Below are 60,948 nucleotides of genomic sequence, written 5' to 3'. Positions count from 1 at the left end.
ACATAACTAGATTGTTACTGAGTGTCAGTATTTTTGTGGGATCTGTTATCATTAGTAAATATACTACAAGTTTCAGTTTTCAATAACTTTCGTTCTTGTTTTATTGAAAAAACAGTTTATTCAACTACCACATACAAAAATTATAGGCTCAGGAGAGAAAAAAGTTGTAGAAATTCTATGGCATTGAAATCGAGCGGAGAATAAAGGCCTTTTTTGCTAGAACAATTCCTTGAGCCATTCCTTGACCTAATGTATGCTTGGGATTATTGTCTTGTCGAAGAAAAATTCTTGTACAAAGTTAAATTCTTGAATTGATGGTAACAAATGCTGCTCTAAGATACTACGACAATAAAATTGTATGGTCCAAAAAATATAATTCGCCAATTCCATTTTGTGTGAAACAACCCCAGACAGTAACAGAACTCCACCATGCTTGACCGTAACCACAGTAAAATTTGGATCAAATTCTTCCTTACCATTATATTCCCATCAAACCCGAACCGATTAAATTTCGATTCATCGGACCAAATGACACTTTCCTAAAATTTAATTGGATTGTTCATCATCGTTTTGGCGCACTTCAGACGTTTACCTTAATTAACCTTGTTGACTAATGGTTTCCTTCATGCTACACGACCAAAAAGTCCAGCTTCATGAAATCTGTTTTGATAGTTTGGCTTGTAATGATTTTCCTAGTTTGGTCTTGTCCTCTATCTCACAGCATTGGCAGATTTACATCGATCAGAATTAACTTTGCACACTATCAATCGATCCAATTTTTCGGTTGTTTTTCTTTTTCGACCACGTCCGAATAAATTACTGACACATTTTGACTGCTTTTATTTCTTAATTATGTAACGTACTATCTCTCGAGAAACTAATATCTTAGCAGCAATTTCCCGTTGAGAATCACCATTCTGATGGTAGTGATAACAAAAGTTCGAAGATCATTTCAATATTCTTTATTTTTAGGCGCCATTTTATTTAACTGCCATCTCAAGAAATCTACAAATATTTATACTATAATTACTGGTTAATAGGTATAACGTCGACACATTTCTGTTACATTCTGGAAAAAATAACGAAAGCTTTAGAACTTTACAGAAAAATTCTTTGTATGTGATATTTGAAATTTTTGTATGTGATATTTGAACAAACTTAAACAAACTAAAACAAGAACGAAGGTAATTGAAAAGTTGAAACTTGTAGTATATATACTAATGATAAAAGACCACATAATAATACTAACACTCAGTAACTTTCTCCTATAATTCTTATATGACAGCAAAAATAATCTAGATATGCAAGGGTGGGCCAATAGTTTTTGAACTCACTGTATGCATGTATATGTATATATATGTGTATATATATATATATATATATATATATATATATATATATATATATATATATATATATATATATATACACACACACACACACACACACACATCAACACCAAAAAACCAGGTAAGTTTTTGGGCAGAAAACTTGTCTTTTTATGGGTTTTCAAGGAATTTTACAGAAGTTTAAACCTATGCAGGTACTAAAATTTTATGGATTATTTCCTCTAGAAAAATGCACAAAATTGCAAAAATGTATTTGGATTCATTAAGAGAAAGAAAAAGAAACATGTATTTTTAATTGGAAGGAATATTAGTAATAGGGGAAAGTTGGTAAGACTGAAAAGTTCATTAAGAGAAACGTTTTTTAAAGACATCAAATAGTTTAACCTTTTGTCTTGGTTTTATTTAAGTGACCAAATTATTTATAAAAAAAAGTTCTCAAATATAGTTTTTTGAATGTTTATTTACATTTCTAACATATGAAAGTCTTACAAATTTGTTGTGAATAGGTTTTATTTGGCAACCCATTCAAAAAACTGGGAGGTTACTTTTTTAATTTGCCATTTTTAAGTAGTCTGACTATTGATATCTCGTGGTACAAAGCTTTTTGAATAACAATGACAGATATACGGGTCATTAAGCTCATTTTCGTCATTGTTTCCCAAGATGATACGTAGTTTCGGCCAGACGAAACTCATTCTGTCTTGACAAATCCAAAAGAAACAATAAAATCCGAATTGAAAATTCTGATTCTGCTGGTATTTACAACATTACCCTTTCTTGTAGAGTGCGGACGATGAGAAAATTCTAGCAATTTTGACTTTGTTTAGAAGTTGTTCAACTATTTGTTGTAAACCGACATTTTTCCAAAACCTTTAGAGCCTCTTGAAGAAGCAAAATGTTAAAGTTCTGTCACTTCATTTTATTTTAACAGCTAAAAATGTTCAAAAATCTGTTTAAAGTCTAAAAAAAAAGTGGTACTTTTATACTAAAGAAAAAATTTAGACCTAAATGAAAAAATTTGTGAAGGAAAATTTGTGCTTAAACCATTTCAGTAAATTAACTGTAATTGAGAATAAATTGACTATAAATTAGACTTTAAAATTTTTTTTTCATAAACTTATATATAAACTTATATTAACTTATAAATAGTAAAAATAATTGTAGATATTAATTAGCCTCAATTTAGAAAACAAACAAAACTTTTAAAAAATACTTATGAAAAATAGAAAATTTACTCCATCTTGTGACGTCCTAAATAAAGCGTTCATTTTGCACCTTTTCTTATAAAACAACAGAATTCCATTTTAAAAAGTTTAGATCTTGATCTTCTATTCCTTCGAACTTTAAAATTTCTTCTGTCTTAAACTTTTATTTCTAGTAAAGTAAAGCCGGTAAAACATTTTTTTAAATATTATTTTATTTTCATGTAGCAATTTTAAAAAGTTAGGCATAGGATGTTTTACTTTCTTTTAAAAGAAAAAAAACGTTTTTTTTACTACCTAACAAAAATTTCCAAGCTACGATTTTTTAACCCAGTTCTTCACCTCAGTATTTGAAAGTCTGGCCACACGTTCTTTACCTCACGTCAGTATTTGAAAGTCTGGCCAAAATTGGTTTATTACTTTTAACATTAAAGAAGAACATTCCAAGGTATAAACGAATAAAGTAGTTTTAATGGATTGTAAATTCGTTATATTTACCATAATGATTTAGGGTTGATCGAGTAGCCCAGATTTTACAACGAAAATTTTTTTTCATTAGTTTGACGATTTTAATTGGTTTAACAAACTCGCAGCCATTGGGTCTTTTTAATCAATAAAAAAATTCTCTTTTTAAAATCGTCCAATGAGCCACCTTTATGGAGTAAAAGACTCGAATAATAACCGTGAAGAAATTTTGCGTTCGCTTTTCTAATTTACAAGAACAAGAATCAATTAAGATGGGATAGAGAACAAGAGAAGTCGATAACCACAGTAATAAAATGAAAAACAAAAGAACATGTATTTAAATGAATATTTAAAGAGGCCGGAGTTTACCACTTGAGCAATTTTCGCTAACATAAATGTTAGCGAATATTTCACACTAATTCATGTCGTAAACACCTCTTATTATTTTGTACTTGATTCCCGGACAATCTTGCACACGACCACCACGGAACAATACAACACCGTGCTCCTGAAGATTTGCCTTCTCACCAGGTATGTAAGCGGTTATTAGTTTGCCATCATTTAGCCGTAGTACAGCACATTTCCTCTGAGCAGAGTTTGGTTTTCGCGGTGCCCTTACAACTACTTTTACACAAATACCCTTCCTCTGCGGTCCGTACAAAATGCGTCGACTATCAGGAATTTTGGGCTTCGCCTTTTTCTTCTTTGTGCGAGGTTTTTGACGGCGAATTTGATTTAAGTTAGGTAAGTAGCGCTTTTGAGAAATAACAGGGGCAAAATTTGTTTCAAAAAGTTTCTTTGCATTCGGCGTTTGAGGTGCGAACGATGCAAAATATGTTTTTGATAAAAATGTTGTTTGTTTAAAAGAGTTCAGAGCATTTGCGAAGCTTCTTGAGAAGGATTTAACTATGTTAATTGCACTCATGGATGCTCTCTTCTAAATAATAAATTTTAGTTAAAATAGAGATGTAAGAATGTTTTAAAATGAGAATTATAAATTCAAAAAATGTGAGCACTAAGTAAAAATCGAGTTTTTAAAATAAATATAAATAAATAAAACAACGTAATGAATAAATAAAAAACTTCGCAATTTTAAAATGCACCGCCCAATGATAATATATTAACTAGATTTATAACCAAGTTTGTTTTGCCAGCCAGAAATGACGCAATGATAAAAACAAAGCTAAGCAAAAATGAATTATTGTCAGTTTAAATAAAGCGGGTACCGGCTTTAAAAACTTTAAATAACTTGCTTCACTTTTTTCTCACGGAATTTTTGTGAAGTTAGACACATCTGGTTAATATATATCACTGACACCACCAAATAAATTTCCTTTTTTTGATAAATTTATCAAAATAAGTTTTAAACCTTTACTAAAATGAAATATCAAAAACAACTCAATATCACAAACAATTAAATATCACAAAGAAATCAGTTTTTACAACCGAAAAAAAGTACGTGATTAAAAAAAAAAGGAATCAATTGAAAAAATCAGTCGAATTTCTTTGGGAAAACGCAAATTTTTTAACTACTGACGATACATCTCGTTTTTTAGATAATAATTTAGATACTATTAAAAAATAAAGATATTATATATAAATAAAGTTATTCTATAAAACTACAATTTTTAAAATTGATCTATCAAAAAAAAATAAATTATAAAAATACCACAAATTAAGAATTTCTAAGTTTATATTTGCATAAAGCATTGTGTATAGGCATTGAGAGAAAACCAGCAATGGCGATGCCATTTGAGTCTGCTACGCTAGACATACCCATTGAGAACTCTCTCAAATCTTCAGGTACTTCTTCTGTTATTAAATAAAATGCGTTTACATAAACACTACCACCTAAAAGTCCTTCAAAGAAAATAACGATCATCGTGATCCAAAAGGATGGCACAAAAGTGAAATAAACCTCTAATAATAAAAAGAGCAGCACTAACCACTGGCAAAGAGCAGGAATCAGCACTTTCTTTATTCGGAATAGGTTTATGGAAGACCTTGATATAAAAACACCAATTTGATAATCCACTTGAAACCAACGGTATTGACTGGCTTGATTCAACCATACTTTGTAATAGAGCAACTCAAACAAGCCTTGATTTATTGTATATTCTGCTAAGTACACAAGAAATAAAGGTAACATGTACTTAAGCAAAGGTTTAATTAGTGATATCTTCTTAATGATTGACATTTGCTTTGTTTTATCTATAATGAGGGGCTGCTTATCAAGAGCTGTGTAACCATTCCTTGAATCTGTTTTGATACCATATGGAAATTTCAAAATTTTCCAAAATGTAATTGAGAACAGAACAGGCACAATAAGTAAAATCAGTAATGTGTTGCGACTTGATAAACCTATTTGTCTCAAAAAAGCATAGGATAAAGCACCACCTACACCTGCCATTCCTGTACCTGAGGACCATGCAGAGACAGTTGTTTTCTTAAAATGAACAGATAAACTCAGAAATGTAATTTCACCAGCACCAGAGCTGATGCTTGAAAAAACTACACCTAATAAACTTTCAAAATGATTTTTTGAAAAAGACACAGTAAGAAAACTAGCAGCTAATAAAATTATAACCACTGCAACCCGAATGTGATAACTAATCTGGTTAATATAAAAAGGAGCAGTCCACTTAACTAAAAGCGATGGGATTATATCAGCAAGCAACACAGCACCAGTTGACACTGCATTGCAATGAAAACCCTCATTTGAATCTGTAAATGATTTTGTGTTGTTTGATTGATTTTTGTCATGCAAAATATCAAATGCTGCACTCAACATAACAACATAACCAAAATTATTGCACAGTCCAAGCAGCCAGAATCCAACAAGGTTTCTCATTAACTCTTTTTCTCTATGTTTTTCTTCAACATTTGCTCCGCTTAGCACACTTTGATTGCAGTCTTCTACTTCATTTTTTCCTTCTAGTAAACTTTGATTGACTTCCATTTTCCTTTTCTGTAACTTAAAACATATGCATGGTATATAATATACTAAACCTTGAAATCAAAAGGAAAGAAGGAAGAAATTAATAAATATACCTTATGTAACAAATATATAATAGTAAACTTTTAAACAACTTTTGCAAAGGTTTTAAGGAAAAAATAGTAAATTGCTCAACTTTTCTATTTTAATAATACATTAGTTAAATACATTTTTTCAGCCAAGATAATTAAAATTTAATATGTTTACTTTAAAAAAAAAAAAAAGTAATAAATTTACACTTAGATGAAAATGTTCTTTATGCAACACATACATCTTACTTGCTAGCAACACATACATCTTACTTGCTACATGTATACATCTTACTTATTACATGGTTACACTTTTTTAAATAAGTAATAAGATGGCATTGCTAAACTTTTGATTATACTTTTAATTTATCAATTATTTATTTCATTAATTGTTCACTCTTCATCTTCATCAGATAACTCGCTTGCTTTAAAAGATCGTAAAAGTTTTACACCAGTTTTTAACATGGGTTTTCCATCATCAGCTTTCATCACTTGGTACTTTACCGAAAGTGTCCATTTTTTTTTGGACGTTTGCAACTTTAGGGTCTCAATTTTTTTACCTATCTCTAAACAGTTTATCTGAACTATTAGATGATGCCCAACACCCTCTGCTATAGAGTAAGAAGAAGATAACTTTAGTAAAACAAAATAAAAACAATGCTAGTTAACAAAAAAAATTTAATAAGAAAATCAAGAAAACATTTTTTTGTTATCACCATTTTTTACAACAAGAGAAAATAATTCACAAAATGATTCACATTGTTAAAAGCGGAGATTGCTCTCTGCATTATAATTAAATAAAATTGTAACAGAATGCATTATATATTTGTATATCTAATTGAAAGATACATATTAGTCTGGTGAAAATGTTTCCAGCATTATGATCATAGAAGCATACTTTTATTTTTCCTATGAGCTGAAAATCATATTGTAACCAAAAAAAGTTGCTTAAATAGCTGGTTAAAGTGAAGAATTGATTAATAACTATTACAATTGTGAACTTCTGAATTAAGTAAACAACTGCCTGTTCTTACGTAAATAAATGACAGATGATTAATCATAAGAGCTAACTTATCATATTTACTGCAACAAGTTATACCAACATATCAACTAAAAATAAGCAGAAATTTAATTCTAAGAATTATCGTTTTTTCTGTTTATTCCAAAAGCTTCAAAAAAGTATTCAAAGAATTCCTTTGAAGAAACTGGTTATTTTACAAATCTAGTAAAGTGATCAATAACAATCAATTTAACTATTATCTATGTTAGACTTCTGTCAGGCCGAAAATTATGGCACTAGATTCTAAATAATCCTAGAAGTTGGTAATAAACTACCTGACAAATAACAGTGGTCAACAGAAAATTAGCACCAAACTCATTATTATTCCTTTAACAAAAGTTTTAACCAAAAAAGTACGCTTTTGTAGTTATTTGAACAAAATTGCCAATTTTGGGAAAACTTCTTTTTTTTTAGGACCTTTGTGAGTAGTATTAAAAAAACATTTTTTGTTACAAATTTGAATCAGTTTTATTTACAAAAAAAACAACATATAAAGCAAACAACTACAATAAAAGAATATATTAAAATGTTTAGAAATTAATATTTTTCATTTCTGTGATTGCATAGACTTTCTTGTAGTAACCACCAAATAGAGTCCCTCATCATATTCTGATTGTATTACCCTTAAAAAGACATTCCAAGTACAAGTCTTGATGAATACATTGTCTCTGTTCTGCAGAGTAGGCTCCCATTTCATCTTTAAATTGCTCTTATCTTTAAGTGAGAATTGTAACATATGACATTTATGGAGCATTCCGCAAACCATGAGTTTAAAGTAAAGAATATGTCTATTAAGTTCTTTGTAATTCTGAAAAATCAAGCAATTTTTCATTGAACACTTATGAACACATTTCTTTCATTCCACTGCTGCAAATTGGAAGCTAAATCTTCTGCTTTATATATGGGATGATTTAAATCTCAAATCATTTCCTTTCAAATCAGTTTCATTCTTTTGAGTTATGAGCTCTGGTTCACATTTTACTGGTTGGATCATGAAGTCCTTCCACAGTCACTTGAAGTTTCTGACAGAGAGATTTCAAAATTATTCAGTTCAAGAAGGCACAGGAAAATTTTCACCAAGTGGCACTGGAGTAGATATTAAAGGAAGATCTGCATAAAAAATCTTTTTGGCATTTTCATCAGCTAAACATTTTTTGGATTAACTATAAAAAAAAAAAAAAATAGCAATCTTGAAAGGGTCAACAGGCTCTCTCCATATTCTAGCAGTACAAACCTCATAGATTTTTCTCTCCAATACCAGACTTAAAATAAACAAAAATTTCATAAATAATGATAAATAGCAAAAGTTTAATCTAATTTGTTTTAGAAGATAAATTGCACCTTCTAAACTTAAAACTTACCTTTGAAATTATATTTGCAGTTACTACTGAGAAATGCCGCAGCCATATTATATTTTGACTTCAAATGGGTAGTTTAAAATAAGCTGCATAGACTCCACAAAGCTTTAAATTTCTAGCCAAAGCAAATTTCTACCTTTTGCTTTGATAAATTTGATGCAAATAAACCAGGCTGAGTTTATATTTACGGCTTCTTGATACCATTTTTGGATTTGCCAACACTGTGGGGAATATTTTATACTTTTTAAGTAAGTTTATTAATTTATGTTAGTTTACAGTAACTATTAACAATTACTCATTGTTAAAAGGTTAACTACTAACCAATATAAAATACAGATCCAATGTAATTTTTAAAACATAATTAGCAATATGGTTGACAAAAGATAATTAGCAATATGGTTTTTTTGCTGACGAACTTTTACATCTTAAAAGACATCATTCACATCATTATACAAAATGTGTTGTATTATTGCAATGTGGATGCACATACTGACTATGAACCAAATAAGTGAAATGCCTCTTGTTTTCCATATCTTATCCCCACCCTTACTTAATAAACATACTTCTCTTTATGTGGTCATAAGAAAGAAATACATATTGACTGTTGTATTAGGTACAGAAGCAAAACTTCTCAAATATAATTGAAGTTTTTACTTCTTTTGATGTAAAGAACCATCAAACAATTATTTTAAAAAATATTCAAACAAAACAAAAATTTTCTGGAACATTGTAATTAATGATAAATGTACTAATTTAAGTATTTTTCAATTTTGCTTTAAAGTTAATGGAAAATCCTTATTTTCTTTCTGATTACAAAAGAAGTAATTGAAAATAACTTAAAACTATATATTTAATAATGTGTTAAAAACCTTTTGGTTGAAATGATATCACTTTCAAACATTCAGTATTTCCTGACACTGACACACTGTCTTCTGATAAAAATGATAAATCAAACTCAGACTGGTATAAATGGTGCAAAGAAAGAATTCCAAGATTGATCTCTCCATGATTATTTGTGAACTGGCAGTAAATTGCATTTGCTATAACAGGCTTTACATCTTCTGTGAAATTAACTCTCCGACCTTTATATGGAAAACATATTTATATTTTCAAAAATCTCTTTACATCTTTATACAAGAATTTATTCTTTTACTGTGTTATCAAAATCCAATTATTTTAAAAATATTAACACATTTTAATGTTTGTAGCCTTAAATAAAAAAAAAGTTCAAACCAAACTTACCTCCCATTTTTACTGCAGTCTTTTTTTAGATCCTAGCTTTGTTTATAACTGTAGTTAAAACACAGGAGCTCTAAAAATATGTTGGTTAATTTTGCATACATTTACATATATTACAATATACCACAGCATAGAAAGAAAAATAAAGATAATCTTTATACATTTTAGGTATTTTCAATATACTTAATGCATAGCTATATATGTATACATGCGTGCATGCATGCATGCATGTATGTATGTACATGTATGTATGTATGTATGTATGTATGTATGTATGTATGTATGTATGTATGTATGTATGTATGTATGTATGTATGTATGTATGTATGTATGTATGTATGTATGTATGTATGTATGTACAATATTTGTAAGTTTTATAAATATCCAGCTAAATATATTTCTAAAAATTTAATAAAAACTACACAAATTATTACTAAAAAATAAAAAAATTGACACAAATATGATATAATAACAATCAATCTGAGGGCCATTTCATGAAAATGATCATGAGTTTATTTAAAATATCACATATATGCATCAGTTATCAGCGGTTTTTAATCAATTATAAAAATTGTATCATAAAATTCTCTAATCTATGCTTTGCCATAACAAATATAATTACTGATTAATATCACTTATACACTAATTTTTAGGACAAGTGTAAAACTCATTTTATCAAACGTTCATTCTTTGACCTGATAATTATCGTCGATAAAATATTAGGACTGATAATTTTTATGAAACGTCCTCCTTGGCGCAGACAAACTTATTTTTGTTTACACTTTTTGAGCATTAACTGTTTAAGATTATTTAACAATTTTCCATTTGTTTTTTCTTAAGATCCTTATGGTCAAGAGTTCTATAGACAGCCCAATATGCTTTCACAATTTAATAATAACGAATTGATAATTATTTTAATTAATTAGTAATATTTGCATACGAAATTAGTGTATGCATGCAGTACATGAGACTTGAAGCCGAGTTAAGTGATATTGAGGCCTTACGGAAGCCTAATGTGGGCGGTTTGGTAATGTTCTTACAGACCGTTGATAAAACTGGTCAACAAAGAAAACATTTTTTTGCTGACTTTTGGTTCGACAGTGCATTTTAGGTAATCAGGGTCTCTGAGTTCAATTATATCAATAGTTTTTTTTCTATCACATCAAGTTTTTATCGAGGGCACTTTAATATTCACCCATGTTTGCCCAACCTGTTGTTAGATGTTTCCCACTTTACTTTTTTTCATATTTAACTAAATGCTAGTTAGATATGTTATTATTTTGTATTGGACAAATCTAAAGTCGATCTGAAGTGAAACTGAAAACTTATTTTTTATCCTATTTATCTTTAAGTGATAAACATACACTCTTTATGAGAAAAAAAAAAACCCAGCCTCTTTATGAAAAAAAAAAGCTCCTTTCAAAAAAAAAAAAAAAATTATAAATTAGTATCTTTCATTTTCCTCCTTGAAATAGTAGTTGCACTTTTTAAAAATCTTAACTTAAAGTGATTTAAACTCCTTTAACACCATACCTTCTTATCCCACCCAACAACAAGTCGTCTTAAAGACAAATTGAAGATGTCTTGAAATTGGTCTTAAAGACCTTCTTATGGTAATAATTAAAAGAAGAAAATACAATAAATCCAACAAAAGGAATACAGCTGCATTTATTTTACAATATGTTTATCTTATCTAAGCAAAAAGTGGCAGCAGCAGATTTCAATCGTTTAGAATAATCTTTATGTCCAATTCTTCGCTTATATTGAGACCAACTTGATTTAAAAGCATTGTGAACAACTTCTCCAGTCTGTTCAGCATTCGATCCCAGAGAACAAAAACTAAATTTCTTAAATACGAGAATAAGGCAGACTATCCAGGTTTACCTTCAGCTCTGCATTTGATTGATTTTTGCATACTGCTGTAGGTTCGAAAATGATGTTTTGAACTCTTCAATAACTGAAACGTTGCTGCCTAATTCTTGTCCAAAGATGCACTCTTTAACCTTCAAAAATTTTAATAAGCAATTAAGTATAGGTATTTAATTAGTTTGAGATGCTAACACATCTCTCTCTAAAATATCTACTTTTCCCAGAAATAAGGCAGACTATCCAGGTTTACCTTCAGCTCTGCATTTGATTGATTTTTGCATACTGCTGTAGGTTCGAAAATGATGTTTTGAACTCTTCAATAACTGAAACGTTGCTGCCTAATTCTTGTCCAAAGATGCACTCTTTAACCTTCAAAAATTTTAATAAGCAATTAAGTATAGGTATTTAATTAGTTTGAGATGCTAACACATCTCTCTCTAAAATATCTACTTTTCCCAGAAATAAGGCAGACTATCCAGGTTTACCTTCAGCTCTGCATTTGATTGATTTTTGCATACTGCTGTAGGTTCGAAAATGATGTTTTGAACTCTTCAATAACTGAAACGTTGCTGCCTAATTCTTGTCCAAAGATGCACTCTTTAACCTTCAAAAATTTTAATAAGCAATTAAGTATAGGTATTTAATTAGTTTGAGATGCTAACACATCTCTCTCTAAAATATCTACTTTTCCCAGAAATAAGGCAGACTATCCAGGTTTACCTTCAGCTCTGCATTTGATTGATTTTTGCATACTGCTGTAGGTTCGAAAATGATGTTTTGAACTCTTCAATAGCTGAAACGTTGCTGCCTAATTCTTGTCCAAAGATGCACTCTTTAACCTTCAAAAATTTTAATAAGCAATTAAGTATAGGTATTTAATTAGTTTGAGATGCTAACACATCTCTCTCTAAAATATCTACTTTTCCCAGAAATTTTGTGGGATTGTTCCCATCAAAGCCCATCCCTTGTAACCTTAAAATAAGGTATATTGTTCTTTAAAAAAAAACTTAAAAATTATTTATCATATCAAAGACTTCACCAATCATGTCATGAATTAAGTAATATGTTGCTCAACTATGCGTACCTTCAATGGAATTAATTATTTCTCTTCGAGTCGCAGCAGCTTTTTCACAACAACAATTTGCCTGAAGATGTTCAAAAACAGCTTTATTAACTATCTGTTTTGCAGTTTCATAGTGCTCCTTGGACACATACATGATGGCTCCTTAGAGTTAGGATAACTTTTGAAATCATGACTTTGATGCAATTGGAAGATTTGTGTGCTTCAAAACCTGATATTTGAGTGTAAATCATGAAACCAACCTTTTGATATTTCTTTGTTATAGACTAAATATTAATTAATCAAAAATAATAAAAAAATTTTCTAGATAGTTACCATGAAAACAGAAATGTTTCTGCGATTAGATTTCTTCTCTGTAATGTCACCCCTATTTTACGGTTTCTTTAAGTCGACAACAACGCTGTTTTTTTTTGAGAAGGAATTTTAATTACTTCTCCTGAGTAAACGGCTCGTGGTAGAAAAATTGGATGCCACATTTGAATTCAGAAAGTTTAGGGTAGCTAATAGTTTTCAAAGGTTATAGATTTAAATAGAAGAGGATTTTTTTTAAATGTCAAGGTGCCATAAATATTGTAAAAAATGAATTTTTTTCAACCTTTAAAGTCCTCCTCTGAAAAATTGGAAAGCGATGGAGCGATGAAGATTGATGAATCGTTGGAGAAATTTGGTTTTCACATTTGAATTCTGCATCCTCAAATGAATAAAAATGAATCAAAGCAAAGGGGGAGGAAAAAAAAAAGCCCTCCTCATAGTGGGCAATTTTGGTCTAAAATGCGAAAAAAACTCTAAGACGGCATTAAAACACAATAATATTGTAATTAACAATAAGAATAGTATTTATTTACAGAAATCATAATCAAAATTATTTAAACTTTAATTTTTTGTGTGGCTTTTTTCAAGCATCTCAAGCTTCCAATGTCCGACCTCATTTTCTTTGTTAACCTCTAGTAATCGAAAGTATTGCTGTAGACAAGGGTTTTCATTTTTTACATTTTCAGCTGTGTTTCTTTTGGCACGAAACGTCAAGAACGGTTGAGCCACCTATAGGTCTATGAAAGAAATCAGGCATGCCTTTTAACCATGAAGATTTCGTGAGTGAAACATTCGTTCGTCTCAAAATTTTGTTGTTTTCTTCTCCAGCCTCCTCATTGGTAAGACCAATAAGTTGCACACAGTTTGCAATGATTCCATGAACATGCTTTAAGATTTTGTTTATTACATTTTTTCACCTTAATCTTCGAAAAAAAAAAAATTTGTTTTTTCATAAATTAACTGTTTTTTGAATGAAAGCGCCAATTTGCGCTACTGAAAATAGCTTTAATGTGATTGTACATACTGAATATTATAATTTTTATTTGGAATCTTTGATTAACTGCTCTTGACCTCCCAGAAAAGTAAAAGTTTGGCATTGAAATTGAGTTTTTTTAAGTAATTAAAATATTTGAAAAATTCAAAAAAATAATTTTTTTTATTTTGAATTTATTTGTTTATAGTAGATGTTTACAACTTTTAGCAGCTTTTATTGGTTAAAACTTTTCTCTTAATCATTTATTAATTAAAAACTTTTCTATTTTTTAAAATGTCAAATAAAAAAAACTTGTTTGGCATAAACTGTTAATTTATTGCTGTTGATTAATTCGAAATTTAGGGCAAACCTATACAAATTATGAAACTAAGTTTTTTAATCTTTCAAATTTTAATAAAAAAAAAAAATCATAACTTTGCCATTTCAAAAAAAAATTTTTCTAAGTTCGTCGTACAAGCCGTTTTTGGCCATTGTGCCCCTGTGCACCGGTCTGAACTATGACTTCTAATGGTTTTCAATTTCATTTTTTAAAAACACATGCGTTAAGTGTAATAGCTTAAAAATGAAACTCCTATTATCTCCTATTATCATTCACAACTAAGTGTTTGAGTAGCTATAAATAATGGAAGAGAATGTTCTTATTATTGGGTCGGGTGGTAGAGAAGATGCGATTGCATGGAAGATTTCTCAATCAGAAAGGGTAGCAAAAATATTTATTGCTCCTGGAAATGCAGGAACATGCCTGCGAGAAAAGACAACAAACATTGATTTGCCATTAGATGACCATATTAGTCTTATTAACTGGTGCAAAGAAAGCAAAATAACTCTAGTCATTATTGGTCCTGAAGGTCCTTTAGCTGATGGGTTAAGTGATATTTTTGCTGCCAACCAAATAGATTGCTTTGGACCTTCCCAACATGCTGCACGTATTGAGACAAGTAAGGAGTTTTCTAAATGCTTTATGGATAGACATGGTATACCAACACCAAAATGGAAGAGTTTTACAAATGCTGATGAAGCCAAAAATTATATTAACTTACTTAACTCTGAAGATATTGTTGTAAAAGCAAGTGGATTAGCTGCAGGGAAAGGTGTTGTTGTTACCTCATCAAAGGAAGATGCTATTGAGGCTGTAAAACAAATGTTAGAGGTAGAGAAAGTTTTTGTTGATCTTTGTATATGATTGAAATTTTTTTAATTTAGTTAATTGAGAAAAAGAATAAATTGTCAAATTTAAAAAAAAAATTTGATTCTTCAAAATTTTCATATTACCATGGAATGTTTTTAAATTAGTGCCCTTTTAAAGTTTTTAAAATAGAAGTTAAGTTTTTCCTGTTATTGTTTATTAAATGTATATGTTTTATGTGGACTTAATTGAAGTAACACAAGTTATTATTTTGGCATATTGATGTCTTAATTGCAATAACTTGCTTTTTCAAAGTTTTTTGCTTTTTCATTTTGCACAATTAACTGTTTACAATGTCATTTTTTTAATTTTAAGTGTCTTGTAATTTTTTAAGTGTTTTTAAGACTTCATTTAATAAAAATACTTATCAAAAATCTTAATCTAAGATGAAACCAATTTATTCATTGTGATATTTTCTAATATGATAGGTTTTAGATTTATTTAATGTTTTTTAGTAAAAAAAAGTTTATTTTGAAAATAATTTGGTTGATATCAATCTGTGTTAAGTTATAAATTGGTTTAGTTTATCTTTGAATTAATATTTTAGTTAAATAAGTTTGGTGTTGCTGGTTCAACAATTGTTATTGAGGAAAAAATTTTTGGAGAAGAAATATCGGTAGGATTTTCAAATTTAAAATTGAATAAATTCACATATTACTATTGTAAGCTTACATGACATTTTTTTTTACTGGACTAATTTTTTCAACCAGGTCTTTGCATTTAGTGATGGCACTAATATTGCTTCTTTTCCACCTGCACAAGATTTTAAACGTATTTATAATGGAGACCTTGGACCAAATACTGGAGGAATGGGAGCATATTGTTCTGTACCACATGTATGTGAGCAAGCAACAATTTGTTAATAAATTTTTAAAAATTTTATTTAAACTTGATAAAATATTCAAATTATAAATGTTTTATCTTTCTTTTTTCACTCTTACAAATTGATGACTTTTTAGGTTTCTAAAGAAGTCCTTGATTTTGTGCATACTGAGGTATTACAAAAAACCATTAGAAAAATGAATGATGAAGGATATCCTTTTGTTGGTTTGCTATATGCTGGTATTATGTTAACAAAAAATGGTCCTAAAGTCCTAGAGTTCAATTGTAGGTTTGGAGATCCAGGTGAGCAAGTAATGTTTTAGCAACCATAGGTAATCTCTGGCATAACAGTCAGCAATATTTGGGAGGCTCCAAAAGCCTTAAAAGTGGCAGTATTTAACCTTCTAATAAAATAATAACTTATTCGTTTCTGATGTAAACTAATTGAGCTTAATGTTTAGTATATATTGCATATTATGGGTGTTACAAAATTAAGGGCTAATCACAAAGTTTTGTAAAATTCGACAAATGTATGTATAGTTGCTAAAATTAGGTGTGAAAAAAAAATCTCAATTTCTTGAAACTTAAATATTTAAGTTGTAAAATCTCTTCAAAAAAATAATGAATAAATAGTTTTTGTTAAAGTCTTAACATTTTTCAACAATATATGTGTAGAGCATACACTGATTGCTTTGTAGGACATACATAAATAGGAAACTAAATAAGCTTGTTTGGCACATAGTGGTGCATGATTACTGCAGAGTTTTTAGATATAACACATTTTTTAAAGATAACACACCTTCTCACACAGTAAAAAGAATAAAATCTAGGTTCCAAAACCAAATCATTGAAGCTATGATTTGGCCTGTGAACTGCCCTGAGTTAAACAAAATTGAGAGCCTTTGGTGATGATTAAACAAGCATATGGCAAAAGTTAATTTACAGAATTTGGGGAGCTGAAGATTTCTGATTCCAAGTACTTAAACTAGAAATTGTACAAAGTCTTGTGGAGTCATTTCTTCTTTATATCAAAAAAAAAAATTCTAAAACAATCGAATTTTGCTGTACGTGAATTTTGCTGTACGTGAATTTTGCTGTACGTGAATTTTGCATAAATTTGCTGTGTTTTTTATCATTAGATTATCTTTTTAAGTTTAAAAAAGTATGGTTCATGAGTTGATAAACTTAAAAATCAATATAACAAATTTTCAAAATGTCGATTTTTGTGGCAATTTTTTTTTAAAAGCTGTGTAAAAAACTCTTTTAGCTTAACAATTCACTTTCTTTTTTTTTTCTTTTCTTTTTCTTTTCTTTTTCTTTTTTTTGCGGAATGAATTTCTATTATGCTCATTACTGATATTAATTTGAATACATTCTTTTTGATGAATTAGACAAATCCTAGACCTATAGATCTCCAATTAAACTATTTATCATGTAAAATATGCTGTAGGTATCTTACTTTTCATGTTGTAAAGTTTTAAAATTTTATAAAGGATATTTTTAAATGATTACATCTCAGCAATCCATTAATGTAAAAAAAATCATAACTTGTTGATAAATCTAATGCAAGTTTCTTTAAAAACTGATAAGGCTTTCACTCACTTGATATCAAGTGATATCATTGAGATTCTATTTTTAAAAAAGATTCTATTTTATTAATTGGTCAGTTTTATGTTTTTTTATATATTCGGACAACAAAAAAAATCAAAGTGCTCAAAATTGGACTCTTAACCCTTTATTGTGTTCCTTTTAACTAAAAAATAAACTGTGCAAATATTATTAGGATATTTTCATACCTAGGGGTTGCTCAATGAACTTGATATTATCAGGTTTAAGGGTCAATGTAAAATAAAAACAAATATACTTTTTTTTATTATTATTACAAAGTTTTAATTATTTTATATATCAATGTTCTTCCACAATTTGTAAAATATATTACAATTGAGTTTCATCTTTTGTCAAGATTTTTGTGTAATCTGAAACAAGTTTCACTGCTTGTTCAGCTGTGTCATTCACAACTTTCATAGAGTTAATAATTTTATGTGCATCCTGGTATTCGGTTATTTACTCCACTTGTCTGGGCAATGTTCCTTCATAAATGTCCAATTTATTCCAAGCAATTCAAATATATATTTTGATTTCTTTGTTACAAAGTCATCTAAGTTCATGGTTACAATTTATCCATTAATCTTTTACCTTGAAGCCTTTTTACCTGGGTTTTTTTGGCTGACTTTTCAAGCGCAATCAATATTTTTTCTTTAGTTTGGTTATCAACTTTGTTACTGAATAAAGAGAAACTCACAAGGTCTTCAGTTAAATGCCATAAATATCCTGCAATGGCTTTTATGACAGATTCAGCCACTCCTTTGTCAAATATTTTGAAATTATTCAATTTCCTAATCAATGTCAGGTAATTGTGAGGAGCAGATGAAGAGAAGAGAGCCCGAAACCAATGTTCCATGTAGATCAATATTGAAAAAATTGAAAATCATAGAAGATTCTTCTCTTCATTTTTTGTTAAGAAAAATTGATGTCAAAACAAGTAGATTTTAATAGAGTACAGTGCTTTCGCCATCCATCGTGCTTGGTGCATAGCACCAGGAGAACGAAAAGTTATTCCCCTTTGACCTGAAGGATTTTTTCCTAAAAAAATTATCACCAGTCGCAAAAATTCTTTGTAATCATTGCAAGGTTGATTTGATCCTTGCATCATATTTACAGCAAATCCTACTGCTGATGGTACAAGTGAACCATATACTTTGAGATCTGCATCAGTTAAGAGCCATGATTCAGAATTAAGTTTACTCCACTGATCATGAAATCGTTGAAACAACTTAACCTCTGGACCAGAAGATACTCCAAAACAAGTTTTGTAAACATGGGATAAAATCACTTCATGAACATGGTATCAACAGGCTGTGTATAATAAAGACTTTCAAATTAATTTTTACAGCAAGGTACAAGCACCTGAATGTATACCTGTGTTGCTTGAAGTAGTATCAAAACAGAGTGCCACAATTCTGTCATATGAAATGTTCCAATCTTTTAAAGCTTGTTCTGTTCCGTAACTCATTTGTTCACCAGTGCCTCTATCAAGTTTTGGGGCTGACAACAGTTTTTCTACATCATATCCTGTCACTTTTGGGATTTTTCGAACGATCGAAAGCTGAACAAAATGCTGGAGTAATCACTTTCTTTTTTTCTGTTTTTTCATTCTTTTTCAGTTTCTTTTCTTATGATGGAATAAAGTCATCTACTTCATTATCTGCACCCTGAGAGGAGTCTGATTCTATCAAAACTAGGTCTGTGACTGTCAAACACATTCCTTCTTCTTTTCTTTTTAACTCTTTTATTTCTCTTTTTTCATTTGCTTTTTTTTCTGTCTAAAATACACTGTTCTTGTTTGAATAATTCACAATCAACTGAACTCATATAGCCTTTTCTTCCTTCTCTTTGTAGTGTAAGAAAGGTTTTGTCTTCTTCTATTGTCATTAATTTTAAAGCATCTTCATGAGCAATATCAAATAGTTCTTCAATTTCTTGAGAAAAAGTTTCCATATTTATTTGCTGAGTTTCTGTTTTTCTGTCTTTATTCTTTTTCAGCTTTCTGTATTTCTCAACAAGTTTTTCAACATGTTTTATAACATAATAACATTGCTTTGTTGGAATTCTAGCTCTTTGCCAAAAGTCTCTGATCTGTCACAAGGCCTGCACTTTCTTTTACATTTCTGTTATTTTTAAAGAAGAAATAAGATTTTAAGACTTGTCTTTTAGATGGCAACTTGTGCCCTGTGATCACAGATGTAGCTTGACCAATACACCATAGTTCATCTTGACTTCTTGTCTCCATTTATAATAAATCAATTTTGAAAATATCTTACTAATAATGTGTTTTAAAAATTTATTTTGTATTTACAGGATGATGCAATAATTTTAGCAGTAATGCAATACTGATGCAGTAACTTAACTGGATGATGAAATATTACAGTGGGTGTAACCAACTGTAATATTTCATTTTTAACTTTTAATTTTCTAAAAAAAAAAAGCAATGTGTATTACGCATAACTTATTAGATTAACAAATGATAAAATATTGATAGCATTCTCAACTAAATTAGTAAAATAGAAAAGATAACTGATAAAATATGAGAAATGTGGGTTCAAGCAGCCTTGCAAAATTAAAAAATTGGATTGAGCAACCCCTAAACATCAACAAATTGTGTCCAAAATTTCCCAATATCATTTTTTCATTAAATGGAACCAAATAAAAGGTTGAGAGCATAAGAAAAAAAAAATTTTTTCAATGCATTCATTTGTCACCCTATTATATATATATATATATATATATATATATATATATATATATATATATATATATATATATATATATATATATATATATATATATATATATATATATATATATATATATATACATACATATATATATATATATATACATATATATATATATATATATAAATTATTTTGAATTAGAAACCCAGGCTTTACTTCCGTTAATCAAAAGTGATTTATATATTACCATGAAAATGTGCTGCCAGGGTAACTTAGACAAAGCCATGCCTTTATTTGATACTAGTACAAAATCAGTAACAGTAGTGCTTGCAAGTGGTGGTTATCCAGAATCATATGCAAAAGGATTTCCTATAAAAGGTTTACATGAAGCACAGGTAGATTTAATATCCAATTTTCAATTTTATATTTTTTATGATGTGTTCTGGAAAAAAATAAAAATATGAATGTTCTATGTTTTGCATCAATAATAGAATTTTTGACATATTTTAAGCATTCTTCTTCTTTAAAAAGACTTATCTAGTGTTTTTTTTTTTTTTAGAAATTGAATAATATCCATATATTTCATGCTGGTACATCTTTGTTAGAGAACACCGTTGTAACATCAGGAGGTCGGGTGCTGGCATTAACTGGTTTAGGTGAATCATTTGAAGCAGCTCGACATAATGCTTATAAAGCTGTTGATAAGATTTTTTTTGAAGGGATGGTTTACCGAAGGGATATTGCTCTAAAAGTGATAAGGTATTTTAAATCATACTTCGTTGTAATTCAATTAACTAAATATTTTATCCGATGCGATTTACTTTTTGGCAACTTTGGAAAAACCTGCAAAGAAAAAACTGAAAAATTTTTTGAGATTAATTGGCATTTTGAGTCTTAACTGAAATTGAAACAGTATTTTAGGACAGAAGGAGTAATATAGAATAATAAAAGTATAAAAAAGTTGTAATTGAGATCTTGTTCATTCAACATTTGTAAAAAATTTTTTAGCAGCCTAAGTTATCTTGATTCTGGTGTTAATATTGATGCTGGTTCAACAGTTGTTGAATGTATTAAACCTTTGGCTCAAAACACTGCTCGAACTGGTTCGATGGGTGGTTTAGGAGGCTTCGGCGCATTGTTTGATTTAAAAGCAGTTGGGTTATCAGATCCTATCCTAGTTTCAGGTACTGATGGCGTGGGAACAAAACTTATGGTAATAAAGTTGCGTGTAAAAATATGCTTTGATTGTAAAAACAGTTTTACATTACATAACGATACCAATTGTGAAAACTTTCTAACATAAGCTAAATTTTTCAATTACGGATTGTTGCAAAAAATGCTTTTATTGTACAAAAATGTCTTTAATTATGCACAAATAATAAATATACCTTAGGGGTTTACTTATGATATTGCCTATGCTTAAGCTATTAGATTGCTCAATACATAAAAGCATGTGTTATTTAAGAGTCTAACACTTAGTCCCTTGACCTAAATGTTATAATTGGTAGTTAAGGTGTTGTTCTCAGTTAACTTTAAATGTTTTTCTAGCCTTAATTAAACCTTATACTGTACTATTAACTAATATTTTTGAAATTAATCTTAGCTAAAGAACTCATTTTTTGACCAAAATTTTTATTTAAGAAATTTTCCCAAAATAAATATTTTGGTTTAAAATCAAAATTTTTGATGTTTGCATTCACTGTTCTTTGTTTCAGGTTGCTCAAAAATGCAACGATCATGAGAGAGTTGGTATAGATCTTGTAGCCATGTGTGTTAATGACATCCTTGCGCAAGGAGCAGAACCTTTGTTCTTTTTAGATTATTATGCTTGTGGAAAGCTCATGTCAGAAAATGCAGTCAAAGTAATCTCTGGAATTGCTGAAGGATGTAAGCAAGCAGGTTGTGCCCTTGTAGGAGGTAATCCACTATAGATTATTTATTTATCTATCATCAATCAAAATGTTCTTTCTAAAAGAACATTTTAGAAAAATCTTTTCTAAGGTTTCTGTTAAAAGTTTAAGTTGATTTGGGATGTTTTTCAACTTAAAGTTAAAAAATTAAGTTGAATTTTTCATCCAACACCTAAAATGGGCTTAAGGTCCATCCACACTGTGGATCTTTTTTAATTATCTATTATTAGTATGTAATTATGTTAAATTATTTTAGGTGAGACAGCAGAAATGCCTGGCATGTACAAAAATGAGGAATATGATTTAGCAGGTTTTGCTGTTGGAGTAGTTGAAAGGTCAAAGCTACTACCTAAAATAGAAGATATTAAAGCCGGTGATTCTGTCATTGGTTTATTGTCTTCTGGTGTACACAGCAATGGTTTTAGTTTAGTTAGAAAGATTGTTGATGTAAATGGACTTAGCTTTATGGATAAATGTCCTTATTTGTCTGAAGATATCACATTAGGGAAAGCTCTTCTAACTCCAACAAAGATTTACATAAAATTTGTTTTGCCTTTAATGAAAAAAGGGCTGGTTCTTGCATTTGCTCATATTACAGGTTGATTTTCAAAATTAGTCAAAGTTATCAGGAGTTGTGTTTTGAATTTAAATTATTTACACAGTTTATCTTTTTAGGGGGTGGTCTGGTGGAAAATATTCCAAGAGTTCTTCCTCCTGAAATAGGTTGCAGATTAAATGCTAATTTGTGGCCCATACCTCCTGTATTTGGGTGGTTATCCAAGTTGGGCAGCTTAAGCAGTAACGAGATGTTGCGTACTTTTAATTGTGGTTTAGGGGGAGTGCTTATTGTAGCAAAAGAATACGAGGAAGTAGTATTAGCAAATTTGAAAGAAGCAGGAGAATCTGCTTACTTGGTTGGTACACTTTTCAACAAAGAAAACATCCAAGTTCAAGTTGAAGGTCCAGTTTTTAACCATTTTTTTTAGAAGGCCTGACATTATTGACTTTTATAATTATGATTATGAAAGCTAAAAGTTAACTTAGATTATAAAAGTTATTTTGGTTACAGAAATTTAGTAGTGGTAATTATTTTGATTATAATGATACATTTTGTTAACAACTACGATTTGATTATTAACATTAAGTTTGATTGATAGTAATTAATTTGATCATTTTGTTAAAGAATAATAATTTTGGTTGTATTTTATTATTATTTATTTCCTGAGATTTACATTTTTTACTTTCTTAATATGATACAGATTTTGCCAATTTTGAATTATTTAAAAACTTTAAAAATATTTACTAATAAAGTTGTTACAAAAAAGATTAGAAAAATAAATCTTCAAAAAAAATTTTTATCTTAAAGTTTTTTAGTTAAAATTTTTTTTATTTGTTTTTGCAGGCTTTGAAACAGCGCTTCAGGCATCTGTGCAAACTGAAATACTTTCAAAAAGTTTTACAGCAAGTGTCATGAAAGTAGGTTGTCTGATCTCTGGCTCTGGTACTAATCTTCAGGCCCTGATTGATCATTCCCTTAAACCAACGAGTAGGGCAAAAATAGTGCTTGTTATCTCAAATGTACCAAATGCAGAGGGATTATATAAAGCTCAAAAGGCCGGAATCAAAACAATAGTAATTCTTACATAAATAAGTTCTTTACTTGACACTTTTGTTGTTGTTTTATTTCAAATGTATTTTTTACTTATTTTAAAAGGTTATTGATCACAATCTCTTTAAGAAGAGAATTGATTTTGACAATGCTTTACTCGAAATACTGAAGAAAGAAAGTATTGAGCTTGTTTGTTTAGCAGGCTTCATGAGAATTTTAACAGGGGAGTTTGTGCGCCATTGGACTGGGCGCTTGATCAACATACACCCATCATTGCTACCTTCTTTTAAAGGCATGGATGCTCATAGACAAGTTTTAGAATCTGGGGTTAGAATAACAGGTTGCACAGTGCATTTTGTAGAAGTGAGTATTTCGTTCTTTTGTCATTGGATTGCTAAACTCTGTGCTTTTTTTTACCCCTTCAATCCAATTTCAGTTTAGTAACTTCTCTGTAATCTCAAAAAGAAGCCCAAGTTGACAAAATCACAGAACAGAAATTAGAAAGTAGTTTTTTAAAAATTAGATTTAATTACTTTTTACTTGGTAAACTTTGTTCTACATAGCAACATTGCATAGCAATGGGTTTTCATTAAGAATTGCATGCTGTTATTTTTTTTATTTTTTTTTTTTATCTAATAAATTTTAACAATTTTTAAAGTATGCAGAGTGAAACAAAGCTAAAAAAGAAGATTTCACAGAAATCGGAACCAGAAATTTGCTTAATTATTCCAGTTCATCAGTAGTAGCTCCTGTTTTTAGTGTTCAAAATAAAAATCTTCTTTCAGTCCTTTTTAGTGTATTTAACAGAGTTTTTTTAGACTAATTATTATGATAAATAAACATTTTTGTAAAAAAATGTTTACATTCTAGATTAAATTTTTTAGAAATTTTTTCTAAGGAAAAACAGTTAAGCTCATTCCTATGTATTTGGTGCCTTAACCCCAGCAAAAAAATAAGATTTATACTTCAAAGACATGTTTTGGTAAGAAAACCTTTAGTGTAAATTCAATCAGTGCATGTGGTCACGGCAAAGTTAACTCTAGCAGACATCCCCAAATGGATGGCAAATAAACAATTTCAACAAAATAATTAAAACAGTCTTTGAATGCGCTGAAGTTGTTGCAAAAGAAGCAATAATTTATGCTGTTAAAGATATAAAGATAATTTAGCCTATTAAAGATATGAGCCTGTCTTTTTGTCTTCTCTAAAAATTTTTGATACTGCAGTATCAGTTGATGGTAGCTAGCAACTTCATGGGTTGTCATTGTTGAATTGGATTGTTACAGGAAGAAATTAATGGTCATAGTCAAAATTCTATATTATGAACCAATGAGTCAATTATGCGAAGAACGCAGCTCAAAAGTAAAGTTAAAAGAAAGTAATCCTAATGCATTTGAAGCATGAAAATCATCCTGTGTCAAATATTGTAGCACTACTCCTTGTATGAATACTTATTGTATGAAGCACAAAGAATTTTTACCCACTCTTTTGCCCAAAGTAAACTAAGATATATAAACTATTAATGGTGATGGTGATTGCAAAAGCTGTTCTTACAATAAGGATACTTATCCTGATATGACAGTATGTGTTATGGAGTGTGTAGGATATAGAAATCCGTTAGGAGTAGTTTAAGAAGCTTGAACAAAAATGTTAAAGGCTATAATTGATTGTCAACAGAATTATTATGGATTTACTGTTAGGCAAAAATGCAAGTGATTTAAAAAATTCAAAAGAAGCCATGCTTCCAAGATTGTTTCATGTCCCCTCATCATCTGAAAATAATTTGCATTCTCATTGCCCTGATGGTATCAATAGTTGGTGAAATTAAAAGCAGAACAAAGCTAACTCAACATCTACTGACAAACCAAGTACTGGCCCTGCACTTTCAGTCCTATAAAGCCTTTAAATTTTGATTTAATTTAAGAAAAGCTTTTAAAGAAATGCGTGCACGGTAAGACCCAAAACCGGGATGAGATGTTTACACAATTTATAATGCTGTTTCAAATTTTCATATTGAAAGAAAAGCAACTGTGCTGTTATACTGATCAGCAGAGAATTTTCTTCAGAAATGTATTTTTTCTGCTGATTTCAAATTTATTCTTTCTTTTTTTTTTTTTTTTCTATCACCTAAATTTCTTGAATTGTTAAATATTTCTTATTTTCATAAATAGTTTACATTACCTGTGTTTTACTGAAAATTTATATTTGGAGTTGCAGATTGATAAAAAAAGATAAAATATTGTTTTATTTCAGTTTTCCTTGTAAAGTTGATATGAGAAGGAAAATTTATCAAGATGCTACGTAAATGCAAAAAAAAAATTCAGACAGATTCTGTTACATTTTTGGCCAATTTACAAAAAACCTCAGCAAAGAGCAATAACAATTAGCACAAAGAAGCTGTATGGAATCTACTTCAGATATCATTTAGGGAATCAAGATAAACCATGGGCATCGCATTATGTGTGTTCAGGCTGTTCAACTTGATTGCGAGATTGGTTCAAAAAAAAAACAAATCCTCCATGCCATTTGCTGTTCCAATGATTTGGAATGAGCTAAGAGATCATGTAAGTGACTGCTATTTTTACATTGTAAACAACTCCGGCTTTTCTGGTAAGAATAAATGATCAATACAATACCCCCTAACTTGGATCCAGCTAGGAGACCAGTAAAACATGACAAATCATTAACCATTCCGTATTTACCGGCCAGATTCAGAAAGTGAAGAGTTGGAAGATACTAAAGTTTTTCCCGGTCAATCATCATTAAATGGTCGAGAGTACAATTACACCTGCACTGATTCCGAACCAAAACTTATCAATCAAAAGAAGCTAAATGACGTCATTAGAGACCTAAACCTGTCTAAAGAAAAATCAGAAGATGTTCTTGCATCCAAATTTTTAAAAAAAAAACCTAATAGAGCGAGATGTCAAGATATTACACTACAGAAAAAGAAACTTTGATTTGAAAGAATACTTTTCATTAGATGGTCCTTTGTGCTTCTGTCATGATATTCTGAGACTCTTTTCTTTGATTGGCCAGCCATACAATACTTTTGATTGGCCAGCCATACAATACTTTTGATTGGCATCTTTTTATTGATCCCAAAGGAGTCTTAAAGCAGTTTTACTGCCTAATGATATTTTATTGCCTTCTATACCAATTACACATGTAGTTGAATACGAAAGCTACAATTGGTTCATTAGTGGAGACCTCAAAATTGTAGGAATGCTCTTGAAAATGCAGCCTGGATTTACAAGACTCTGCTGCTTCCTTTGTCTATGGCATAGCAGAGATGGTAAACAACATTATTCGAAAACTGGTAGCAATCTACGTTCCTGGAGAAAAACAGCGTCCAATTTGTTCCTTTATTTGATCCACAAAAAATATATTTGCCCCCTCTTCATATTTATTTGATCCACAAAAAATATATTTGCCCCCTCTTCATATTAAACTTGCGATTTCTGGACGCTGTATCGACATATTCCTGAAGATATACATAAAAGGAAGATAAAGGGTCAAAGATTTTAATATCTTCATATTCAATGTAAATAGTCAACTCCTTATGCATAAATTGTTGATATTAAGTAAATCTAATCTATTGTAATAATCTATTTTTCGTAATAATGTTTTTAATGTATTGTTTCTAATAATCTAATGTATTGTTTCAATTTTAAGACGTAAATAAATATTTTCCGTGAATTATTTTTTATACATGAAATTTTTTCTACACACTGATATAAATCCCAAAATTGATATGGCTCAGAAAAAAATTTAAGAATCGTCAAAACTTTTGGTCATAGAGAAAAAAAAAGGACAAAATTAAATCAGCGGGAAAATACTATAAGAAAGTACACGTGTATTGCTGAAGATTAAAAAATGTTGAAATCTGTTGACCTGTATTAAGATGAATGGATTCCTGGTATATGTAATCTTCAATATTGTTCAAAAATGAACAAAAATCGCTTAATATTTGCAGAATATCTAAATGGGGATTATCAAAAAAGCGATGAAAGATTGATTCGTGGGTGCAAGAAAGAAAAGATGATGTTAACAATGACCAAGAAATATTTTAATGATCTTGGTTCATGTTCATATAAGTAATAGTTGATAAAAAATTGAAAGTTTAACTGAAAAATCTTTGTAAAGCTCTGAAAATAATATTTAAATGCGTTTTTGTCAGAACCTCTCAGCTATCTTGATAAGGAAATGCCCAATTTGCATCAAGTTTAGATCAAACGTTTATTGAATCTTTCAATTGTACAAAGATTTTTTTAATTTACGCTTGAACCTTTAAAAAAAAAAATTTTTTAAACCAATTTGAAAATTTCACTATGAATCAAATACTTGGTTTTTCTTAATATCCTTAATTCAATTTGTAGGTCAATCTTATTAATCATGTGCTAAAAATTCAAATCTTACATTTTTGATTATTAAGATGGGTGGCAATACATTTTAGATGTCGGCCATTTTAAATAGCAACCGTGGCAATTAAGAAAATTATTTTGTATTTTTTAAAATGTTGTTATCTTGTACAAGTAGAGTTGGTTTTTTTTAGGGTCTATTTTAGAAATAAAATTTGAGAGGCTTTATACCTGAAGTGATTATAAGTGTGTTATTACTAGGAAGAGGTTGATGCCGGTGGAATTATTTCTCAAGGAGTGGTGCATGTCGAAATTGGTGATACTGTCGAAATTCTTCAGGATCGAGTTAAACGCAAGGAATGGGAAATATATCCTCTCGCAATGGAGATGATAGCCAGCAAGAGAGTTCAACTAGTTGAAGGGAAAGTGATATTTTCTTAATGGCTGATCTTGATACATTACCTCAAATTAACAAAAAAAACCACTTGTTCTTAAGAAAGAAACTATTTTTGTAAAGAATTTATATCATCTTTTTTAGTTCATCTTTTTAAAAAAATATCATGCATTTGAAATGATTTTAAACCCGTTATTTTATGAAGGTAATCTTAAGAAAATCTGATTAAAATATGTCTCTTAAAAATGTGTCTCTTGTAAAAGAAAACATTCTTTGATTAAAATATTTATAATTTATTCATAAAAATTTCGCGACTCATTCGCTCAGCTAAGCTTTCGCAAACCGTAAGTTTTTTTATGTCATTTTTTTCGCATTTACCAACATGTCGCAGCATAAAAAGGCCCATGAGGTGAGCTAAACTTACGCAAAAAACCTGCACCAAACTTAAGGAAAAAATAAATAAGAATATATAAACAAAAAACAATCGATTTTATTACACTTTTAAAATGTAGTGTAAAATTGTTGAAGAATTGGAAGATAGTAATGATCAACCGTTGGTGGCCTTTTTTAAATCTTATATATTACTAAATGTTTCATATATTGTAAAAAATATCCCTCAGTGATATTAGCACTTTTGTTTCTGGATCAAATGGGTTGCTTCTTGCTGTGGGTGAAAAATATCACTGGTAGAAAGTTGACAATTTGATTATTTATTTGTTGGCAAACATTTTATATCTGTGTTCAAAGCAGCACACTGACCCCCCCCCCCCCCCCCTCACACACATACATACACCAGTTTTCATCTTCAGCTTGTGCTGCCAGAATATTGGAATATCCATTTTGGCAAAATTAAACAAGACTGTTAAAACTATATGAAAATATATATATGTGAACCAGTTAATAAAAAAAGCTTGAGAAAAAGAAAACGGATTTGATATTTTGCATTTACTTATCTAGTTTATAATGCAGTAATGTAAATGGATAGTTTTTAAAATGGAATTTATTGTATGAATTAATAATAATATGAAGTTATAAATATGTTAAGCACAGAATAATCTTAAATTGACTTTACTAGCATTAGGAATATTTTTCTTAACTTCAAAATCAATTTGGAATTTTAAACAGACTTTTAAATTTTCCTTTAAATACTCTAAAATTTCATACTTTTTAAGTAGTTAAAAGTTGAATAAATTCATAGATGCATACATACATCATACATACATCATACATACATACATACATACATACATACATACATACATACATACATACATACATACATACATACATACATACATAAAGCATAAATTTTTCAGTTTAAAAGCAGTAACAGAGATTGCAAGCCCAATTGAAAACGTTTTAAAATGGTCGAAAAAACCAGTCCAAAGGTCTAAGCGGAAAATAGGACGTTTACTTCGGTTGTGACATCTGAAACGGGCTTCGGTTCGTTTCTTCGGTTTCGATTCTTCGCTTCGGTTTCGGTTCGAAATTTCGGCTGTGATATCAGAAACGTAGCAGCAAATTCAAAAACGAAAATGTTATAAATGCATTGATCTTTTATTTAAAACCATGAGCACATTATAAATCACACACAAAATCAGATTTCAAGATATACGATAAGTGTGAAATACATACAACAAGACTAGAAAATTGTGTTTCAAAAATTCGATCGAAGTTAGTACTTAAATGATTTAAGTTTCAGGTTGAGAACAATTTTTTAAAACAAACCCTTGAGATATTGTATTTGTAGTATAAAAACTTCACTTCTAATGTTTTGTACTTTTTTAGTAATTTATCATTTAGTAACTTTCGCTAAACTCACGGTAGGTGTGGAAACGAACCTGATTAGAACGGTTTTTTTTAAGTTTACACTTATTTTTTATTAACTTGGTGTTTTAATGTTTTGGGGACAGTTTTTAGCTATAACTGTTGTAGTAATTTTAGTTAAAGCCACGTTACATAATTCGATTCAACTTTTATTCTCAAATCATTTTTTAAGTGAACTTCAAACATATCGAAACGTTGAACATATCTTCGCATGTTCTACTTTTTATTCAAATGTGTTACATACTGATCGTTTAAATACCATGTGTCCCATAAGCCACTACAAAAACAAATCAAAATTTCTTTTTAAGATTATTTTTTTTATCAAACAAATTTGAATAATAAATAAACGTCATATGAATGGGGTTTGGGAATATCATTCAATATGACCGCAATTACTTTCCAGTATTTTAATTGAAAGCGATCAACAAAAGAAAGAAGAACTGATTCAATATTGTCAGTAGTTAGTTGCTAGGCAACGTCTTTTAAATTTTCATGGCATTCGAGCTTTTAGATTTTCAACAGTTAAAAGTGGTAAACATCAACTGTTTTAAATTGTCTCAGTACAAGAAATCGCAAGCAATAAATCTGTTGAACGCGGTGGTTAGAACTTAGGGAAAAAACAGCTAATATTACATTCGTTTGTAAAGATCTCTTTTAGAAATTCATGTCCAAAATTCATGCTTATTTTAGCTCGATCGTCCAAATTGAGTTCAGCAATAGAGAAAATGCTCTTGATTATGGATTGCAGTACCTTTGTTGTAACTATTTAACAAACAGTTCGTTGATCGGATAGTTCCCTCCCCCCGAAAGTTTTCGGTTATGTTCAAGCTTTCTAAAAATTGGGGAGAATACTTTTCTTGGGGCTAGATTGATCTTTGTTGATTAAAAAAAGAGAAACATTCACATAAGGATGTATTAAACGCCCAGAAATAAGAAAAATTGGATCCTCAAAGTTGTCTTTTTTTATCGAATGATAACAAATTTATTATAATGAAATAATTCTTGTAATTTTAGATAAACTAACAGCAAGTGTTTGTGAAACAAATTTTCTTTTTAAGTTATTACAAGAATAAAGTAAAATTGTTTTAGGAATAAAATTGAATTGTTTTAAGAGTATATGAATTTGGAAATGCTCTATTAATCATACCAATCATCTGGAAAATAATTTTTTTTGCGATGTGATATTTCAACAGTTTAGATAAATCTTTTAAATTTTTTTTTTCGCCTTTCATTTAAATGTGTAATAGTTTGTGGCCATGTAGTCGGATTCAGTAGATTAGAAAATCGATTACAAATTTTCATTAAATTTTTGGTAAGTCATGTTGTTTCTGCTTTTTATCCTCAACAACTTGAACTCTTCGAAAATAAACGCACTTATCGTCACTAAACGATGTCTTTACAAGCGTCTGATGTGATCAAGTTACAAACATTTATTTCATAAATTCCTTTGTTTTTCAAGTAAACTAAAAGTTAACAATTAACAGACACAAAGTTTTAATAGACATTTTTATGAGCAGCAATTTGACAATAAATCATAATTTACCACGGTATAGGTGGATGTATTAACAACACGAATAATTCAACTTGGTAATTTCAAGACGAGCCGGTGTAACAGGTTGTAATTTACCTTCAGTCCAGATTATACCCAAGGTTAATATATATCCTGCATATATTGTGAGACCAACTCAAACGAATTATCCCATGGCAATTTATACATATTTTTTAGATTTTGGCTGCTCTAATGGAAGTATTAAAATTCCGCAAAATTTTTTAAACTTTTTAATTTTCACAACATTTAAACATCCTGTAACTACCCAACTAAATGAATGTTAATAACTAATAATTAAATGAATATTAATAACTAATCATTATCATACAAATGTTGCAAGGTTATTACATTTAACTTCTTTAAATAGATCTTTTTGTAGTTTTTGTGGGGGATTTATTATATTATGGGACACCCTGAAAAAAAATATATTATTTACACAAGAAGGATTTTTTCCAAATTATTGGCGAACACTTGTTTTTCATGTTAATTTGAATGGTCACACTTACTTTCCTGAGTATAAAAACGAAGGTCACTTTTTTAAACGTTTCTTTTTATGGATTGTCCTCAATTTATTTTAAAGAAAATTTTCATTCTATTCCAGCTTTTAGATCGCAAATGTGCTGTAAATAAAAAATAAATAAGTTATTTACAGCATATTCAACTCAGGATGAGCATGTGGTCAACTATAACTACAATAATTATTCTTCTTAATAAGATCATAAAACTAAACAAAGAGTTTTACAGTCGGTACTAGGAGCAGACAACGAATACTACTAATTTAAAGAATTATAAATCCTTTAAATTAGTAGTATTCGTTGTCTGCTCCTAGTACCGACTTCACCCATAAAAAATCATCTACAAAATGTCAGTGGTACTCTAAAATAGTAAAGTAGACTTTTTCTACAGCCCTTTTCAACTTTCCTTTATAAAATAATTATGTTTTCAATCGGTTAGGATGCACTATCTGCATTGGGAAAGCTTAATTTAATTTGTTGATATACAACAACCCAGCGCATGAAAGGGTTAACAGTGAAAATCACAAGAAACATCCGTATTACTACTGAAGCTAAAGAATTTATCAAACTTCCAGCTTTAACAAAGTAATTTGTGTAATTAAACTTCTAACAGGAGAAATAATCATTTAAAAATATTACAGAGATAAATGTACGCTCAATCTATACAATTGCGGAATATACACAATATAAAAGTGTAATTTATACAAGAAAGTTGTACTATGCCAATTATATGTAAAAAATTAATAACTTTTCACATTATATTACTTTAATTTTAAATATTCTTCCAGCTCAGTATGATTATCAAGAGGAGAAATATCGAAAATCTCTTAAAATTCTATTAAAGTTAAATAATTCATTTACAGACATAAAATAAATACTTTGCAAGATTTTTTTTTTGTTATAAAAAATGAAAATTTAAATCTAACAATGAAAAAAAAGAAATCGAAAAGGAAATTAACGAAATAATTAACGATTACAAGAATCCTGTTCAATTTAAAAAGTCTATAAAAACTAAAAATTATTCCAATGCTTGACAAATGAGATGCTTTTGCTCAGATGACAACCGCTCTGGATAAACAATGCTAAATAAAACTACCAAGTCACCTCTTTTTTCACTCTTAGATATTGGCATACCTTCATTTTCCACTATTTTTTTATACCCAGGACTAAAAAGAGTATATATAGATCTTTCAATTATTTTCTTGTAAGGTATTAGAAACTTTAAAATATTTAAAAAAATATTTTACCGAATGATTTCATTAATTGGAATGCTTAAAACTCGATCATCAAGTGTTGGCACATCCACAATGCATCCTATTAATGCCTAATGATAAGAAACAAATATTTGAAAATAAATTCCTTTTTAAAACAATGACGAAATCTCTTACATTCAAAAAATGAAAGAAGGGGAACCAAAAGAACAACTATCAGTTTTTTAAGATGACATACCTCTTTTAGACTAACAGATGCAGTATAGACTATGTTATCACCATCTCGCTGGAAAACATTGTGAGGCTTATCTTTGATCAAGAATATAATGTCCGCTAGAAAAATAAAAGTGAAATTTAAAGAGTGGACTTTTACCAAAAATATGTAAAATATTATATACTCTAATTCTTTATCAAATGTGTTTATTCTTAAATGCAACAGAAATATGGATTATCTATTTCATGACAAATCCAGCTTGATATACTGAGATAAATAATGGCTTAAAACCAGTTTCTCAAATTTTACACTAGTTAAGAATTAATTTTATGATTTTGGTTATCTTAAACTTCCAACTCACTTAACTAGAACAGTTTTTGATGTTGATTTTCCTAAGCTTTTCCCAGATGCAATCCCCAGTTTGCCAAGTAAAAAAATTTGAAATTTAATCCATAACATTTAACTTAAGATTTAAAGAAAAACAAATTAGACTCAGTGTCCCAGATAAATAAGATGTTTATTAACCAACTAAAATTCTTTACTATTTACCTGGAATATTATTTGGACCTTGATCACCTTCTTTTGTAAAAATTATTTTAGTACCAGCCCTCCAACCTGGCTTGACACTAATGGTTAAAATTTTGTCACGAATACTAGAAGAGTGGCCATCTTCATTCATCACCTAAATTTAAGATCACTTTCACTATTTCATATGAGAAACAATTTTTTTAATTTTATTTCCATTTATTCATTTGACAGCTTAAATGTAACTCATACATAATATAATTTAATGAAGTTCATATTTTAATATAATTGGACAAAAATTGCTTATAAATACAAAAAAAAAAAAAAAAAAATTTGGACTTGAGGTCCAAATATGACCTTAAGTCCAAATTTTTTTGATAGTATGTTTACTCATTGAGAGCTCTTTAGCCATTTTTCTTATTAATCTTCTTCACTTTTTACAAACCTTTTGCAAAATTTGCGGCAGAAGTCTTCTATAAGATTTTTTTTTTCTCAAAAAATATGAATTTCATTAAAATATGAATTGGACAAAATTTTTAACAAAACGTTTATTGGATTAGATTTTGTTCAATACCTGATGATTATTTCAACTCCTGGCATTAAATATTTAATTTTACATAAGTTCTTTAAGAGAAACTAAAACAAACACAAGTAGACAGGACACATATTGTTATGATATAAACTTCAATGACTATGCAATACAAACTATGAGGGAATAACAAAAATATGATATATGTACATAAAAATAAAATATAATATAACTCAGAGTTTAATTTATGACTCACTCTCCTTGTGATTTTCATTTTTTTAATGCAGCCATGAAACACTTCTTCTAAAGTAAGATAAAGATCTCGTTCAATAGCCATATCCTGTTTTCTTTGACCACGACCTCTCAAACCTCCAAAACCCATTTCAACATCATATGGGCTGACTTCATATAGTTCTAAAAATAACTTATTTATTTAAAGAAAAATTTGCAGTAAAAGTAGCACAAATATTTTTTAAATTTTTTTATTATGGAAAAAATTATATGTAAGCTAAATGTATATTGTATGTAAATGTATTGAAAATATTGCTTAACACAATAAAAAAACACAAAAAAACATCATGATTTTAATTATTCGTACATTACCACTTACCTAAGAATGGATTTTCACCACCAAAAAAATCTTTAAATACTCTTTCAGCATCTCCATGGAACACATAACCCTTTGTAAACCCACCTGCCATATGATAGATTATATTAAGCAAAATTTATTCATACTCAAATGAAATTTGTAAGGCATTTTTTTCTGAATTAGGACAATAATTGAGAAAACATCAGAAAACATGTAAAATATGTAAGATTTAAGAAAAGACATCACCGTATTTCACTCTGTTTGCATTCTTTTTTTAAGGTTGGAGTTATTCTTCTTTTCCACATATATGATAATGTTTTTCATCAATATTCTTGCTAAATAGGAAACTGCTGAGGAAATTTATAAAAAAACTTCTTCAACTAAAAACTTTACCTTCAATATTGGGAACACCATTCTTTAAGCCTTCCTCACCATATTGATCATAAAGGGCTCGCAGCTGACCTACATTAAACAATTTAGGAACAAAAATCTATATCAATAAATAAAACTAAAAAAACTTAGAACAAACGAATTAAAACTCACAATTGCTTAGAACATCATAAACTTCAGCCACTTGTTTAAATTTCAAATCAGACCCAGGTTCTTGATTCTTTTGAGGGTGATATTTTAATGATAACTTTCTATAACTAAACAAAATTCAAAACTCTTCATGTAAAACTTTAGAAAAAATATTTTTTTCTATTGTTTTAAAAAAGTTAATTACAAAAAATATAAACTTTTTAACTGTTTAAATTTTTAGACATAAGCATATGACACTTACGCTTTTTTTATATCAGCATCAGTTGAGCTTCTGGTTAAGCCAAGAACAAAGTAATAATCTTGCCCCATTTTTGAAAAATTTAAGATTTAATTTATAATAGTAATACCATGAAAGTTCTAATCTACATTTCTATCTTTTTTTTTTGTTGCAAAAACTATATAAAAAGGTAAGTATAATTTCGATTTGCATTAAAAATAGCAAATTGTATCTTTAGAGTATAAACATGATTCTTTTGCCTGTATAATTAAATTTATTTTATTTATACTTTTGGTATTGTACCATCTCAACAGACTAATACTAGCCTAAAATTTGATGAGCAACTAAACAAAGATTAGAAGGCAAACTTAAATAATTAACATAAGTTAATTTACAACAGTACTTAATTTTAAAGCAAAAATTTATTAATCCATAAATTGATTTTACATACTATTAAATTTTTCTATACATAGTATTAGGTAATTCTAATCAAAATATTTTATTATTGTTATATTTGATACATTTTTTTATATATTATTTGATGTAGTGAGTTATTATGTATTATACTTGATAAGGATATTGATGTTATTTTTGCATATTAAAAAGTAAATCGCGGCTGTTGTTAAGTAACCAATATTTTATTAAGTAATGGTTATATTGCAGAACAATTAATAACCTTTTCTGTAAATTATCTCTTTTAAGTAAACAGTTTTATTCAGCATATTACAAGTTTTTTCGTTTTTTAATGCATAGATTGGTTTTACAGCTGATCTGCTAAGCGTTTCCCGCTCCTCACACGAAATGGCTTAACTCTACAAAGTTTTAAAGAGATTTTTCCCCCAAATTTTTCAACCCAAAGAAGAAAGCTTCATTTTTCTAGTTCGAGAAGAAAAAGTCGCTATGTTCAAAATGAACATCGTGACTGAACAAAAATTTTTATGACAACTTTGGCATGTATTAAAATAAATTCAAATCATTTACAGTTGACATTTTACTTGCTTTAGGTTAATGAACTGTTAAAAAAATTATGAAAGTTTATCGGCATAAAAGATTATCAAAACAATAAAAGTGATTTTATATAATGAGTGAAAGTGGATGTCAGTAATAACGTGACAAATAATGACAGTAATACAAAGGTGAAGGAGTAGGGGGGGGGGGGCTTTGGTTGAGTTTTGTAAAGTTGCTTAGCATCATTTTTTTTTTGTTTTGTATGAAAATTTGTTTTGTATGAATATGAAGAAAGGTGAATATGATGTAAGATGTTTCAAAAGAATTATTATGAACATAGTTAAGCATCAACAGACAATGAATCGCCTTACACAAGCGATGGCAAAATTCAGGGTGTGAAATTTCACGGTGGGCAAAATTCAATTCAAAACATCAACTTTTAATGATATTTTCCCGATTAAAAATCAAGGACGGCCCAAAAGTATTTCAAAGACTGTTCCTTGAAAACCAAAAAAACTTAGGGATGCAGACTAAGTGAAGTCACGATGTGCCACTGAATTATCCACAGAAATGATTAAGTAATATATTTGGTTGCAGAAACCTATTTGCATTAATTAAAAAAGTTCGGAATTGTTTGAAAAAACGAAACTAAGTGATGTTATTTGTGGTGACAGGCAATCGAATTGTGACATTATTACGTCAACTCTAAATATATTTCTCTAAATGCCATTCTTGTAAACAAACACGAAAAAGGCCATTAAAGGCTGGACATTAAACATTTCCATCTAATCATAGCCTATACAAGTCAAAAAGGTTATGTTATCCTTCAAATGAACATATTTTTATTACAGAAACAAAATTAAACATACTTGATAAACAAGTGAACGTTTAGTTGAAGCACAATGCGAAGTTCTTTAAAATGTCCCCTTCCTTCTTATTCGCGTAAATTTGCAATAGCGATGTCAATAGCGATGACATCGCTATTGACATCGCAATAGCGATGTCACGGAATCTCTAGTCACAGTACTTGTAAACGGATATTTACAAACTCCAATGCTACTGATGAGTTTGCATTTTCATTTGTTCAATTAAGATTGAATGGGAAATATTTATTTGGCAAAATCTGCAGCCATCATCAACACTCTATTACCAACCAGTCAAGTTTACTTTTTAAAAGAGACAAATGAATTTACTACAACAGAAACTAAAAAGGATTTAAAGGAACAATCTCAACCAATTCCAACGCCATTAAGAGTCAGCGAATCTTAAATTACTGTTAAACACGACCTTATAATCTCAATTATCGATGACAAAAGGTATACAATTCTTTGACTGACATACGTTATCAACCAAAAATGTGACATATGGCGCGACTCCCAAAATGACGAGATGTGAATTAAAGAACTATCGACTTGTCTACTTTGCATGTGTGAATTATTTATTTTATGTAAGTTTTTTTGATTGCTTGTTACGCATTTTGCGTGTAAACAAAAAAAGTGCAAATTAGAAATGATAAAAGATATGTCTTGTGTGGATCAACGCTACGGAGAAAGCAAAAAAAAAAAAAAATTAAAAGTTAAATGGGACTTGTTGCGGACAAACCAAAACCTGGTTTGGCAATACAAATCATAGGAAGACAGCTCACAGGTTCTTTATCAAGTTGGAGTCAAGAGATGAGATTCGTGGCATTGAACGTTTTAATCTCATTAAAAAAATTCAGCATTTTATTAAAAAAGCGCTATCCTCTGACAGTGATAAAAATTTAATCAAGTTTGGAAAATTTTGTTCTGAAACCAAAATTCTTTATCTCAATCTAAATCGTTGGTACTACATACCTGTTTACTGTGCACAAAATTCTGGTACATAGTTCGGTAGTTACTAAAATTCTGGTACATAGTTCGGTACTAAAATATATATTCTTCCAATCGCGGATAGTTCTCAAAAAAATTCTCAAAAGAGTCTCAAGAAACCTATGACAAAGATATTCGTCAAAATTGAGAATACGACAACGATTCATCAAATGATAACTGTTGAGTATTTGCTAATTTTGTATTATTACCTAAATTATAGTTATATATATATATATATATATATATATATTTACATATATATGTTTTTTAATTTTCTCTGATGAGGGAAAACTTTATTAGGGTTGTTTCCACACCTACCATTAGTTTAACAAAAGTTATTATAATACGATAAACTACTAAAAAAAGTACAAAAGCATTAGAAATGAAGTTTTTCAACCACAAATATAATATCTTAAGGGTTTGTTTAAAATTTGTTCTCACCCTAAAACTTAAATCATTTATGTACTAATTTTGATCGAATTTTTGAAACACTGTTTTCTAGTCTTGTTGTATGTGTTTCACACTTATCGTAAATAGTGTTGACACTTATCGTAAATCTTGAAATTTGCTTTTGCGCCTGATTTATAATATACTCATGGTTTCAAGTGAAAGATTAATGCATTAGTCACATTTTTGTTTTGAATTTGCTGCTACGTTTCAGATGTCATAATTGACGGTAAACGTTCGATTTTCCGCTTGGACATTTGGGCTGTTTTGGCCTTTTTAAAACGTTTTCAATTGGATTTAAGATTTCTGCTACTGTTTTTAAACTGAAACAAGCTATATTTGAACTGCTTTAAAATACTTGGATCGTTGCGTCACGTTTGAAAGGTTCTGCCCTTAACAAGTAGTTGGAGCGTCAATTGCTATTGGAACAGCTAACCTTTAAAAACTTATTGTATAGTCAACGCTATTAGAATTCATTTGAAAAATTCTGCTCTTTTTAAAACTACTTTTGTTATTACTTGCTATAGAAAGAGAAATTATGAATGAATTTAAAGCTATTCGTACATTTTCCATGCTTATTTCCTATCCCTCATGGTCGATGCACCATTGTTTGCAAAAGGATTTCCACTTTGCTTTCATTGGCCTAAAAACAGCTACATCGAGTTGCTGCAAAATACGTGTTCCGTTTGAAAACAAGCTAACAAGAATTATTCCATTTTTAGAGCAAAGCTCGTTATGTTTGATAGAAATATTTTCCAAATTTCCTACTTACTGTGTACACAATCATACCTTTTTTTAACAGCATCAATAGCATCATATTATAGACTATCTGTATACTAGAGGTGTGCGAAACTCGAAGTTTCGAGTTCGAGTTTAAGTTTATTCAATAATCGAACTCGAATCGAATGTGTTTAGTTAATCGAATATAATTCGAATTTCGAACCTAAAGTTCGATATTTAAAAAGTTGGTGTGAAGTAGTATTAAAACGCTTCAAAAAGTCGCTATAAAATAATGTTAAAACGCTTCAAAATGTAAAATTAACGATACTATCTTTTGGTTTTTGTAAAATTGGAAAATGCGGTCAAAAAATATCTTGTCCTATTTCATCTACAACTGGCTTATTTAATCACCTGAGAAGTTATCATAAGAAGGAATCAGCAGAGTGTGATAAAAAGACACAAGAAGCAAAAAGAATCAAAAAGGAAGAAAATAAAGCTGGAAAACAACTGTCAGTTAGTGTCACAGATCTGTGGGCTAAGAAAACAGCATCACGAAAAAGTTAAAGAAATAACACGAGCTATTGGGCGCATGTTGGCTTCCGATTAGCGTACGATTTCATAGAAGGACAAGGTTTTCAGGCATTTATGAAATTGGTTGTTCCTCAGTATCATATTCCGAGCAGGACTACGTTTTCTCCCAGTACTGTGCCAACTATGTATAAAAATTTGAAACGAGAAATGATTGATCGCATTACTACTGAGTTTGTTGGCATGCCATCCTATTGCTTTTCCACAGACATATGGTCTTCTCTCGAACTGGATTTCTATATATCATTTTGTTTGATATATTTAACTGCTGATTTTCAAATGTGATCATATACACTGGAAATCATTTTCATTTGTGGCTGTGTCACGTACAGGCGAAGCAATATTAGAATCTCTTTAGAAGTCAATTGAAGATAAGTCCCTACCAAGAGCAGTACCAACATACGTTCTTCTAGACAATGGTAGTAATATGAGAGCAGCCATGAACATGTGCCAAAACTTTATGGACTTACCTTGCTTTGCTCATGCGCTTCAAATATCAATTAATGATGCAGTACCCGAAATTGAAGGCATGATTAGTATGATAGAGAAATTTAAAAAAATTGTCTCGCACTACCATCACAGTATTCAATCATCTCAATTGTTGTATGCACAACAAAGGAATTAAAAAGAGATGAACTTGGGCTCATAATGAGTGTATCAGCACGTTGGAATTCTGACTATTACATAATTCAACGCCTTATGAAAGAGAAAGCGCCTTATCAACCGAAATTGTATTAACTGGTAAGGTGGAGAATCTCACTACGAACGAATGGAAACTCGTCGAGGGTTATGTAAAGATTTTAAATCCTTTTGAACAGGCTAGCAGAGAGCTGTGTGGTGAAAGTTACCCAACATTATCTATACAAATACCAGCTCTACATGGATTACACCAGAAATTTCAAAGCTTCATCAGTGATATTGCTAATAGAGGCTTTGGAATTTCACTGGCGCGGAGACTTGTGGCATCTTTAGAAAGAAGGTTTCCTTCTTTTGACGAGGCATTACGAACCATGATCATACTCATTTAATATATTAATATCTAGTTATCTATATTCCTTGAACTATTTAACATTTTCTGTAATATTTTATTAGATTCAGCCAGATGCAGTTAGCACACTGGTACATCCCAGGTACAACTCACTTTGCTGCAAACAACCTGAGAAGCTGGCGGCCAACTTATCAAAGCTTCGTGAATTACTTTGTGAATTACTTCGTGAATTACAATGAACTTCCAACATTACCAGGTTCAGGATCAAAGCCAGTCCAGTCTCAGCACTCAGTGACGTAGTCTAAACAAAAAAAAAACAATCAACAGGTTTGTGGGAATCCCTCGATAACATGATGACAGTAACTGCAACCAACGACAATGTTGCTGATGCTGACGTGTCAAGTATGAGTGCGCTTGATGAAGTTATACTTGAAAGATATGGCGATTGGGTGCAATGGTTGTCCACTGACATGGCAGAGGCAAAATAAAAGTCGATTTTCTTGTCTTACTAAGCTTGCTCAATCACTTCTGGCAATCCTAGCGACCAGTGTCAATTCAGAGCGTCTGAACTCAACATCTGGGACCATCGTTTCCATTAAGCGCTGCAGTTTTCTATCAGAGCATGTAGAAGAACTTACATTTGTTCATAAAAATTTGTAGACTTTTAGCATTAGGATAAGTATGGTTTGTTGATGATGATATTTTTAAATGAATTAAATGTACACTTTCACTCGTTTGTAAAATAATCTCGAACTTGAACTCGATCGAATTTTTTGTAATCTCGATCGAACTCGATCGAATTTTTTGTAATCTCGATCGAACTCGATCGAATTTTTTGTAATCTCGATCGAACTCGATCGAATTTTTTGTAATCTCGATCGAACTCGATCGAAGATAAAAAACCTAATCTCGCACAGCCCTACTGTATACTGAAGTTTTTGTTTTCAGCTACCAGTTTTCATCTTATTCTTTTATCGTGCCATTGTAGATACAATAATCGTTTTTATTTTTATGGTAAAAAGGCATTAATGGGTCATTATAGGACATAAAAAAAATATGAAATCAAATACTTTTAGTTCATACTTATCGTACATTTTAAAAAAAAAATACTACATTTATACTATAATATATATAAGGAAAAGCGGGTTCTGGCGCATTGATACATTTCCTATACTTAAGGATGCATAAAAAATGGTGAACACTTCATATCATGACAAAACCAATACAGTCGTCTTTAAAAATCAAGAAGAAGTATAAAAATAATCATGTTATTTATATACCAGTTCTTTAAGATGCCTGTTCTTGTTTATTGCCTTGTTTTGTAATGTCCGATAGCCAAGGTGTGAATGCCGTCTTGTAAGATGTGTCTTTTGTCATCGTTAGCGCTGAGTGCGACTTTGTTAATTTCTTCAGTGTAAACGTCGTGAAGATGAGATCTGAAAACGTTCATGGTGGCGAGCTTTTCTTGTTTACCCTGCAAACAGTCATAGTAGTCTTGATGAGTAATCTTATTTTTGACCACGTTCTTTTTGACTCCTTTGCATTTTTTGTGCTCTTTATCTTCTTTTTCAATTTCTTCAGGGATGCAGTAGGAGTAGAGCTTAGGTCGAAGCCCGACAAACTGCGTAATTTGCTTTCCACTGGTCTCATCTTTGAACTTGCCTATAACCTTTTTATTTTTTCCTACTTTGAAGCCAACGTTTTGAACGGCAGGATGGTCTTTTGGAAATTCGCTCAAATTTTTCAAGTACATCATCAGCAATGTCTTTGTAAAAATCGTCTGTTTCGATTTCATAAATGAGCGAGTCGGTGTCAGTCATGAGAAGTTTTGCTCGATCACCGTATTTAGGTTTCATGTAGTCATAGTGGTGTTCAAACATGAGAGTTTTGCTCAGGTCGAGGATGCTCATTCCTAAGTAAACAGGTTTATTGTAAGTAACTTGTGTTTTCTTCATGTGAATGGCAGCAAGGTTTTCATCAAAAATGTTGTACCGATCATAACGAGGATTTTTGGATAATTTTAAGACTTCTTTTCTTGTGGTGACAAGTTTAATATCAACATGCTTTAGAATGTTTTCCATGGTTTTACCAAAGACGGAGTTGTTCATGAGTTTGAAAAAATCCTTCTCAAATTCGTTTTTAGCTCTTGTTCTTTTATCGGTGTTGCCATCAATGTATGATTTCATGAAAGGTTCTTCTCTGAAGGTAAAGCCTCGATGAATTTTGGTGATGACTAAACCCAATCGTTCATAGAGTTTTAGGCTTTCATGGTGAATGACGTATTTTTCTTTGTTGTTTAAATTGGGAACCAGCTTGGGTACTTTTCCAATGGTTAATCTTTCAGGTGCAAGTGGGTAGTCGTTGTGTAAATCGTGAAGCTCAACAGGATAGCTCAAGTCAACTTCAAGAATGCACGGCATGCTGCGCCAATTTTCAAGATCAGTCATCCATCTGAATCCTCCAACGGGAAGAGCTTTACTCATAGCCCATCCATAAAGATTGTTGGCGTCTAAGTACTGAATAAATGTGGATGGTTGTGAAGGATCATAGTCTGACATGTATTTGTTATTAGCATTTCCAAGTCGATTCGAGATCATGCAGATTCCACCGCGTATTCCTTTTTGGATCATGTTGAGCATGTCAATATCGGTTATCAAGTCCAGCTCAATTTTAGTTTCCTTTAACATAGCGTCCCAAGCCAAACCAGGAGAGGTGTAATACCAAAGAGGGTCGAGACTGTAATATTCCATGCAAGTGTCTCTAAAATTTTCAAAGACATCGGCAAGATTAAGAACGTCGGACTTGTTGTATAGCACGTGATAGTCTTTAAAGGTTTTGCATCCAAATACGTTCCAAACGTTTTGTGCATGCGCGTAGTCTTCATCGCTGATGCGTTTATCATCTAGTCTAGAATAAAAGGCTTCTTTCGGAGGCAATTGCGTTTCGGAAAACTCTTCAATCGAGTCCACCCATTCATAGGGGTAAACTCCTTTTCTTAGTAGCAAATTTCTTTGTTCTCCGCTGTATAATGAATTGAGATGTTTGCACAAGATGTCTCCTTTTTTAAATCTTCTATGAGCGCAGTCTTTACAATTGTCTTTGCACTTGCATTTTTTACCTTTCTTATCAAGGCAGTCCTTTTTGCATGTCTTAGGGTCTAATTTAGAGCACTCCTCACACAAATCTTTAACAAGGTTGCTAGTCAAATCTGCTAACGAGCTTTGCATGAACCTATAGCTGTCAACGAACCTTAAATCTCTATACACTTTTGTTGGGTTACCTTTCTTATCAATCGAATCTCTCACTTTGATGCTTTTTGAGAAGCTGATGTATTTTTCTTCGCTGTTGGGTATGCAATTGAGTTTTCCGTTTTTTCCGCCTAATCTCTTGATGAACAAATGACTGTCATAGGCAGACAAGTTGTGGAAAATGACTGGTATGAATTTTGGAATTCGATATTTTTTATTGCAAGCATCATGAGCAGCACCGCGGTATTTTCCTGTCAAATGACAGTGATCCCACACTTTGTCACCATTAAGATCCTTTTTGCAAATGTGACATTCGGTTGCAGCTTCATACTTCTTCTTGTCCTCATCCGTCTTTATTGGCTTATTCTTCCATTGTTGTTTAAGTGAATAACTATCACAGCAAATCTTTATAAAGTCAGCTTCAAGACTGGTAACAAACTTTTTACCTACGTCATCCTTATCGCTTTCGGCTGTATACTCAAAAGATTTAATTTTTAAACCATCAGGTCCTATGATGTAATAGCAGAAGGAGCTTGGAACATGCTTTTGGTATTTTTTGGTGTATGACTGTTTTAAGTCAGGGGTGCAAGTGTTGTCATCGATGGGTTTGATGAAACTTTCAAAGTCGGCATAGACACAGTACGGAACTCTCATACTATTGTTGTAGTTTTTAAACTCAAGGGTCGACCCTTCTTTTGGAAGATCAATTCTCATTGGAGCGTTCTCATAACAGTATCCTTTGTGAATTTGAAGCTTTTCTTCTTGGTCATAACCATGCATGCAATTTCTGCAAAAATGAAGTTTTCTTTTTCCTTTTGTTGTTGAGGAGCCGGCAAACCGACTGAAATTGTTAATAAGGCAATAATGGCTGTTGTCTTTGTTTGAAATATACAGCAAATCAACACAGTGCTTTCGATCATGAAATTTGGATATAAGCATAGGTTGAGGCTTATTCATTTCATAGTGAAAGACGTTCACGCTGATGTCAGGATTATTCACTTCAAACTTTTTGATTTGAGTTGTCTTTACAGGAAATTCCATTCCTTCCCAATTCAACTCTTCTGATTTTAAAATAAGATCATTGTCAATTCTTTCATTGTCTCTATTTTTAAGATTCAACACTCTGGTGACGCACCACTTGAAGCATTCATTGTCGTTGTTTACCATGTTGATGATAGCCTTTTTGTTTTTCAACTTGAGAGGCAGCTCCATGTAGGAAGAGCCCTTGAAAGGTTCATAATCAACAAAGCTTATATCCATTCTTAAAATCTTTGACAAGACGCAATTGGATCCCATCTTGTTGTAATTAGCGCTACGTTCCAAGATTTTTTCTTCCATTTCAGTCATAAGCTCTCTCACATCATCACCCTCCAATAATCTTCGCGCATTAGATGAAAAGTTAGCTATCTGAGTAGTTTCCTCACCAGTCGAGATGCTTACGCGAGTCATTTCACAGACTAAAACAATTCTTACCTTTGTGTTTCTTTCTCCTTCCATGGTTTGAATGGCAGACTCCCTTACCAAGTTTAAAAAAGGAACAATGTCTTGATAACGAGAAGACGGCTCGTAAGAAAATACTCTGGTGGAGCGCTCTGCTGAATGCTTAGTCATATTAAACTTTACTATAATTGGTTTTGACACGGGCTGTTTGTACACTGTTTTTAATACAAGTGATTTGATAGACTTTATCTTTTCATCGATTTGTTTCACTGATTCGCTTACATTCTTCTTGACTACTTCAGGAACGTAGGGATCTATCCATTCTTTAATATCATTAAACTTAGTTTTAACATAGGACGCCACACTTTTTGTAGCTGCCGTCAGACTTGAAAATAAAGGTCTTGGTGCTGGAACCGGTCGAGGTGTAATAACGTTTGTTGAATCTATAACCGGTGTGTTAAGAATAGAGGGTTCATCTCTTATCATCCTATTTTGCAAGAGAGCAGAAGTTTCGAATGAAATCAAGTCGTCAGACCTTGGTCTTGGAGCAGGTACAGGTCTTTCAGAACCAACAGCAAACCTTACTTTTGTCGGCTTTATTGAAACTTTTGTCGGCTTTACAGAAACTTTTACAGGTGGATGAACAAACCTTACTTTTGTCGGTTTTACAGAAACTTTTACAGCTGGTCGAACAAACCTAACCACGGTAGGTCTTTCATTAACAGGCAAAGGTCTCGCCTCAGTCGTGCGTCTACGAGCTACAGGTTGAGGAGCAGGGCCACTTTCAATGATGGTAATATTTAAAGCTGCAATGAGATCAGCTTTTTTCATTTTATAGATACCTTTGATATCATCACGACCTTTAGCCATCTCTCTTAATTCTTTTACAGTCATTTTATTTCGATCTTTTCGATCATTAACAGACTTTTGGCCAATGACAGGTTTTGTTGTTCTTATTGCTTCAACAAGCTCTTCCCTAGTCATTCTGGTATAGTCTTTAATAGCTCTTTCTTTAGCATCTCTTCTTAATGATGCCATTGATACTTTTCGATCTTTAACAGTTTTACTTTCCATTTTTATTACGGAAAGATTTTTCTTTATGTCACTTTCAATTTTTCGCTCTTTGGCGAAAGTTTTTGCTTTTTGCTTTTTAACATCAGTTTTATCACCCATTTTATTAAGGGAAAGAAAATTTTTTTCGATGCATTCAAGTTTTCGCTCTTTAGCAATTAATTCTGGTTTTGAAGAATAGATACTCATTTTTATTATACTAAGATTTTCTTTAAGTCAATTCAATTTTTTTTTTAAATCTTGGCACACTTTCAGCATATTTTGTTCTTCGAAAAATTTTTACCGTTTTTTTTAATTCTCCCGTGAAAAGAATTAAAAAATTATTTGGAAAGACGTGAATACATATTTTTAATCTCTCTAATATGTTCAGTGATTTTACGACAATTATTACGTCCGCTAGCATTTAGTTTCCAATTTGTTCCTATCAGGAATTTATTACGCAGATCAATGTCTTCTTTTATATTTCTGATCACTTCTTCAAAAGGTGCTACTTCAACCATTTCTTTGAAAATGATTCGATGTTCCTTTGGAAGTTTTCTTACGTTTTTTAGAAATTTAAGCAAACTTTTTGATTTAGCCGTATCAGAAGTTGACACAAAGCTATCATCAAGGGCATTTAAAAGATCATCCTTTTGCATGCTTTCCATCTTTTTATTTATGCCAAGAATTTTATTTAAGTCAATTTTTTAACATGTTAAAAGTTAAAAAATCAATTTTGCTGCTTTTTACGTTTTTCAAGCTTTTCAGAATTTAAAAATTCAATCTTGATTCCATTATCAACCTTTCCATCTCGACGCTCTAAATATCTCCATCCACGTCCAGTTCCTGCCATCGCTTTGTAAAGAGACTTGTATTCAGTCACCTCACCCGTTTCAATGTTGGTTATTCTCACAGTGATGGGTTTTTTCTTAACAAAACTAAGCCATTCCCATTTCGGATCAACAGGTTTTTTTTCTTTTGGAGGAGGCTTTTCTTTTTTTTCTTTTGCTCTTTCTAAAATCTCATCTTTACTAATCAAGTTGTTTTCAACCGCAAGCATCATCAACGTTATTAAATCATCTGCTGTTTTACTAACGCCGTTTTCATTCAACAAATTTTTCAAATACGATGTTGTATATCTCATTTTATTATACCAAGATTTTTTTTAAGTCAATTCAATTTTTCCTGAAAAGACATCTTAATAAACAGCAGTCATGTTGGTTCCGTCTGAAACAAATTTAAGCAGTTTGTCAGAGATCACCACTGCAAAAATAACGGTATTTGCAATAGTTGAAGTTCGAAATTTAAGGTTTACCACTAATTCAGCTGTTTCCGACGTCATTCTTTCTTTTTGCTTGCTGATATCCACAAAGAACAACGGATATAATTTTATATATTCAAGCAAGCTTAACCCAGATTGACAAACAAGTTCATTTGTGCCGTAATATTTTTCATCAAAAGAGAACGCATCTGAATAAGCCATAACCACTCTCTTTTCTCCAAAATTCAAGTCGTAATTGTAACTTGGATACTTTATTCCATTAACAGTCACGTAAAAATTGCTAACATCACAATGGTCGAATAGTGACGGATTAACTGTTTGACTGGAATTTCTGTTTGTCTGAAGTCCGAACAAGATAAATCTTGGAATGCTTTTGTCAGTGACTCTTCCAAGCGACTAGGTAAATTCTGTTTGACCGGCTGGAATAAGCTGTCTTTCACATTTGTTTGATTTATAAGCCACTTGAATGGGAATTTTTTGAGCTATTAAATTCATGAAATCAGTCTTTTTCGAAATATCTAATTCAACGCGAGGCATATAAAGTCTGAATTTTTTAAGGTTGATCATTCCTGCACTAACGCTCTCCGCTCTATAAATCGCATCATCACATTCTTTCTTTGTAAAGGTGATGGTATGCCTAAACCCATAAACAACTTTGTCATAGGTTTCGCAAAATCCAAAAATGTGCTTCAACGGAATTTTAAACGAAAAAGCTCCAACGGATGTAGTGTCTGCAAACAAGTGGTCTCGTCTAACATTGAATCCTGAATTTCCAACAAGATTTGACGTATCCATATACCACATCTGTTTTAATCCATCAGCAAACTGAAATCCATAAGGATATTTCATCAATCCAAGTATGGTGGTGGCTGGACCTGGATACATCACTCGTTCCACTTGCTCTCCCGACAAGTCATAAGTCACATCATTAAACAAATACAACAAAGCGTTGTTCACCAGTGCAATGTTGTCTTTAGCATCGTAAAAGGTTCCATCGCTCTTTTTCAACACTCCTTCAATAAGAATGTAAGCCTCTGATGGTACTGTTTGAATCGATTGACAGTCAATCTCAAAAGTAATCGTGCCTGAAGAATTTAAATCGAGATTGGTTGGAAGATACTCAAAAAAATCAACTTTTTCAATACCAATATCATACTCTGGGTTCTCAGTAACTCTTAATCGCTCAGTACTTATCATTTTTTATATAATAAAAAATTATTTAATTCATTTAAATGTCTCTCATTGCAAGACATTGCAAGTTTATAACAAGTCATCGCAACAGAATGCTATCTTCATACTATTTTCATGCCCTGCCCTATTTTCACCAGGTCTTGAATTCGAATCGCGTTCTTTTTAGACATTTTCTTACTTTGAATAGATGAACCAGTCTTTAATTTCTCAATGGTCTTTTTACCTTTGTCAATAGCCACATCTCTAGCAGTGGAAATGGCTGAAAGGGCTAACTCTGTCCCAGCAGATTTTGCAGCTGTAATCGCTTCTTGTCCAATTTTGCTTGTTGCAGCATTTTTAAGCAAATTCACTGTTGCTTTTGTAACACTTGACGCAGCTGCTCTTTTTATGAAATTTTTAATCATGTCTACAATACCACCTCCACCAACAACGTTCTTTTTCACATATCTTCTTTTGTTCACAATGAGCATTTTTTTAAATAAAACAATCTTTTTAAATAATTTTATCAATAGTCCTCATTAACGATTTATATTCCTCTTTATTAATCTCCCCTTGTCTCAACAGCTCATCGCAAATAGCAACAGCCATATTTCTTGACTCTTTATTCCCAGCATGCCATGCAGCAATACTCAATTCAAGCTTTTCCACCAACGCATTAGGATCGCTCGGAAGAATAATAACACCACGACCTTTTATACCCTTTTCAATACGCATCATTTTTTCCCAAATAGGAGCAATAAGTTGTTGATACTTTGGTCTTCTTGATGATTTCGGTTTATGCGGTTGCGAATCAGATCTTATAGCATCGCTATCCATTAAAATTTTTTCATAATTTTGCAAATCTTCATCGGTATAGCTCTTTGGTATTGTTAATTCAGTCATCAGTTCCCAAAGACCTTTTGTTCCATTATACTTTTCTTCACCGACAATGATATCATTTCCATCTATTTCAACCTCCATTTTTCCAATGTACATTTTATCTCCAACTTTGTTCACTTCGAAAGGTCTTTTCTTTTTTTGATCGACTGACAGGCTTTTGATCATCTTTTAATTGCTCTCGATGATGGGTTTAAATAGCTTGCTCACATCAACTTGAAAATTCGTATCTGAAATGTTGTCATTCACGCTGTTCTGATAAATCCTCTTTCGTCTGTCATTAATTTCTTTCACAATTTCATCCCTTTTATTCAGGTCTTGTATTTTAAAGAAAAACATCTTTTTAAAATACGTTGAAAAAATACATAAATTGGTTTTTACGACTACGTTGATCCTTTCTTAAAATACATGGAAAAATACATAAATTGGTTTTTACGACTACGTTGATCCTTTCTTAAACAAATTGTTAAACGTTTGAATCGCGTCTTCTCGTCCTTTTTGGATCAAGTTTTCTTTAGTAACTTCATCTATTCCCTTTTTGGTTTTGGTTCGTATTTCCTTCATCAAGGATTTAAATTTTTGAAGCTCATCAAGAATCAATTGAAACTCTGAATCGTTTATTTTTCCATCCATCAACGCTTTGGAAATGTGCTCGCTAATCGTATTCAATTTCGACTCTGCCAACACTTTGATCTTTTCATGCTTCTCCGCTTTTAATGCTAGTTTTTTGTTGACTTGTCCTCCTACAATGGATAAAAACCCCATTCCAATAGCTACACCTTCACACGCAATTGCAACAGGGGCAGCAGCGATGGTTGATAAAAGGCCAATTCCAGTCACACCCAAAGCAATGCATAAGGTTTGCATTGTATTATCTACATTAGAAATGATCCTAAACACGCGATGATACTTTTTGCTTAGATGAACTCTTTTTGCTTTTTCACTCTCTATCTCTTTTTGTATCTCGCTTATTTTCTGAAGCCGGTAACTATGTCCTTCATCTGCAGGAGCTGTTGGAAGAACTGGATAAAGTTTTTCATTCAATATTTCCATTTTTTTATCAATAAAAAAATTATTTTAAATCAATGTAGTTAATCTTACAAAGTTTTTCTCCTTTTTTAACAATCACGTCCTGTTTGCTGTTACTATTCACATCCATAATAACATCATCTACAGACTCTGAAATAATAACTTCGTTTTTTCTATAATTCAATTGATCAGTAATTTTATTCATTAATGTTATCACTGCAACACCTTTCTCCAAATTCAACCCAATGGATAAAGCTATCATTGTATGTGAGAGAGCAGCAAATTTAATGTCTTTCTGAGCAAAAATCTCATATTGTTCATCAACGTTGAAATAAGGTGGATGATCTAACGTTTTCGTAGACACAATAATGTTGTTCGGTCTTCTTTCCTCCAACTCTCTAACCCTCTCTTCCAAAATTTTTAATTGCAAATCCAAACTGTGAACTTCTGCTGAGGCAATATTTCTAAAAAACTTGTGAGGAGCATGCATTTTACATATTAAAAATAAATTTTTAGATCATTTTTGCAAACTTAACAATTCATTATTATCTACCCATGAATTAAACGAGTCTGGATATCCTAACCATTTGACTAACGACTTGCTCTTGGTTTTGCGAATGATTTTTTCAATTCTGAATATGTCTTGATGTGTCTTTTGCATCTCCTGCTCGTAAAAGGTGCCTTGAATTTCTTCACCGTTAGCGTTAGAGATTTTATACGTGGGCGGATTCGTATACTGATCTTTTGACACGTTAAAAACCTCCTCAGTCCATCTCGGCGTATACCCCTTTTCAAAATGAGACTTCTTTTTTACGATCCTCACTTGATCGCCCATGGAAAATTTTGGTTTTGCTGGTAATGTTTGATTCTTTCCATACAGACTCCACCAGACCTTATATTTATTCTTTTCATCGCTAGCTTCCACTGGTGTCATTTTGATAGAAGAATGCTTTGTGTTGTTGTAATTTTTCACCATCTCATCCAATACGTCAATATATTTATTGGTATTGTTGGCTGAAAAATATTTAAACATTCTCTCTTTCATCGTTCTGTTCCATCGCTCGACAACAGAACTTTTTTCCTCGTTTTCAGTGGAATACAGTTGCACACCCAACGCTCTCACATGTCTGTTGTAAAACTCTTTTCCTTTGTCTACCCACAATTTAATGCATTTTCTTTCTGTGAAAATCTTTTTTAACGCTTCAGCCACTTCAAGACCTGTTTTGCTTTTTAACGGAACAATCCATCCATACTTTGAAAACACGTCGATCACCATGAGCAAATATTTTACGCCGTTGTTGAATTTTGAAAACGATTGCATGTCCACCAAATCAGCAGCCCATATCTCATCAATGTCGTTCACAATCACTTTTCTTTTTTTAAAATGATGAATCACCGGTTTATGAAGCTCCTCTGCAAGTTGATCCGTCCATTTCAAATCACTCACACCCAATCCGAATTTAGCTTTGGCTTTGATGATAGGTTCGATGATTTTTCGCTCGCTTATTTCTTTTTGAGTAGGATTTTGTATAGAGTTCATTTCTTCAAGCATCATTCGATCTGCTAAATTTCTGTTTTGCTTGTCGTTAAAATACTTGTAAGCTAAATCGTGGTGATATGCGGCATTGTCCACTCTATCCACCGGTTTGCTCCACTCTTGATACATGTCTGTGGAAGTGAGCCTTTTATCTAAATTGGTACCAGGTCCTGCAAAGTTCATACCTGGAACGTGCATTTCCCCTGGAAACTTTGCCCATGGAAGTTTTATTTTTTTTGAAAAATTGTTGATCGATTCCACCAAGTCTCCTCCATTGACCGCATGCGAAGATGATCCTTTGGGCATATGCGAAGAAACAAACTTGCATTTTGTTATCCCACAAGAGTTGCAAGTCCCTTTCAACATAGTTCTGTTGTTTTTTGTGATCTCGTTTTTCAAGTGAATGGTTTCAGTCTCTCTTCTACACTTAACGCAGTACATTTTAACATATATAAAAACTTTTTAAATATAAAAAATGGAAGTGATGAAATTGTCGTGTAAAACCAAAAGAAACAACAGCAAGCTTTTACCGAGAAGCATTCGAGGAATCATCGTTGGAAAGTCTGGATATGGAAAAACAACGTTGCTGCTCAATCTACTTCTCAGACCGGGATGGCTAGATTACAACCGATTGTATGTCTTTGGAAAATCCCTTTTTCAACCTGAATACAAAATACTCAAAAGATCCTTCGAAAATAAACTTCCTAAAAAGGATATTGTTGATTTGTTAACGGATGATGTACAAGACGAAATGGAAAAATTGAGTTTAAACCCTGAAGATGTTATTAACGGCCTTTCAAAAAAATATCCTGGTAACGATGATATGGAGTGTCAATTCTTTGAAACGGCTGACCATGTGCCAGAACCTCAAGATCTCGATGCAACCAAAAACAACTTGATGATCTTTGACGATTTGCAATTGACCAATAAAAACAAGTGCGAAAAATATTACATCCGAGGAAGACACTCTAACGTCGACTGCTTTTATCTCGCTCAAAACTATTTTGAGATTCCAAGACATACCATCCGAGAAAATGCCAACTTTATTTGCCTCTTTAAACAAGACCAAAAAAGCGTTAATCACATTTATCAAGACCACGTTTCGTGCGATATGAAAATAGAAGATTTTAAAGCTTTTTGCAATCATTGCTGGAATGAACCTCACGGATTTGCCGTCATCGATCTCTCTTCTAAAAAGAACGAGGGAAAGTACAGAAGCGGATTTGACGATTTTTTATTTTTCTAAAACAATTTAAAAAATAATTCTTATTTTAAAAATGACAGGTATAATAATCGATGTAGATGGAAAATCAAGTGTTATCACCACTGATTTTTTGGATAAAATCGTTTTTGACGAAGGAAAAAGTTATGAAATGGCTTTTCTCGGTCTTGAGACTTACAACAGCATTCCAAATGTAAACAGTAAAAACAATTCTTTCAAATACAGCATGAACAATGGAGCTAATTGGCAGAACATTATCATTCCATCAGGAAGCTATGACATTAAAGACATCAATGAGTATTTGCAAAGGTCTATTTTAAGCACAATAAAATCAGCTCAACGTGGAAGTTATATTATTGCAAATAAAATTAATTACTCACCAAGCAACCTTCAAATTGGAATCAATCTTAATACTTTAAAATCAACCATTAAACTTGGCTTGAATTATTTGATTGACTTTAATGTGGAGAATAGCATCTCTTCAGTTTTAGGGCTTACTAAAAGAAAATTAAATTCCAATTCCGAATACGAGTCGGATAATATCGTTAGAATTTCAAGCATTAACACCATCAGAATCGTTAACAACGTGATCGGATCATCCTATATTAATGGAACCCAATTAAATTGCATTTACTCGTTTTATCCAAATGTTAGTCCAGGCTATAAAATCATCGAGAGACCAATGCATTTGATTTATCTTCCTGTTAAACTGTTTGAAATTTCAACAATGGTTACTCGCATCATTGATCAGAATGGAGATTTGGTTGATTTTCGTGGAGAGGATATTACAATACGATATCATATTCGAGAAGTGAAATAAATAATTTTTAATACATAAAAAATGAGCAATTATCAAAATATCAAAATTAATATCTCGCAGAGCCAATCTGATAAAATTAAAAAAGCCATTCAAGACAAAACCGATACTAGCATTAAGCTTTCTCATCAAGACTTGAACGGTAAACATGTTCTAGCTATCACTAATGTGCAATTGAACAAAATTAAAAAAGCGTATGAAACTGGTAAAGGAGTCACTCTTAAATTGAGTAAAAGACAATTATCGCACAACTCAACCATTGAAGGTGGATTTATCGGAGCTCTTTTACCGTTATTAGGTATGATAGGCAGCACTCTTGCTACAAAAGTAGTTCCTGCTCTAGCCACCGGATTGTTAGCAGGTGTAGGTTCTTCTGCCGGCTCTGCTATGGTTGATAAAATTGCAGGAAGAGGTATCGTTTACTTGAAAAAGAATGGAAATGGAATGAAGATAAAAACTTTAGGTGGAGAAGGATTGTTTATCACCCCATGGACTAAAAATGTTCACGGTGATGGACTCTTCATTAAAACTGGAAAAGGTTATCAATCTGTTGGAGCTGGTTTATTACTCGGACCCAACTCACCCTTTAATAGTATACCCTTTTTAGGTGCTATTCTATGAAAATCGCTTGTTAAAAAATTCGGATAAACTTTTTAAGAAAATAAAAAAAATGATCGACTTTCAATGGATTGACGTAGAAGGAATTGTTTTACCTAATGTAGCTTTAACTAACTTTCAATTGATAAAGGCTGCTAAACAGTTAAAATTAAAAAACTTTCAAGGCGTGTTTGTCAGGGATGAGTTACCAAAAAAGCCAAGAAAAAAAGAATGTGGTATTGTGAATACGGGCGATTCAAGAACTGGTGGGTTTCATTGGGTGTGTTGGTTTAAAGACGGTGACAAAAAGTATAGTTTTGATTCTTACGCTCAGCCTCCTCTTGTCAAATTTGTCGATTATTTGAAAAGTCCGGTTTATTATAACAGCGAGAGAGTTCAGTTTGGTGATACGTCTTATTGTGGCCACTTGTGTCTTTACGTCTTGAAAAAATTACAGGAAGGGGATGACTTTCAAGAAGTTATCAATACCTTGTGGTGACTGCTTAATGACTAAACAAGAAAAGCTCGCCACCATGAACGTTTTCAGATCTCATCTTCACGACGTTTACACTGAAGAAATTAACAAAGTCGCACTCAGCGCTAACGATGACAAAAGACACATCTTACAAGACGGCATTCACACCTTGGCTATCGGACATTACAAAACAAGGCAATAAACAAGAACAGGCATCTTAAAGAACTGGTATATAAATAACATGATTATTTTTATACTTCTTCTTGATTTTTAAAGACGACTGTATTGGTTTTGTCATGATATGAAGTGTTCACCATTTTTTATGCATCCTTAAGTATAGGAAATGTATCAATGCGCCAGAACCCGCTTTTCCTTATATATTATAATGATGAGCAGTTTTGTTAATATTAAAAATTATTCATGTTTTATATACCTAATTAAGTTCATTGTAGAAATAAACTTTTACGTCATCCTTTCAAATTTATTAAGCTTGATTACCTTTTAACTGCAGTTACTTAAAAATGGCATTTTCAAGTGCGGACGTATAAAATCTGCTATATTCGTAAAAGTAACAATGTATTGGGGTTTCTTTTTATTCAAATGGAAGTGCATGGCGATGTTGTTCATACGTAAAATATAAAAATAAAAAACAAATAATTACTTGTTGCAAAATTTCTGTTTAATTTTGAAAACTTACGATGAGTGTTGATTCACGGTAGGTGACGACCCTATATAATTTTTATGTTAAATTGAGTATTTATTTTTTATGGATATTTTAGTTAAATAAAATAATTTTTTTTAATGCATTTTTTAAACTTAATTTATGTTTTTCAATATTAAAAAACGATCAAATTATAGAACAAAATGTTTTTTTTCCACCTGGCTTTTTTTAAGCGATTCACTAGGCGGTGTGAATAAAAAGGAACTACTTTGAGACGGTTTAAAAAAACTCTTGACTCAGGCCTCTTGTTTTCTCCCTTTAAATTCTATTAATGCGTAGATTTCAATTTCAATTGCAACTTGTTCAATTTCTTGCATTGAAACGTCTATTACAAGAAAATACTAAGTTAACTGTCAATCATGATAAATGAGTTCTGGTCACTGTAATCATAAGTTCGAACTAAAATACTTAGCACATGTACATTACCTAATCTCACGCAAAAAGTTCTAAATTTTAGGAAGATTATAATTTTAACTACTTTAGACTACAAAGAGAGTTAGGTGGAAGTATTTAACAAGAAAAGCTACACTTACTATCTGAAAACAAAGCAGGTAGGTGTGTATATATATATATATATATATATATATATATATATATATATATATATATATATATATATATATATATATATATAATATATATATATATATATATATATATAATATATATATATATATATATATATATATATATATATATATATATATATATATATATTTATATATATATATATCTGCTGTGGAGAGCTAATTTTCCGGAAAAACTATTGTACACAACACAAAAATGCGTAATCAGTAAATAAATTAAATTATTGAAATTGAAAGCTTAACAACAAAAAATAAGATTTCAACTGAAGAAATACTTTCATTGTTTTAAGTACTCATCACTGTATAAACTCGTTACCAGACCGAAAATTTATAAAAACTATTAAAATAAAATTTAGATTTAAATTTGGCAGTGTTAATTGTTTTTTGTCTGCTGCAATTTGTTAATCATGCTTGGCTTCACACGTTTGTGGATTCTGTTTCGAATTTTTGGTCATTTACTTAAAAGAAAAAGACAAGTTTATTGTTGGTATGTTTAATTTATAATATTTACTTTAAGTTGCGTGGCAATATGGGTCTTATTTTGGCTGATTTTAATTTTGAGTAGAAGTAATTAGTACATAGGTTAAGATTTTTCTTTATATATTCTTTAAAGTTCACTTTAGAATATTCTTTTGAATGAATTTAATACATTAAAGATTTCCTATATTTTGAAGAGGGTCTGGGAAATCTTCTCTTAGCTGGAGCTTAAAAACAAAAATTACTTTGTATAAACTGGTTTATTAAGGTCAGATTGTGACAGACTCACATTACCTGGGGTATCTGTGGTAATGAGCATCTATGTCACAGTTTTGCCCTCAACCCTGTAAATGATAAATAGAGGAGTTTATAATTATAATACCTATCCTAAAGTATATAACTGAAAGTAAAGTTGCTAAATTGTTATGTAAAATCTTAACAAACAACTGAAATATTATAACAAATAACTTTTTAAAATATACACTAAGAAAATATACACTAAGAAAAATCTATTATAATGTTGGCTGAATATGCTTGTAAATGCTTACATACATATGCACAATATCAATTTGAGCCTTTTTTTAAAAATATTTTTTTGAAGCAGTATTTTGAATCTTATAGTTAGGTTTTTCCTTACCTGCTTTGTTTTCAGATAGTAAGTGTAGCTTTTCTTGTTAAATACTTCCACCTAACTCTCTTTGTACTTTCTCTGTTCCTACAGTTATTTCAATATTGCTTTTATTTTAACTGATAATAGACCTAATCAGAGGCTTAAATCATCAGAAATTAGCCCTTGTAAATCTGATATAGGTAAGTTGGTGAGTAGTAGTGTTAAAAATATTTAAACATTTTTAAACTAGTATAAAAAACATTTTCCACAAGCTTTCTTACTTTTAACAAAAATAAGTTCTTGCGCTCTGTAATTTTTTTGACCTTCAAAATCCTAAATGAAGTTGAATGCCACCTGTCACGTTAAATTTTTTTTTAGATAATTTCTGAAGTAATCCTTGCTCTTTGACTCATTTCTATCTTAAGTTTCAGATTACCACAAAGTCTGAAAAATAAATCTTAAACACAACCAATTTTATGCAATTTTTTTAGAAAATCACCGAGCTAAATTTTATTAATAAAATAGTTATACATAACAAATGGTTTGAGAAAAAAATTGAATTTAAATCAATTTAAAACTTTGTGTATCAATTTTTTTACAACATTTTCTGGTACATTTTTAATACGCAATTGATAAAAACAGAATTAATATTGTAGCATGAGCTTTAAGTCCACTTTACTTCTTATTTGTTGCTTTTTAATTTTATAAGAGTTTATTTTATTAGGTGGGTCTCTGGACAATCTGCGAATGGAAAAGTCAAACATTTTAAGATTCACTTGTAATAATTCGTGATGTTTACCTTCTATAAGATTTATATGTTACAAACTTGAAGATTGATACGAGGTGTAATGTCTGTCATTATTTTTGTACTTCTTGAGAGCTTTATTGAATTTTGTAAACAGTTCACAAGATATTAAAAATTAAACCTAAATAAGAAGGAACCCATTGGAATGCTTGCATTAATTTAAGAATTGATAAACATGCAATAATGGCACCCAGAAAGAAATATTAGTTTTGTTTTTATTGAGGCTATCATATGCAGTAAAATCAGCAAAAAATCTAAAATGAAAACTTTTCATTTTATTTCAGACCAGAGTTCTTAATATACCAAATTATGTTAATAGTATTTTTAAAATGCAAAGTTGTTACTAATGTGACATTCATTTTATGAATGTGAGATTTTTTTTTTGGAATTCGTCACCTGAGAATATAGTAGTAGTATATACCACGTTTTTTTAAAAATGAAACGAGTTATAATTTGAAGGTAATTCAAAAAATTTGTAGGCAGGTGTCATTTTTTTATTTTTAACTATCATTTCTATTGTTTGTTTTTTTATTATCAAAAATGTATCCCTAGCGAACCCTCAGAATAGTATCGCATAAGCTTACGCCGAATGGAGCGCATAAATTTGGTCAGTTGAAAATGTGTTCTTGTTGAATTGCGTGTTTTAAAAGTTTTCTTGAGTGGTTGCTGTAGAAAATAGGTGCCTATAGAACTTTGACGCATCATACTGTATTTTCTTGAGTGGTTGCTGTAGAAAATAGGTGCCTATAGAACTTTGACGCATCATACTGTATTGTTTTTCCAATTAATCTGATGAAAAGTGATCGAGCAGAACTTCATTTAGTAAAATTTTGAGTAAATTTATGCCATGACAAACTTGACGTATAAAAGTTACTGTGTCAGTGGAAAGTTGTTTAATGCGTTTACCCCCGGTAACTGCCGTTTTAAGTTCCATTATCATCAAATTGCAGTTTAAAGTCTTAAGAATTCTTGATGACTGTTTGCTCTATATGTCCGATATCTGTTCCTTTGTCTTTATCATTTATAGTTATTCACCAATGAGAACTTTACTGAAAAATACAGAAGTATAAAACTATAATCAGTGTTATATGAGAATGTTTCAAAAGTGTTGTATAATTTTTTGATATTCTTAACACTGTCTCACTCAATAGGTTTTGGAACAAAAGAAATTTCATTCAAACACATTCAAAGAATTTC

At 30.8% G+C, this 60,948-nt stretch overlaps 5 protein-coding genes and 2 long non-coding RNA genes across 13 annotated transcripts in view; 2 read left to right on the top strand and 5 right to left on the bottom strand.

The window, feature by feature from the left end:
* Nucleotides 1-2,633: 2,633 nt before the first annotated feature.
* Nucleotides 2,634-6,092, bottom strand: LOC145202357 (battenin-like). Its single transcript, XM_080075269.2, has one exon. The coding sequence runs from the start codon at nucleotides 5,973-5,975 to the stop codon at nucleotides 4,692-4,694; it is 1,284 nt and encodes a 427-aa protein (XP_079931395.2). The 5' UTR covers nucleotides 5,976-6,092; the 3' UTR covers nucleotides 2,634-4,691.
* A 46-nt stretch (nucleotides 6,093-6,138) lies between these two features.
* On the bottom strand, nucleotides 6,139-10,676 carry LOC145202358 (uncharacterized). Of its 6 annotated transcripts, XR_016450854.1 has the most exons (5): nucleotides 9,701-10,676; nucleotides 9,328-9,540; nucleotides 8,462-8,679; nucleotides 8,335-8,362; nucleotides 7,543-8,263 (listed from the first exon to the last, which is right to left on the bottom strand). XR_016450854.1 is itself a non-coding variant. In XM_080075270.2 (3 exons), the coding sequence occupies exons 1-3, from the start codon at nucleotides 9,705-9,707 to the stop codon at nucleotides 6,434-6,436; spliced, it is 438 nt and encodes a 145-aa protein (XP_079931396.2). In that variant the 5' UTR covers nucleotides 9,708-10,676; the 3' UTR covers nucleotides 6,139-6,433. The 6 variants fall into 6 exon arrangements, 2 of the variants coding, with proteins under 2 accessions (XP_079931396.2, XP_089938454.1); XR_016450852.1 differs by having other exon boundaries at nucleotides 8,335-8,679; XR_016450851.1 differs by having other exon boundaries at nucleotides 7,543-8,362.
* Nucleotides 10,677-11,281: 605 nt separating this feature from the next.
* Nucleotides 11,282-13,322, bottom strand: LOC149891319 (uncharacterized). Its single transcript, XR_016450935.1, has 6 exons — nucleotides 12,963-13,322; nucleotides 12,651-12,858; nucleotides 12,287-12,405; nucleotides 12,052-12,170; nucleotides 11,817-11,935; nucleotides 11,282-11,700 (listed from the first exon to the last, which is right to left on the bottom strand). It is a non-coding gene; the product is annotated as an uncharacterized LOC149891319 (long non-coding RNA).
* Nucleotides 13,323-13,844: 522 nt separating this feature from the next.
* LOC145180535 (trifunctional purine biosynthetic protein adenosine-3-like) lies at nucleotides 13,845-28,711 on the top strand. 2 transcript variants are annotated; one of them, XM_080055441.2, is made up of 13 exons: nucleotides 13,845-15,103; nucleotides 15,687-15,755; nucleotides 15,850-15,975; nucleotides 16,099-16,264; nucleotides 20,458-20,651; nucleotides 20,816-21,015; nucleotides 21,265-21,469; nucleotides 21,972-22,173; nucleotides 22,423-22,764; nucleotides 22,842-23,126; nucleotides 23,569-23,798; nucleotides 23,881-24,138; nucleotides 28,398-28,711. In XM_080055441.2, exons 1-13 carry the CDS (start codon nucleotides 14,576-14,578, stop codon nucleotides 28,575-28,577), a joined length of 2,985 nt encoding a protein of 994 aa, XP_079911567.2. In that variant the 5' UTR covers nucleotides 13,845-14,575; the 3' UTR covers nucleotides 28,578-28,711. The 2 variants fall into 2 exon arrangements, with proteins under 2 accessions (XP_079911567.2, XP_089938661.1); XM_090082535.1 differs by lacking the exon at nucleotides 28,398-28,711 and adding an exon at nucleotides 26,029-27,484.
* A 4,247-nt stretch (nucleotides 28,712-32,958) lies between these two features.
* Nucleotides 32,959-36,443, bottom strand: LOC145202480 (dnaJ homolog subfamily B member 13-like). Its single transcript, XM_090082403.1, has 9 exons — nucleotides 36,271-36,443; nucleotides 36,033-36,136; nucleotides 35,883-35,951; nucleotides 35,511-35,594; nucleotides 35,157-35,314; nucleotides 34,396-34,528; nucleotides 33,871-33,965; nucleotides 33,669-33,745; nucleotides 32,959-33,587 (listed from the first exon to the last, which is right to left on the bottom strand). The coding sequence occupies exons 1-9, from the start codon at nucleotides 36,336-36,338 to the stop codon at nucleotides 33,440-33,442; spliced, it is 936 nt and encodes a 311-aa protein (XP_089938529.1). The 5' UTR covers nucleotides 36,339-36,443; the 3' UTR covers nucleotides 32,959-33,439.
* A 7,017-nt stretch (nucleotides 36,444-43,460) lies between these two features.
* Nucleotides 43,461-47,513, bottom strand: LOC149891318 (uncharacterized). Its single transcript, XM_090082075.1, has 4 exons — nucleotides 47,130-47,513; nucleotides 45,184-46,259; nucleotides 44,027-45,024; nucleotides 43,461-43,699 (listed from the first exon to the last, which is right to left on the bottom strand). Exons 1-4 carry the CDS (start codon nucleotides 47,511-47,513, stop codon nucleotides 43,461-43,463), a joined length of 2,697 nt encoding a protein of 898 aa, XP_089938201.1.
* Nucleotides 47,514-58,083: 10,570 nt separating this feature from the next.
* Nucleotides 58,084-60,948, top strand: part of LOC149891317 (uncharacterized) — a 3,172-nt gene continuing 307 nt past the window's right edge. Inside the window, exons 1-3 of the long non-coding RNA XR_016450402.1 lie at nucleotides 58,084-58,346; nucleotides 59,671-60,430; nucleotides 60,492-60,948. The exon at nucleotides 60,492-60,948 is cut by the window's right edge and continues 307 nt beyond it. This is a non-coding gene — a long non-coding RNA (uncharacterized LOC149891317). The remainder of the gene's footprint in view (nucleotides 58,347-59,670; nucleotides 60,431-60,491) is intronic.

Source organism: Hydra viridissima, unplaced genomic scaffold, assembly GCF_058129835.1.
Source record: "Hydra viridissima isolate aposymbiotic clone 2 unplaced genomic scaffold, HvirCarnegie_v1 scaffold_3, whole genome shotgun sequence".
Classification (NCBI taxonomy): domain Eukaryota; kingdom Metazoa; phylum Cnidaria; class Hydrozoa; order Anthoathecata; family Hydridae; genus Hydra; species Hydra viridissima.
This window is presented reverse-complemented; position numbering and strand designations above follow the sequence as displayed.

Bases quoted from the DNA above. Each gene is read 5' to 3' on its own strand.
- LOC145202357 (XM_080075269.2), bottom strand. From the start codon at position 5,975: ATGGAAGTCAATCAAAGTTTACTAGAAGGAAAAAATGAAGTAGAAGAC.
- LOC145202358 (XM_080075270.2), bottom strand. The intron at 6,652-9,327 runs GTTTTTAACACA...CTTACTCTATAG, and splicing joins GATATCATTTCAACCAAAAG to CAGAGGGTGTTGGGCATCAT.
- LOC145180535 (XM_080055441.2), top strand. From the start codon at position 14,576: ATGGAAGAGAATGTTCTTATTATTGGGTCGGGTGGTAGAGAAGATGCG. The intron at 15,976-16,098 runs GTATGTGAGCAA...ATGACTTTTTAG, and splicing joins CATATTGTTCTGTACCACAT to GTTTCTAAAGAAGTCCTTGA. The intron at 22,765-22,841 runs GTTGATTTTCAA...TTATCTTTTTAG, and splicing joins TGCATTTGCTCATATTACAG to GGGGTGGTCTGGTGGAAAAT.
- LOC145202480 (XM_090082403.1), bottom strand. From the start codon at position 36,338: ATGGGGCAAGATTATTACTTTGTTCTTGGCTTAACCAGAAGCTCAACT. The intron at 35,315-35,510 runs GTAAGTGGTAAT...AGTTATTTTTAG, and splicing joins TGGTGAAAATCCATTCTTAG to AACTATATGAAGTCAGCCCA. The intron at 33,746-33,870 runs GTATGTCATCTT...TCTTATCATTAG, and splicing joins CATCTGTTAGTCTAAAAGAG to GCATTAATAGGATGCATTGT.
- LOC149891318 (XM_090082075.1), bottom strand. From the start codon at position 47,513: ATGGCATCATTAAGAAGAGATGCTAAAGAAAGAGCTATTAAAGACTAT. The intron at 46,260-47,129 runs GTAAGGTTTGTT...GAACCTTTCAAG, and splicing joins TTTCTGTAAAACCGACAAAA to GGCTCTTCCTACATGGAGCT. The intron at 45,025-45,183 runs GTTCATCAAGAG...GTTCGTTGACAG, and splicing joins TCTGCCTATGACAGTCATTT to CTATAGGTTCATGCAAAGCT.